This window comes from Barbus barbus (assembly GCF_936440315.1).
Source record: "Barbus barbus genome assembly, chromosome: 49".
NCBI classification, from domain to species: domain Eukaryota; kingdom Metazoa; phylum Chordata; class Actinopteri; order Cypriniformes; family Cyprinidae; genus Barbus; species Barbus barbus.
In genome coordinates, this window is record NC_136727.1 from 10794929 (window position 1) to 10867017 (window position 72089).

Here is a 72089-nt window from a genome sequence, read left to right on the forward strand (position 1 = left end):
GTAAACTGAACTTGGTTTGTCCTCTGGGAAACATGTAAGGATCTTCTGTAGCTTATGAAGGGCAGTACTAAATAAAAAAAATATGATATTTAGGCAAAATAAGAATATTGTACACATCTTCATTCTATTGAAAAGTTTACACCTCAGGCTCTTAATGTATTGTGTTTCTTTCTGGAGCATCAGTGAGCATTGAACCTTCTGTAATAGTTGTGTACGAGTCCCTCAGTTGTCCTCGGTGTGAAAAGATGGATGTAAACGAAAATAAAAAATATCATGGATTTTGTATTTATTTTGGTCAAATATTTAACATTTTGCAGATGCTGGAAAGTGTATGTAAAATTGTGATCACAACTGAACGAAAACTGTATAAAAGACGGCCATGAAGTATTAGTCAAGGTACCAGAAGTTGCAAACATTACAGATAGGCCTAATAAAATTCTCGCAATCATCAAGTCCCTAGTGTGCACTCTCTGATCACAAAAGTACGAGTTGTGAAACAATGAAAGCTGATGGTAATCACCAACCTGTGATCAACTCCTCCCTTAAATGTGAAACTGTTCTGGATGCAGAGCATGCTGCATCTTCTGCAGTTATCTTCTGGATGTGGGTTGCTTGAATCGCTCTATAAAAGCAGAGCCCAACATGTATGTGATGTACATTGAGTGTAACTGAGCTGTCTACAATGAGCATCCTTTGGCATGTCACTTGTCTGCTATTGCTGCGTTCCTGCACCCCAGGTATTCACATATAGTCTACTTTAGTAATTACAACAGGCTGCTTCTATGCTTCCTCCAAATAATTTAATAGGACTAAACTGTTTTTTTAAACTGTTTAAAAACTTTTAACTGGTTAAAAGTTACCATCCTGCATGGTTTCTCCATGCAGGAAGGCATTGTTGCTGTTAATTACAACAGTCTCACTGTACAAAAAGTTGCTGCAATTAGTTAACAAACTTTTTGTTGTTGTTGTGATAACTTAAATATGCAACTTAACTAAAGTTAACTAAACAACTAACTAAGTTGTGATAACTAATCATGGCAGCAGTCATTTTTTTACAGAATATGTCTCAGAACACTGTCAAATAGTTTCATATAACTAATCTCTTTTTTAGGTTTCTCCATGCAGGATGGCATTGTTGATGGTATAGACTCTGTTCCCCACAGCCGACCCTACATGGTTTACATTCGTGACAAGGTATCAAAACAAACATGTGGTGGTTTTTTGGTAAGAGAGGATTTTGTGATGACCGCTGCCCACTGCAAACAACGGTAGGTGAAATTATCATATTTTACAATTTTAATTTAAATTGTTTTTTTTTAAATTCAGAAAATCAACAATCAATCAGAAAGGGTGTACAAACTGACAAAGTGCAGGCACACATTGTCTACAACTTTCATCATTTCTGTAGCACTTCATATGATACAGATAATTTTGGCTATACAGTGATAAACAGAAAAATTGCAGAATAAATGATAGAAAATCCAGTTATGGAGACAATTCAAATCCTGCTGTGGGCAGCACTAAAAACACAGGGTCATTTTTCAGCTCAAGTCAGTTTGGTGTTGGTGCAGAGTTCAGTTCAATAACAGCATAAAGTTATTCTATTTTGAAACAAGTTACAGTTCAAGTTACAGTTTAATAACAGGGTTGATGTTGCGATGTAAGGGATAATGTACATCCAGCCGGTTGTTATCACAAAATAAAGCCTGACAGGCTGTTGTATAAGACTGAAGGGCTTTATTTTGTAATAATAACCAGCTGGATGTACATCATCCCACTTATTACACAGTTACTTGCCAAAAAAACTAAATAATTAAGCACAAAATATTAATTTGAGTTTAAATATTTAAAATTGAATTATAAGGTTGGCGAACAGATTTTGAGAATTTAATGTTTCCCCATTCAAAGAGCTGCACTTGCATGCCCGAGTGGCATTTCAAAGATGGCCGCTGAGTGAAATGACTTGCCTTAAAGGGACTTTGTCTATAAAGCAGGTCAACAGAAAGCAATAGTGTCATTAACCAGTTTTATAAAGTTTTGTTCTCATCTGTTGGTGTCAGTGCAGTCATATTGATAATAATACTGAACATTAAAGTGGAGGTCTAATGTTATTTCATTCTGACTTATTTACACCATTAAAGAGATTCTCATGCTAAACATGACCAAAGTTTCAAAAAACAAGGTGGACATATTGTGGAGTATTACTATGCCAAAAACACTCCTTCAAGGGTCATATTATGACATCATAAAGGGTGGAATTCTTTTTATGGGCACTTCGCCTGGAAAAGCGCGTGCACACCTCAACCAGAGCGAGAGCAAGAGCACACCCATAAACATGCTTCATAAGTTTTCGGCAGCGCTGCACAGGACTTGCTTGAGAAGGATTTGTTATTAAGTTTTTTTTAGACCAAGAAATCAACAATGTGTCATGAGTCCGGGCCTGGCAGTTCTTCCCTTCTCCACCAGAGGTCACCATCTCCCTTCCTCCCAGACTCCACTCCCCTAAACTACACACACCTGTCACATTATTACACCCTCAGCTGTTCTCCATTGCCACAGACTATATAGTCTCCTCTCTTTCACCACTCGGCCTGGTTGCATTATTTGTTATTTGTAATTGTGATTGTATTTCTAGTGTTTGCTCTAGTCTGGGATACATGCACTGTGTTGCGGTCTTGTATCCCAGTCTGTTACTGTTTTGTTTTTTGTGCCGTGTTGGCCTTTTTGTTTCTATTAAAAGAGCGCCTTACCTGCATTTGTACCCAGACTCTGTCAATTCCAAGGCACCCTCGCAGCATTCCATGACACAATCCGCCCAAAGAAGTGTGTTTTTGGTTGTGAGGGAAAGATAACCTTGTTCAGCTTCCCAAAGAACCCAGCGTTAAAGGAATAGTTCATATATGTTGACAGAATATGTTGACATGCTTTAATGTTCAAAAACACATTATTTTTCAAATACTGTATATTATTCTAGGTCCTCTATGCCCCGCCTCTCTCAAATGCTTCGTTTTCTACAAAGTCCCTCCTTCCGACAAGCGCAGTCTGCTCTGATTGGCCAACTGGCACAGTGCTTTGTGATTGGCCGAACACCACAAGCACAAGTCGGAAATGTAACGCCCCTTTCCATAATCGCGAGCTTCAGCTTCCAAAATAAATGTAAAGACAGTTAATAATGTACTTATTTTTACCATCAGCCCGAGAGGGGAACAGAGTCGCATGACAGACACAGTGATGATGCTCGTATGTATTTGCAGTACACAAGCCGCGGTTGTGTGACCGTGTCTCCCTCTCTCACACACGCGAACACACACACACGCAACAGTCAATAGCAAATAATTAAACTAGTAAAACATACTTGCAGTCGCTGATTCAGAAGCGCCAGATTGTCATAGCAAAGTCAGAATTACCTCCTCTCCTAAGTTCACGAAACGGTCGTCCATAAAATGCTTTGTTATAACATCTGCTGTTCTGTTGTAAGTAATCTTAATGATTCCTAAATGCATCTACTTTCAGAAGGCCAAATAAAGTGCTTTTGCTTTCGTATAAACACAGCGTGTCCCTGACACAGCTGCAGTTCTACACTAACTGCAGTTACTGAACATCAACACTAACTGCAGTTACTGAAACCACGCCTTCTTTCTTTGCGTGAACATTTGGGCTGCATTACGCAAATATTTCCACACCGTGACGTAGACATGTGGGGGCGTGTTTGAATGAGCCATTTTAGGGGGGTGTGGCAGAGTCTTAACTTTTATAAAGAATATCTCTTTGGTTTTGAGACTTTAGTCTTTGCAACTTCAGGGATCTTATCTATGCACAATCAGCTTGTAACACTACAAACAGAAAGGAAAACTTGAAATCGCATCATATGACCCCTAACTAAAATTTATGTCAATAAAGTTTCTGTTCCCGTTTTATTGCTGCTTAAAAGCTGTGCGAGCTCGTGACTCTTTAGCTCCGCCCACGGCGCGCCTCCAGGAGCTCGACTGTTTTTGGAGAGAAGCGTAAAGCTGTATCTGTTGTTTATACGTAAATCCTTAAGACACTTTGGAAATGCGAATGATGCAATACTACTCTACAGGTACTCAAGATTAATATGAGATTTGCAGAAACTGTGTGTTCTCGTTTAAGAGTCTTTTAAGTTAGTGACTTTTGACATCCAAAGTAGCAGTCATGTCTTAGTGTTGAAAATATATATTAATCATTTTGTAACTCTGGCCTGTATGATATCTATTCATTTATTTTTTAGTCATCTTATGGTCTACTTGGGGGTTGATGACACCAAGCATTTACCTGACGGTGTAGAGGTAGAGCCCTTTCCACATTCAGAATTCAACATGAACAGAACAGGCCATGACATCATGCTTCTAAAGGTAATATATAAGATTAAACCATTTAATTCGTATCATACCTAAAAAACACACACACACACACAAAAATCCTATTTCCTGATGAAAAATGGTTGACATATGCAGAATATATATTTTTGCTCATGCAGCTCAACTTGCAGAGAATTCATCATCTTTAAAAACACAATGAAATGTAGTGGTTAATGACTAAAGCAAGAACTTTGCATCTTCTCTTTCAGCTCAAAACCCCAGCAACTTTGAACAAAACTGTGAGTACTATTACTTTTCCAAAAACTAAGAATGAAGAAATCTCAAAGGACTGCATGGTCATGGGTTGGGGCTGGAAGAAATACAATCACGAGTCTCCTTCAAATGTGCTCAAAGAAGCAAATGTGACTCTGATAGACTCTGAAAACTGTGGCACGGCTGATACTCTGTGCACTGAGGGATCAACTGGACCAGCACAGGTATTTCAAGTTGCACCTCTCACAAATTATTATCTACAGTGTATCAGTGTCATTGCGATATAATAATAATCAAATTATATAATCTACAGGGAGACTCTGGGGGTCCACTTGTTTGTGGAGGTGTTGCACAGGGAATTGTGTCATTTTTCAGAAACGAGGCGAATGCAAGCTACCTCACAGTGTACACTCATATTTCCCACTATCTTCCATGGATTAATCACACAATTAAATCACCTACTCAGCAGCAATATGAAACATGGAAGGGCAAGCTCGATAAACTCATTTAGTTGTCTGGTTCAATGCAAGTTCTATCATTTATATTTGGCTGTAGTTTTACACCAATCAGAATATGTGTGACATTAAATGTGCAAGTTTAAAATAAAGACTCAAGTGTAATCCTTTCACACAAGTCAAATGAGAATGTCATTTTTTGTATCTAAGATCTACTTGAGTATTTGTGCAGTAGCTGGCCACTAAGTGCACTCACTGCTAGAACTAACCTGGAAAAAACCCTATGATAATAAACTTGCAATGCAAAGTACTGGACAAGATACTGTAAAGAAAATGTATTGAATTTACAGGATCACAAGATTTTAAAATGAACACCTTTCCACAGCATCACCACTTTCTAAATATAGCACAGTCAAACTTGAATCTAGTTAAAAACATAACATCAGAAAGATGCTAATGCTATTAAATTACAACCCGAATTCTGATTTAAAAAAATAAAATAAATTAAATTAAAACTAAAAGAATTTAAAATCACATGAGACATTATTTTATTCACAATAGAACATAGATAACAAAACAAATGTTTAAACTGAGAAATATTACAATTTTATGCACAAAATGAGCTCAATTCAAATTTGATGTCTGCTCCAGGTCTCAAAATAGTTGGGGCAGGGGCATGTTTACCATGGTGTAGCATCTCTCCTTCTTTTCAAAACACGCTGGAAGGTCTCCCTCCTCTTTAGCCCGGAGGACACAGCATCTGTGATTTCCAACAAGAATGTCAAATTTGGACTCATCTGACCATAGAACACTTTTCCACTTTGAAACAGTCCATTTTAAATTAGCCTTGGCCCACAGGACACGATGGCGCTTCTGGACCATGTTCACATATAGCTTCCTTTTTACATGATAGAGCTTTATTTAGCATCTGCAGATGGCACGGCGGATTGTGTTTACCGACAGTGGTTTCTGGAAGTATTCCTGGGCTCATTTAGTAATGTCAGTGACAGAATCATGCGATGAGTGATGCAGTGTCGTCCGAGGGCCCGAAGATCACGGGCATCCAACAAAGGTTTTCGGCCTTGTCCCTTACGCACAGAGATTTCTCCAGTTTCTCTGAATCTTTTGATGATGTTATGCACTGTAGACGATGAGATTTGCAAAGCCTTTCCAATTTGATGTTGAGGAACGTTGTTTTTAAAGTATTCCACAATCTTTTTACAAAGTCTTTCACAGAGAGCCTCTGCCCATCTTTACTTCTGAGAGACTCTGGTTCTCTAAGACATCCCTTTTATGTTAAAGACCTGATGTCAATTACATTTACATTTAGTCATTTTGCAGACGCTTTTATCCAAAGCGACTTAAAATTGGGGAATACATAAAGGGATTCATCTTCAAGAGGCAATCAGACAGACAAAGTGCTCTTAACACCAAGTCTCAGGCATTGTTCAAATAGGTACAAGCTCGCAAGGGAAGGAATAAATAACAAGAAAGATAAAGTTTTTTTTTTTTTTTAAGTTTAGGATGAAGTCAAGTAATGTCGAAAGAGATGAGTTTTCAGTTGTTGCTTGAAGATTGACAGGGATCCAGCACTCCGGATAGGAGTGGGAAGATCATTCCACCAGCCAGGAATGGTGAACGAGAATGTTCTGGAGAGTGATTTTGAGCCTCTCTGTGATGGTACCACGAGGCATCGCTCACTAGCGGATCTCAGACTTCTGGAGGGGATATAGATTCGTAATAGTGAGTGGAAGTAGGTGGGTGCTGAGCCTGTGGTTGTTCTATATGCAAGCATCAGTGTCTTGAACTTGATGCGAGCTGCGACTGGTAGCCAGTGCAAGGAGATAAAGAGAGGTGTAACATGGGCTCTTTTGGGCTCGTTGAAGACCAGTCGTGCCGCTGCATTCTGAATCATTTGTAGAGGTTTGATTGTGTTTGATGGAAGTCCAGCCAGAAGAACATTGCAGTAGTCCAGCCTAGAAATAACAAGGGCCTGGACAAGAAGTTGTGCAGCATGCTCTGTCAGAAAGGGCCTGATCTTTCTGATGCTGTGTAGTACACACCTGCAAGATCGAGCAGTCTTTGCAATGTGCTCTTTGAAGGTCAGCTGGTCATCAAAGATTACACCAAGATTTCTGACTGAAGTTGATGGGGTAATTGTTGATGAACCTAACTGGATCGTGAAGTCCTGCTGTAGAGTTGGAGTGGCAGGGAAGACAAGAAGCTCAGTCTTTGCAAGGTTGAGCTGTAGGTGATGTTCTTTCATCCATGTCGAGATGTCCACCAGGCAGCCTGAGATCCGTGTAGCTACCGTTGGATCATCTGGTTGAAAAGAGAGATAGAGCTGTGTGTCATCAGCGTAGCAATGGTAGGAGAATCCATGTACCTGTATGATGGGACCCAGTGATATAGTTTATGTGGAGAAGAGGAGGGGTCCAAGAACCGATCCCTGAGGAACCCCAGTGAGCAGTTGATGCGCTTTGGATGCCTCCTCTCCCCAGGCCACCCTGATAGACCTACCAGTGAGATAGGATTCAAACCAGCGAAGTGGAATCCCAGTGATGAGAGGGTGGACAGGAGGATCTGATGATTGACAGTGTCAAAAGCAGCAGATAGATCCAGCAGAATGAGGACTGATGATTTGGAGTTAATTAACTTAATTACTTGCTAGATGTTCTCCCAGCTGAATCTTTTCAAAATTTCTTGCTTTTTCAGCCCTTTGTTGCCCCTGTGCCAACTCTTTTTAGACCTGTAGCAGGCATCAAATTTGAAATGAGCTTATTTTGTGCATAAAATTTTAAAATTTCTCAGTTTTAACATTTGATGTTATCTATGTTCTATTGTGAATAAAATATTAGCTCATGTGATTTGAAATTCTTTTAGATTTCATTTTATTCAAATTTAAAAAACATCCCAACATTTCCAGAATTCGGGTTGTAAAAAAATTAAGAATAAAAATCATGTATCTGAAACAAAATAGCCAATTAATGCTACTCAAGCAGCTACACAAAAAGTTTCTATACCACAAACACTCATTGTTTGAGGAAATCAATTTGCTAAATATTTTTCTAACAGAACATCTGGCCATTACCCACATCAAACTATTAGTCATTGATGCAAACCACAAGTAAATGGATACTTTTGCAATGAAAATGTAGTCATTTTACCACAAAGGTCAGGTTGCTCCTCTAGATTTCAAATGACCCCCCCCCCCCCCCCCACCACCACTTTTCATCCTCTCCCCTCCTTGCTGAACGCGATCGATTTTGAAAGCGAAAGTACCGAGAGGATCAGAGCGTGCAATCCCGCCCCCCCTCCACACACACACACAACGTGATTTGTGCCCTCCCCTCCCAAATAAATTTATCTCTGATGTGATGTACATTGAGTGTAACTGAGCTTTCTACAATGAGCATCCTTTGGCATGTCACTTGTCTGCTATTGATGCGTTCCTGCACCCCAGGTATTCACATATAGTCTACTTTAGTAATTACAACAGGCTGTTACTCAGAATATGCTGTTGAATAGTTTCAGAACTAAACTCTTTTTTTAGATTTCTTCATACATGGCATTGTTGGTGGTAACGTCTCCGTTTCACACAGTCGACCCTACATGGTCTACATTCTTGACAAGGTATCAAAACAAACATGTGGTGGTTTTTTGGTAAGAGAGGATTATGTGATGACCGCTGCCCACTGCATACAACGGTAGGTGAAATTATCATATTTTACAATTTTATAAAAAAGCTTATAGAGTTTGGTGTTGGCTCAGTTCAGTTTAATATCAATGTAAATTTCTTCTATACTGAAACCATTTTAATTCATCTAATCCAACAGTTCTATAGAAGGCTGCAGCTCAAGTCACTTCAATGTTGATTCAGTTCAGTGCAGTGGTGTCAATGCTGGGAAATGTGATTCAGCTACAGAGAACAATAGTCATTATTCAGTTTAATGGAATCCCAGTGATGAGAGGGTGGACAGGAGGATCTGATGATTGACAGTGTCAAAAGCAGCAGATAGATCCAGCAGAATGAGGACTGATGATTTGGAGTTAATTAACTTAATTACTTGCTAGATGTTCTCCCAGCTGAATCTTTTCAAAATTTCTTGCTTTTTCAGCCCTTTGTTGCCCCTGTGCCAACTCTTTTTAGACCTGTAGCAGGCATCAAATTTGAAATGAGCTTATTTTGTGCATAAAATTTTAAAATTTCTCAGTTTTAACATTTGATGTTATCTATGTTCTATTGTGAATAAAATATTAGCTCATGTGATTTGAAATTCTTTTAGATTTCATTTTATTCAAATTTAAAAAACATCCCAACATTTCCAGAATTCGGGTTGTAAAAAAATTAAGAATAAAAATCATGTATCTGAAACAAAATAGCCAATTAATGCTACTCAAGCAGCTACACAAAAAGTTTCTATACCACAAACACTCATTGTTTGAGGAAATCAATTTGCTAAATATTTTTCTAACAGAACATCTGGCCATTACCCACATCAAACTATTAGTCATTGATGCAAACCACAAGTAAATGGATACTTTTGCAATGAAAATGTAGTCATTTTACCACAAAGGTCAGGTTGCTCCTCTAGATTTCAAATGACCCCCCCCCCCCCCACCACTTTTCATCCTCTCCCCTCCTTGCTGAACGCGATCGATTTTGAAAGCGAAAGTACCGAGAGGATCAGAGCGTGCAATCCCGCCCCCCCTCCACACACACACACAACGTGATTTGTGCCCTCCCCTCCCAAATAAATTTATCTCTGATGTGATGTACATTGAGTGTAACTGAGCTTTCTACAATGAGCATCCTTTGGCATGTCACTTGTCTGCTATTGATGCGTTCCTGCACCCCAGGTATTCACATATAGTCTACTTTAGTAATTACAACAGGCTGTTACTCAGAATATGCTGTTGAATAGTTTCAGAACTAAACTCTTTTTTTAGATTTCTTCATACATGGCATTGTTGGTGGTAACGTCTCCGTTTCACACAGTCGACCCTACATGGTCTACATTCTTGACAAGGTATCAAAACAAACATGTGGTGGTTTTTTGGTAAGAGAGGATTATGTGATGACCGCTGCCCACTGCATACAACGGTAGGTGAAATTATCATATTTTACAATTTTATAAAAAAGCTTATAGAGTTTGGTGTTGGCTCAGTTCAGTTTAATATCAATGTAAATTTCTTCTATACTGAAACCATTTTAATTCATCTAATCCAACAGTTCTATAGAAGGCTGCAGCTCAAGTCACTTCAATGTTGATTCAGTTCAGTGCAGTGGTGTCAATGCTGGGAAATGTGATTCAGCTACAGAGAACAATAGTCATTATTCAGTTTAATTCTTAATTCTTTTAGTTAGGGACACCTAATTTCAAGCGATATCGTCGTCTTGATTGCACAGATACTATTTAAACTGAACTGAGCTGGACAATGACATCTCTGAATTCATGAACTGCCTTTAACTGAAAATTTAGTGTTTTCTATTGTACTTTAGCATTACTGACACACCATTTTCCTATTTGATACTGTAAACGCTGCTTTGACACAATTTGTATTTTTAAAAGCACTATATAAATAAAGGTGACTTGACTAATTCAGTTCAAGTTTTGTTCTCATATCTTGGTATCAGTACAGTATTCAGAGTGACAGTCATATATTTGTATTGTAAGTATATATCCTACTCATTTTGTCTGGCCTTTATGATAATTATATTTATTTGGTCATTTTTAGTCATCTTATGGTCTATTTGGGGGTCGATGACACCAAGCATTTACCTGACGGTATAGAGATAGAGCCATATCCACATCCAAACTTCACTATGGATAGAACAGGCCATGACATCATGCTTCTAAAGGTAATACATAACACTGAACAATTCATTAGCATAATGCCTAAAAACAGTCTTTCATGATAGGTGCTAGTAATTCAAGCAAGAACTCTATGTCTTCTCTTTCAGCTCAAAACCCCAGCAACTTTGAACAAAACTGTGAGTACTATTACTTTTCCAAAAACTAAGAATGAAGAAATCTCAAAGGACTGCATGGTCATGGGTTGGGGCTGGAAGAAATACAATCGTGAGTCTCCTTCAAATGTGCTCAAAGAAGCAAACGTGACTCTGATAGACTCTGAAAACTGTGGCACGGCTGATACTCTGTGCACTGAGGGATCAACTGGACAAGCACAGGTATTTCAAGATGCACCGCTCACAAATTATTATCTATGGTGTAACATTATCAGTGCATTTTGATATACTAATAATCAAATGATTTAATCCACAGGGAGACTCTGGGGGTCCATTTGTTTGTGGAGGTGTTGCACATGGAATTATTTCATTTTTCAGAAACAAGGGAAATGCAGATTACCTCACAGTGTACACTCATATTTCCCACTATCTTCCATGGATTCATCACATCATGTCACCTGACATGCCAAAAAACTTAGATCAAGTCTCCACACCAGTAACATCAGATCTAACCCCTGCCGATGCCAAATACCAAAACCTATCAGCAGTGTTTTGTCTGGTACCCAAACCCCAATAAAGTCTTGTCTAGTAACTAAAATTGTTTTACTGCATTTAGCCTAGTACCCAAATCCATATTAAGACTTCATTCAGCCAAAAGTACAAATAAGGAAGCCAGGGAACAGCAGAAAGGAGGAGACAAATTAATTTGATCGAATACTCGTTTTTGCTAAGGTTTTAATGCCCAGACTTTTTATATAGCAAGATATTGCAATGGAAAATCACTGCTTCACAAAATTATCGCATTAAATTAAAAACCTTGAAATTAAGACACACTTCAGTTTCTTGTGAAGACGTATTCCCTAAACCAGAGGTCTTCTGTTCCTGGCAAGGTTATTATAGTTTTGAATTTTTGTTTTAATATGGTTTTCAAATTTGCTAAAAAATTCAGTTTAGTTTTTATTAGTTTATTAAAATTTTTGTTAGTTTTAGTTTAGTTTGTATTTTGTGAACACATTTTTATATAGTTTAGTTTCAGTTTTAATGAAAGTTTAGCAGAATCAACAGATCACCTCCAGAGCGAAGGCCAAAAAAAAGACTTGGCATAATATAACCTTGAGTGAGGAAAACGTTTAGCGACAAAATTAACCCATGCTGAGATTGATAGACGGTAAAATATGAAGGTAGATCAGTAGCTAAACTCGAGAGCTTGTTGATCTGAATGTGAGAACTTGTCATATTAACATTCATATTTGTAAGTTGAAATTTACACTCACAGATCAAATTGATTATTTGTTTATTTTATTTCAGTTAGTTTTTAATAACTGTTAGTTTCGCTTTTCAAATATTTGTATCGTCTGTTTTCGTTTACGAAAATAACCTTGGTTCCTGGGGACCCACTATCCTGAACAGTTTAGCTACAACCCTAATCAAACACCTGAAGCAGCCAATCAAGCTCCTCAAGACTGCTTGAAAATTGCAGGCAGGTGTGCTGAAGCCAGTTGGAAATAAACTTTCCAGGGTAGTGGGTACCCAGGAGCAGGGTTGGAGACCTCTGCCCTAAACCCACACAACCATAAGACTAAACTGCAACAGAAAAATAAAACGACTGATCAATGAACAGATCAGTAACTCGAGTGCATAAATGGTTAAATGATTTAACTAAACTCAAACACTCAAAGCAATAAATTGATAAATGAAAATGGTTAACAAAAAAAAAAAAAAAAACCCTACAAAAGAACCCAAAGGGTAAGCTGGATAAACTTGCTTAGTTCAGTTTAATGCAAGTTCATTTTAAAATTAAATAAAACTGTAAATTTGAAAACTTGTATATAAAGCCCAACTAATAGGGCCAAAGCCTAATAAGCATTTAATTTGCTGTGGGCTTTGTGCATTAGCTGACCACCACTGCCATCTTGTGGAAAGTTTTATTTCATTAATTTAATCAGGGACAGTGCACATTAATACATAGAATGTAAAATGCAACGGATTTAACCAACACTGGCTAATTTTCATCCCTTTAGGCAGTTTGATGTTAAGGACAGGAAGAAAATCGTTAAAACCAAATTAAGAGAAATGAGAGCAGGAGAAAAAAAAAAATTGAAACAAAATTACAGACCACCATACCATAACTATATGACCACAATTTTGATGGGGCAAGCATATTTTCAGCAAGTGTACTGCAACATTGCCACTAAATAACCTGTGCTATTAAACGATGCAAAGTACTGAACAAAATACATCTAAAAAAGCTTTATTGAATTGATGTCACTCACAACACTTTAACACCTTTCTACAGAAACACTGCTTTCAGCAAAATATAAACTTCTAGACTGAAGATTGTTCATTTTGCAAACGTTTTGACACTCTCTGCTTTCTTTTGGGAGAGATGGGTTCATCTGCACAGCAGGGATTTCCATGAGCTCTGAAAAAGCAAAGCCAAGTAACAAGGTCTTATTAGAAAGTAAATGAACACTTAACTAGCATGAGTCAATTAATATTCAACAAGTTCACCCAAAAACAAAAGTTGTCATGACTCACCCTCGTCGTTCTAAACCATAAGACCTCCATTCATCTTCGGATCACCAATTAAGATATTTTTGATTGAATCCGAGAGCTCTCAGTCTCTCCTATAGACAGCAAGGATCCTTACATGATCAAGGTCCAGAAACATAGCAAGGACATCAGTAAAATAATCCACGTGACATCTGGGGTTCAACCATATGCGTTCTCTTTTGCTCAAAAAAGTAACAAATTCATTCAACAATTTGTCTCAGAATCACCCTGGCACCATTTTGGAGTATCCAATGAACGTAAACATATGCTATTTGGTGTCAGCTGCAGCACATGGATACGTTGTTTACATTCAGATCAAAGCGCAAAGAGTGTAGAAAACAAATCCATGTGACGCACGAGATGAATTGTTGAATAAAGTCATACTTTTCTTTTGTGCAAAAAAAAGTACTCGTAGCTTCGTAAAAGTACAGTTGAACCACTGATGCCACATGGATTGTTAAATCTCCCTGCGACATTTCTGGACCTTGGTCGTGCAAGGATCCTTGCGGTCTATGCGAGGGTCTGAGAGTTCATGGATTTCATCAAAAATATCTTAATGTGTGATGGTGAACAGAGGTCTCACGGGTTTGAAACGACATGAGGGTAAGTAATTCATTTTCATGTTTGTGTGAACTAACCCTTTAATCTTCAACAGACCTTCTGGCCATTACCCACGTCAAACTAATAGTAACTTGTTTGACTCTGCAAGTAAATCCATACCTCTGTGTTTTTTGCCATGAAAATTAAGTCATTTCAAAAGGTTCTCTTGCACCTCTAGTTCTCAAATATAACACGTCCAGGGAGTCAATCTGAAAAGTAAAAGGGTATTTTAGTATACATATGTAGTAAACAAAACAAATCATGCATTTAAAATATCTTCCAAAATAAGATGCTACATAAACACTTCTAGACTAAACAAGTGCAAAAAAAAAAAAAAAAGAAAAAATACTAAATTTGAATTAAAAAACAAACGGGCCAAACTTTTTTTTTTTTTTTAAACAAGTCTCCATAGTGAATCACTCAAGACGATGAAGTGGCAAAAGCTACATCTCTTCAATTTCAAATCTTTTGATAGAGGTGACTTAACTCAGAACAGAATTAAAATCTCTAATTTCAAAGGCCACATGAGGTACTTTCCACCAAACACGAGCACACTATAAAAAAAGTCATGCAGCTTTTAAAGGAGGAAGAGTAAGTGTTTTTTAGGGTTGTGGAACAGGATTGAACAGATTCTTGAGATGTAATCACTGGTCGAGGCAACATTCGAAGAAAACATGGACAATGAGAACTGTTGTAGGATGCGTACAGGAGAGCAAAAGGTTTTACCTCACATTACAGGCCTATCTCCACAAATGACCTAGTCAAGAGCAGCTTTCACCTCAGGATTCTTGAGTCGGAAGGCACAACACTTCATTCTCCAAGGACATTGTTGGTTTCCATAATTGCTAGCAGAGAACTCTTGGATCCAATGAAGCATTATACAGAGCCATGGCTTGCTATACCACAACAGCAATGTTTCATCTTTGTTAGCTTATCTGATTCTAAGTTGTATTTGTCCAATGAAATATAGTTAGGATCCCAGATGCTAGAACCCCAACTATCCACTCCAAGACATTCACCTGGCTTGTATTGAGCTTTTTAATATCAAAAGGCAAAAGAGAGCATTTTCCAACCACTTTTTAATGAGCTTCATGAAGCCAGATTTATACAAAAAGAAAAAGGATTCTGAGGAGTTGATATACAGAACAGAGCACATTTCTTTCCAAGGAGGAACAAAATCTTGACATTTTAAGAGGATAAGTTCAGTCCACAGTAGAGCATACTTTTAAAATAAATTTAGACTGGTCAAAGAGTAAAGTACTTTGGGCCATTGGTCCTAACGGGAGGCAGAATGACTAACTTTAGTGGTTTACTCTTTGGATAATGAATATTTACAAATCTTTAGCAACATCAAGGAGGTTTGCCGGAGACAACTCCAATGCAACATGCCTGCCTTGCTTCACTAAAGGAATGCATCACAAAATGGAGGTGGCAAGGAGCAATAAACACATCACAGCTTATCAAGCTTCTATTGGAGGATCAGATTAGAATATTTTCAGGTGCGTTTTAAAATTGTTTAAATGCAAATGCCCCTCTAAACACTTTCAGTGAGCCGATATTAAGAAATTGGTAGAAAAATCTTTGAGAAAATTGGTTTTAGAAGCTATCAGGCTGTGTTGGACAGGTCAATTTTCACGCATGGTTTCAGACAGTCTTACACTAAAAAGAAAAACAAAAGGACAATTTCAAACTTCTGTGAGCATCTAACACAATCGCAAGGTAAAATGGCAGATACAGGTAGCCTCACAGGGCTTGAGACTCTAACAGTAAGTGAATGGTCATGGATATTAGGCAGCTCCTCAATGAGAGGAAAATCCAGCGGATACTTGACACGGTAAAAAAGGAGTCTGTCTTTGATAGAACATTTGAACCAGAACACAAAACGTAAAAGAAAAAAGTAAAAACAAAAAGGTCTTCCAAGAGCGCATCTTTTTATATACAGCCAGCGAAGGGATGATCTTGCAATCAGGATTTTTTTTTTACTCGTGTGAAGCTGAGGACAAGAAGTAGGCAAAAGTGTAAAGGCACTGGAGCATTGTGAATCTTTCCAAACAGTGAACTGACACCAAGACATGATTCTTTTCCAACAAGGTCTTACGGACTATTCTGATCAAGTGCACAAAACCGACTTTAGTCACTACAACTGTAAAATGACTTTTTGGATTGTGGTCATCAATTCCAAGATAAAAGGCAACCAAGTTGACTGAACTCAGGTCAAAAATGGCAGTTGCCTTTCTGCTTAGGTCTAGACATTATTCTAAATCAACAAGTGGGCTGAGATCTATTGGTGCAGTTATCTATTAAAATGAGTAATTATGAAAAATCAATACATACCGTAACTGTCGTAACTGTCTCTGTAGGATCCACCAGATCGGTCATATCCACCCTGACTTCTAAAACCAAAAGTAATATTTGCCATATTTAAAGTGCTCACGGGTACAAGAATTGTGAAATTATTCCTTGTGCAAAATTATTCCATGCTTATTAAAATCTCTCACCTGTTATCCCTGTATCCACCGCTGCTGCCACCGGAGTATCCACCACTCCTGTTGGAGTATCCGCCGCCACCACCACTGTAGGATCGGTCACCTCCACCATAGCTCCTCTCTCCTCCACCATAGCCTCTATCACCACCACCATAGGATCGGTCACCACCTCCATAGCCCCGATCTCCACCAAAGCTTCTGTCACCCCCGTAGCTTCGGTCTCCACCATATCCTCCACCACCTGTTTAACAAAAAAAAAGAAAAGTTAAATGGACGAAGTAAAACCCATCCAAAATAATCAAGATGCATTCATTCAGGTAGGTTACCAGCTTTGTCATGATAATTACAAGGCACCAAGGCTTCTTCAAATGCAAATGCAGCCATCTGGTAATACAATTGCATTCCAGATTAAGAACACCAACCTCTACCTCTTCCCCCCCTGAAGAATCCCCTGCCGCCTCCAGAACCTCCTCTGAAACCACCAGACCGTCTACCAGATTTGCCAGCTTCATCAACGCGAATCATGCGGCCATCAACAGACTGCAAAAGAGATGCATTTAATGGTTAGAAACTTTCTTTAGGCCTCCACCCAGTGTGACTGATGAACTTCCTGCAGTTTACTATTAAAATGCAGCAATCAATACACATCTAGGCTTCAAAATGGCTGGTCTCTCAGGACTACAAATAAACTAAAACATGGTTACAAATTTCTATGTCCTTAAAGGGTGTTGATCTTACCTTTCCATTCATTGCAGCCATGGCATCCTTTGCATCCTCTGGATTTTCAAACGTTACAAAGCCAAAGCCTCTGGATCGGTCGGTCTCTCGGTCCCGGATTACATCAACTGAAGCAAAAACACCACCACATAATCAAGAATAAAGCTGTTAAGAATTAGCCAAACCTCACTTAAAAACGTCTTACAACAAACCTTTGGCAATTGATCCATATTTAGAGAAAGCCTCCTCCAAGGACTGCTCTGTGGTATCATAGCTCAGACCACCAATGAAGAGCTTTCCCTCGTCAGACATGTTGAATCACCTGCTAGAAAATATTTATAAAATTACATAAATATATATGCATATAAAAAAAACACAAATTTGAACGTAAACGCACAAAATAAGGCCTGGAAAGACTGAAATTCATCGCCCGGCTTACCACGCGTCGTATTATATTAAAGTGCGCAACAAGGAAGCGCCATTTTCTACCCGTCCTCTCCACCGCGTGCTGCAGCCATTTTGCCACAAAGACACGGTTTATCAGATCAAACCCTTTGAAATCTACGTTTTCAGATCTTCATCGGGCTTAGTTTTAAAATATCGCATGAAAAATAACCGTTAAATAATTATTTGTTACACAACTTCATTACAAAAGTAGGTCAGTAGAACTAGGTCACGTTGTGCTTTAAGAGGAACAAAGAAACCTATAAAATCCGACATAATTAACTCTATTCATCATACACCGCATTCGAAGAGTTTCAAGATACAATGTAAAACGCCTACAAAATGTGTTTCCTTTAAAATTTCTCAAACTAGTGCATAAAAAAACTAATGAGCCACAATTACAAACTTCACATCAATATAACGCGACATCAGAATAAAACGTTTCATTTTAGCCCCACACCACTCGAAGTGCAGTATTTCTTACCTCAGTTTTTCTGGAACACAGAGAGGCTGCAGGACGCGACGCAGGCTGCGGCAGAATAGGAGCCTACTCAGAAAATGGCGCCAGTTTAAATGCTTCACGTGACTGCAGATCTCTGAGGGCGTGGTCTCCTCGCGTCGAGTCACAGGCTTTTACACTCATAAAGAATTGGCTTCCTTTGTTGTTGTCTGTCTCATCTCTTTAGGTATTGTGATTATACTAAGGATCTCTGGAAAAATAAAAAATAAAAATTACATCTTGAGTGTTGTTCGTGGTATAATTCCTGATATCTCTTTGAAATATGAAAATGTTATTCTAGGATATACAGTCAGATGCTTTTTTAAATTTTTTATTATTCAATCTTATTTTGTTCCTGGCTAAATATTTTATATATAAATGTAAATTTAGCAAGCGTCAGCCAATCAAATTTTCTTGAAGATTTAAATAAAACTCTATATGTGTTTGATTTCTGACTCTACTAATAAGAAAGTAAAAATCTGTTCAAAAGGTACATTATTGTCTTGCTCCTTGGCATGTAATATACTGTCATTCTGTTACATCTGTTTGTATTAATAAAAAAGAAAAGATATGAAAATATATATTTTTTGTCTACCTTTGTCTTACTACAATGCAGTACTCTTTGCTTTGCTGCAATAAAAAGCCTATCTTTGTCACTGTGAACGTTAATTATGCTCTTACGACTTTAATTTAAAGATATTATATAATCCTATGTAAAGGTTTTAGAGTCATTGTTACAATTTTATAAGGGAAATGTGCAAATGTTGTTGTTTTTGTTGAAATATTTGAATATACTATATGTTTTCAAAAAAATCCCCTTAAACATATTTTTTTTTTTGTGTGGATGTGCAATGATCGATTATTCTATAGGTCTAATAGGCTATATTTACTGTACTTTGTACTATAACTATAGGCTATTTCTCTGTGACTTAAAAATACAATAAAAAAGTAGTGCTAGTTAAACTCAATGTAAACTAATAACCAAATCTGTCAATACCAGATCCAAAAATCATTAACTGATATGACATAATATGTGGTTATCATGTGTTTTTTGACATGAGAGGTTGATTATATCAGCATAAGCTCAGAAGACAAAGCCACTGAATGTATCTGCAGTGAAATCATTGTTTCACAATCTTAAATATTTTCAAGAAACACTACATATACATTTGATTGTCTTTTTAGGCTACTTTTTCATGCTGAATCCACTTTAAACATTTATATTAAAATTCATGTTTCATTTTGAGCACACAATTATACATCTGATTATATTTGTAGCCTTATAAGGAACTCATTATAACCTGTTTTAAATCTCTATTTACTAAAATTTATAGGTTTTTAGATAATGTGTAAACCAGGATAAAGGTGTCATGAAATTTTGCTTCACAGCAGACAAAAGGAAACATGGTTATTTCTTTCTTTCGTTTTTTAATGAAAGGTGAAAAACAAAGATTTGCGTGTTTGTGCAAGAACTACATATTGAAAAGTTAAAACATTTGAAACCAATTCTGCTCTCTGCTTTAATAGTTAAAATACATTCTCAGAAATTGTCATTAATTCTAAAATTGAATATAATGCTCATTTCATTAGCTTGAAATGCATTAAAGGCAGTTTTTACTCCCAAAATCAGCACAGATTCTATAAATAAGATACTGGCATTGGTATCACTCATTAATGGTTCATCAATGAATTTCAATTGTGCTTTCAGTACATCACTGTCACCCATCTGATATTATGCTCCTCTTTAGCTTTCTAAACAATGTGGCAGACTGAGGACCCCCGCAGGGCAGCGATGACCCCACCCAGAAACAGTTGGATGCAGATTATCAGGATGATTGTGGAGAGATGGTTCTCTCTGCAGGATAATCGGGTAGTACTTCTAGATGTGCTAATGTAGGCCAGTCAGCTGCATCAGGATTGTGCTGGCTCAAGTGAACCGACATTCTACTGAAACATCGCAAGCAAACAATAGAGGCTGACAATAATGATATATGCTAAATTACGCACTCCTGTTAGTCATGTCAGGATTCGCATGGTCATGGAAAATGTGCAAATCTGTGGTAGGCTATAAATGCACCTTATCCGCTCATGCAGAAAACTAAAAATAGCATCTCTCAGAATTGTGCAGTGACCTGGATTAAGATGCTTCTTCATCTACGAGGCAAGAGAAAGCAAGCTAGAGCAAGGGTGAACCAGCAGGGTTATAAATATCGTGGCCTCGGGACCTTGAGAACTGTCCTCCGCTTCAAACACCCACACATCCTGCACCTCACCACAACTTTCCATTTCTCAAACAAACCCACTCACACTGTCAGTGTATGATACGGCATTACATATCTAAAACAATGATAAAACTATACTAACTTCAATTAGTAGATTGAAAAAACTATAAAAACTCAGCCTTTGCACTAAAATGCCGATAAAGGGGCTACCATTGTAGATGTCAGAAATCTATTGTTTTCATTGCAATTAGCTATTTGACCAGTGGAGGGCAGTAATTGCATATATCTCGAAATATGTCTGATGTCTTGTGCCTCTTATCAAGAAAGCTTCATCAGCACGTTGACTGTCTATATGTCTCTCTCTCTCTCTCTCTCTCTATATATATATATATATGGAGCAGATTATGCATTTACATTTACTTAATTTTTACACACACACACACACACACACACACGCACACACACACGCACACACGCACACACACTACATACAAATATTGTACACAAATTATTTGTAACATTTATATATTGTTTTACATATTAGTGTAAAATTGGTCTAATGTTGACTGTATATATTACTATTTACTAATAATATGTATATATATCAAAATATATTTTAATCATATTTATATATTAACATTATTATTAAAATATTATATATATATATATATATATAGTATTCATTTTTATTGTCAATAAATATCTAAATAAATATACATTTTTAAATCAAATATATAATATAAAATATATAATATATTTATATATCAATTATATATATTATTAATAGTATTTATTTATTTAAATAATACAGTCTTGTATATCGTACACACAATTTTATACACAAAGGTGTGTGTGTGTATAGATAATAACAATTCATATCAATAAATCAGTAAATAAATACTATTAATAATATATACAGCATATATATATATAAATATATTTTTATATCATATCATATATTATCTATTATATAATGTTTATATATATATATACAGTATGTATGTGTGTGTGTGTGTGTATGAGTTGACGTATCAATGTGTCCTATAGTGTGACAGATAAATGTAAAAATAAAATCAGAGTGCATTGGTAGGATTTTGACTGACATTTGTGTAAGCCCACATTTTGCAGCTTGTAAGGCGTGAGCTCTTGTTTTGTTTACAAGCTCAGTGTGGGGGTGGATGGCCGGTGGTTACTGCCTTTGTTGGTTGCACAGTAAGAGACTGTGCCGTGCTAGCATACAAACACAAGCATATATCTTCATTCACATCGAAAACTTGGGTTACATAACATTCTGAGAATGAAATTTATGAGCATATCTGAGCATCACACTCATGGCACTGACTCATATTTTACATCCTGAAAATCATTAAATCACTAGTGATTGCCACTGTTGTGCCATTTCTTGGAAAATGCAAGGACATTGCAACTTTTACAGCATGTTCATTGCACAGATTTATCAGTGTTGGTGGAGGATGACTCATAGCTGTGTTAGGTGAGGTTATATTTCAAACAGGACATTTTGATACTGTCAAGTTTATGCCCTGAACACCACCTGCAAAAGAAAGAGGGCATAATTCTCACACATTATTATTGGATAGGTATGACTCATGACAATGTGTGCTTGTATATATATTCAGACACACCTATGACTCACCGCTTGCTTTCAGTCCAGACTATATGTTCTATAAAAGCCTTTAAAGTCTTCCCTTCTTGCTGTCAGAAGCATACGTTGTGTTTTGTTGCTGGTGTCCCTCTTAACCGGTGGTTTCTTGGTTCAACAGCTAGTCCACCATATTTTATTAAAATGGTGCCTATGTTTGAATTCTGTATTTTTAAAGAAAAAAATTACAACAATACACAATATAAATGTATATATATGTGTGTGTGTGAAAATGAACCCTAAAAGACATGTCTGTAAAATCACTAACAACTTCCAGAAAGCTGGGGTGATGCTCTGACAATCTACTGTCCTCAGGAGACTTTGACACAGAATTACAGATGCTGCAGCAAGATGGAAAGGCAAGATTAGAGTTTGCAAAAAAGCACCAAGGTGAGCCAGAAGAGTTTGGAACTGTGTTTATGGACCGATGAGACAAAGATAAACCTTTATCTAAGTGATGGGAAAGCAAAAATGTGAAAAAAAAGGAAACTGCAATGATCCCAAGCATACAGCCTCATCTGTAAAGCATGGTGGAGGTGGTATCATGGCATGGGCATGCATGGCTGTCTCTGGAACAGGCCCTCTCAACTTTACTGATGACTTAATGTATGATGACAGTAGCAGAATGAATTTGGAAGGGTACAAAACCATCTTGCCTACCAATATTCAAGAAAATGCCACCAGATTCACTGGGAAGTGCTTCATATTGCATCAGGACAATGACCCTAAACACCCTGCCAGTTCAGTCAAGGAATTTATAAGGGCAAAGAAATGAAAAGTCTTAGATTGCTCAAGTCAATCTCCAGATTTAAATCCGATTGAACATAAATTTCACCAGCTGAAGAGGAGAGTAAAGGCAGAAACTCCCCAAAACAAGCAACAATGGCTGCATTAAAGGCTGGGAAAAGTATTTCAAAGGATGAGACCAAGAGTCTGGTGATGTCTATGGGTCACAGACTCACTGCTGTGATTGTGTGCAAGGGATCTGCAGCTAAATAATAGCTTTTAATCTTTTATATCTGCCTTATGTTCAACTGTCCCAATACTTATGCTCACATCAATGAGTGGGATGAACTCTAAAAGTGCTGTTCTTTTTATTTGGTAAAACATGTATGTGTTGACACGGCTAATAATAAAATGTGACATTCTGTAGTTTTGTCTCATATTCATCTTTTAATCATATTTGCAAATGTCTTGACTCCACAGCCAACAGAGCAATTTTGTCTTTACTGTTCCAATACTTATGGAGGGCTCTGTATATATGTGTGTCAAACCCAATAAACTAAAAAGCTGATGGTATTACTTTAAAGAAGTGACCTCGTTTCACACGATTACTTAATCGTGATGTAACCACTGTCTCTGTAATAAGCCGTTGGGTTGAAGCTATCAGCAATCATGTTCACTTCAGCAAAGTGTCCTTGATGGACAACAGGGCATATTTGTCCACCGATTACACTCTTGTCCAGGTGTAACGCAGCAGTTGTGCGTCAGTCTCGAGCCAAGCTCTAAATACCCTGCCATCCATGGAGAGGACAAGCTGTTCTGCGCAAGCACAGGCTGTTTTGTCCCTCTCCAGCTGAACATCATGTCTACCCAATCCCCTAAACGGCTACGAGAGACCCTCTAGCACCACTGAAGAAGAGTATGTGCTGGCTTGTTGTCATAGCAACTGGCCGTACCTGCCTAAGGCTATGTTTATACACTAGTGCATTTTTGTTTAAAACTCATAACTTTTGATACGGTTATGCCTGTCGTTTACATTACTCCAGCATTTTTGACCCTTCTAAACAATAACATCATGCTCATTGTTGTTCCCATAGATATGTATGGGTATGGCGTCCGCCATCTAAATAATAGGGAATCTTCCTATACATATCTATGTTTGTACCTGCATGAATAGTCATGTGACATGTGTTTTCAGTTGTGTAGTGTAGATGGAGATCGTTTCTGAAACGCAGCGAAAACTCCAGTGTAGACGAGGATCATTTTAATTTTAAAACGCACTAGTGTAAACAGGGCCTTAGTGTAAACCAAACCAGACACTTTTGAAAACGATGGCGTGGTAGCCCACATTCGCTCTGCGTATCCTTCACGCAGTGAAAACGCCAGCGTAGACGAGGGTCGTTTTCATTTTAAAATAAAAACGCACTAGTGTACAAAGGGCCTAACTGAGCCATTCATACTGTTAGGGGTGACGAGACGTGAGACGTGCGGATCCATTTGCAAAGCTTTATTATAGGACATGGTCATACAGGCAGGGTCGGGAGACAGCAAACTGGTATGGCAAAGGCAAGAGACAAGAATAATCCTTGGGCAAGCGTGGGTCGACGATCGGCGTACAATATCCAGACAGGGCAAGGCAGAGAGAATAAACCAGGAACACGAGCAGGGATCAGAACACAGGAAACCGAACTAGGAAAACCAGGAAACCGCTTTGTAGAGTAGACAGGCTAGCAATACTCAGCAGTGAGCAAGAGCAAGTCCCAGGCTTAAATAGTGAGTGGTAGTGATGAGAAATAGTGATGAGAAATGGTAATCAGGTGTGGGCGAGATAGTGAACAGCTGTGCGTGTCGTTAGTGCAATGGATTGTGGGAAATTGAGTCCAGTTGTGAGTGAAAAGGTCAATGTGGTGAACGGGTGACCTCTAGTGGTGGTTGACCGGGAGAGCATGGACCAGATTTGTGACACATACCAAGGACAGTAACTATAATTATAAAGTTTTAATTATCGCTCTATTTCTATGAGAATACCCAAGTAAAAAATTTTATATATTTAAAATACATTTATTTCATACAAAGTATAGGCTAGTTCTATTGACATATTTACTGACATAGCCTATTGCTCAAGACTTACTGATATAAAAATTATAATTAAACTTTATTTGGAGTACTAATTGTGCACAATCCACATTTCTTAATATTAAGCCTAAAATGTGTTTTATGCCAATTCTGATGAGGATTGCATGATCTTTGAATAATATCGGTCTTTAAATGCAATATATTTAAAGTGTACCTGAAGTAGGCCTATAATTAGTTCCACTTTGTATGTCTTTAGTTGGAATTCAGCAATACTTCCGCACAATTAAAGTGCATTTAGTACAAAATTAGTTGTTCCAATGTAGCAGAATTTAAGTATACCAATTTAGTAGCCTATACCAAAAGTACAATTGCAGGGTATTTTTATTAAGAACATAAATATGTAAATGTATTTGTAGGATACTTAACATTACATAAATGCATTTCAAATACAATTTTGTATATTTATTTTTCACTAGGGTAGTAAAGTTCATAGAACATTTATTACAATCAAATATCATTGGAATCACTTTCAGAACGAGTTTTCAGCTCACGAACGATAAAAACATCAACAGCCAATCAGATACAAGCATTAACGCGCCAAACGATGCGTTAACGCGCCAAACAGAACATTACTGTCCGTTGGTGTGTGTGCATGCTAGTTATTATCGGGTCTTAATCAAAACGCATGAGGAACTTAATATATAGGCCTACAATCCCAAAAGAAAAACAAATAACCAGATAATGACTAAAACCTCAGGATATGAACGTGGAAGGGTGTTGGCTAGGTGTTGCGGTGCGGTGTCGCTGAGGTGAGACCTGGGAAACAGGCAGCTGGTGTGTTTCTGTATCCTGGGCCGTACACAAACAACGCTCGTTGCCGTGGGCGTGTACCGGCACTCGGTGATTGACGCACTTCCACTCCACCCTCCTTCCGCCGTCTCTGAAGGCTGTTAGGCGAATCCCACAAGTCTCCATTCATTACAAGGTAAGCACGCGGCTGACAGAAAACGCTGTTGCCTTGGCACCCAACAGACATGGCGCGTAGTCATAGTAGCGTACATGAAGGAATGTTTATAATGATACCTGTAACCTGACTGGAATTACAAACTTCCCAGGTAGTCATTATTTAAAACTAACCCACTTACAGAATATACAGTAAGTGGCTACTACTCACAAGCTAGCAAATATGGCATAGAGGAATAAATTACACTTTGCAAATATTAAAAAAATATGAAAGAATAGAGGAGGAGGATAAACAATAGAGGGAAATATTTGAATTCCCATGTCAAACACAATTTGCTTTGAGGGAATAGAAGCATATGTACATGACTGACAGACGCTGATGGAAACCAACTTTGCCCATCAGCTAGAGCGTTGCATATAATAATTTAGTTTGTGTTCATTGCTTTCCTGCAGGTTGTAGACTAATTAGACTTTTACGAGCCAATTATACACTAGCTGATGCCAATGAAACATTCATATTTTCTTGTCTGCCCTCCTCTCTGTCAGCGCTCAGAGTTGCTGATCATCACGTTGATGGACGCAATATTAATCAAGTATTTTCCCAAAGGCTTTCAAGATGTGTGTGCCTCAGAGAATGATAATATGATGAAAGCTGCTTTGATGTCAGGAGATGGTTGATAATTTACCTGAGGGTGGGGGGGGGGGGGGGGGGGGGCTGACAGAGAGTCTACCCAAAAGAAAGAAAAAGAGAAATAGTGCTTTTGCAGTTTGCTTATTCTCATTACTGTAATGCAAATAATAAATAAATAATAGAAATAGCAAATAATAAACTTAAATAGTGATACTTCTAAATCATGTCAGTGTTTGTTAGTCTTACATAGTGATGTATATATGATATGATGAGATTAAATTAATATGATTTAAAAAAAAATCTAATAAAAATATTTAATTCTCATTACCATAATGCACAGTGAGTTATTCATAATTCATGTTAGTATATGTTAATCTCATAAACATTAAAATAATCCTAAAATTTTTCGTTAACATTTCCACAATGGAAATAAAAAATATATTTCCTAAATTGTATTCATAAAATTTTTATCGTATTACTGTAACGCAAAGAAAAATATCTAATTCTCATTACCATATTGCATATAAAGTAATAATACATTACTTAAATGGGTCATCGGATGCCCATTTTACACAAGTTGATATGTTTCTTTAGGGTCTTAATGAAAAGTCTATAACATACTTTAGTTAAAATTGCTCAATGGTAGTGTAAAAAACACCTTCTTTACCTTGTCAAAATCAGCTCTGTTTTCAGCACGCTGTTATAGTCAATGTTGCTTTAAATGCTGGTGAGCTCTGCTGACTCCACCCCTCTCTTCTGTGGAGTGACGAGCAGACCATAGATATGTGTAGATCCCTATTCGACCGCTCCAGATACGTTGACGCGTCAGCCATCTCGCATTCACCATAATAATCAATGAATATTCAAAGATATACAAGCATATAACTTGCTGTTGTAGATGCACACAGTCAATGCGCTCAAAGATTCGCAGGCCGTTCCAAAAATGGTAGATGGCTTACGTCTCGCGGCCCATAGAAACAGTCGATAATGAGGCATCTAGGTATAAAATTCTATGCAGCATACTCAACTTCAGCCGCAAAACTGGCTAACTAGCACATTATTAGGAAAGGCGATTTGCAAAGATTCATAAAAACCCTTATACTCACTTCTTCTGTAGATAAAGCTGGATCACGAATGATTCACGCGAACATAGACACATTTAGGCAGATAAGGATCGGCGCATTCACTTCAAAGCAAAAGTAATGTTCAGCACCGGAAGTCGACACAATGGCGGACAGCTCTCAGCTCACTCAGGGCGGGTCCAAGGTACGACGGTCTTGTCAATCAACTATCGTGGGAGCGGTCTGTACAGAACTACGTCATTCTGACAGGAACCTCAGAACAGCCTGATTTGAGAAAGGGGATTTTAAAATAGGGATTTAAAAAAAGGCAGTGGCTATTTGCACTAAGTGTAAATAGCGATAGACGTGCAAATAGCAAATAGCACCAAGTGCAAATAGCATATTTTTTTAGTGACAGATGCTATTCACACTAAGTGCAAATAGCGATGGATTCTATTTACACCAAGTGAAAATAGCAGTATTGTTTAACGATATGCTATTTACACTAAGTGCAAATAGCTATAGATTCTATTTACACTATGTTAAAATAGCAATATTTTCTGCTATTTATACTACTTATTACAAATAGTGGCAATTATCTGCACCTCAGTATTGTAGTACATTATAAAACAGTACGCAATAATAACGTACTGAGTGTAAATTATAATTTTAATTCAAATTTATTAAATGGATGCCACCTTATTGGGACAATAAAGCCCTCCCTACACCTACCCTAACCCTACCCAATACTTTATTTTCAACTTTTTGATTATTTCCTTAATTTTTATTGAAAATAAATGCCTTTCTGATACGATATGAGATTTGAAAAGGGAGAAAAAAATGTTTGGCAAAAGGTGGGATCCAACTCGGGTCGCTCGCGTCAAAAAGCATGCGCCTTACCATCTACGCCACTGAAACTGATGTTAAATTCACTTCTTTTTTTAATGTTGACTAACCCAATCACACGTTAGTGGGCGGAGTCAGTGTAAATAGCCTTTGCCAACAAGATGGGCTATTTGCACTTAGTGTAAATAGACACTCCGTTAAATTTTTTTTATCACACATTTATGTTCAAACAACTTGAAAAGTGAATTTTGCCTCCGATGACCCCTTGTATTTGTAAATCTTGATGTCATTATGTAATACAAATAAAATTATATATTATTATATAAATTGTTAATATGTGGTTAATAAATAATACAATCTTTGTATTAAAGCATTTGTACTGTAATACAGAAATAAAAATACATGAAACCATAAACTCATTACTGTAATGTGAATAGTAAGGGTAAATGTGCTTAATTGTCATGAAATGTCACAATGCAAAAATCTTGTTCCAGAAAAAAGGCCTTGTTTTTCATTAAAAATTATTTCCAAATAATTTTTTTCCTCCTAAATTTGCAATGAAATGTCACCATGACCCGGTTTTATGTTTTTGTGAGATTCACCCACTTGTCATTCAGGCGAATGCACAAATAAGCAATTATCTATTTGTCACTTCAAACAGTTATGCAATACTTACCATGTACCAAACCTGACTTGCTGACCATGTTTGGCAAACGGCATGAACAAAGACATCTATCTGGAAATGGTTAAATGCATGCAAGACATTTTGAGAGAAATATAAATAGGCCTGGAATTATAAATAGACCCTGTCCTGATTTGATCCAACACCTTTTCTCTGATTTAGATAATTAGGCTGTGTGAGTCATAATGTTGCACTGTCCCTTTGGATGAGCTGTCTGAGTGAAGAGGCATGTAGAGGTGTGTGTGTGTGTGTGTGTGTGTGCATGTATGTGTGTGCATGTATCATATCTGTGTGGGCTCTAATGTGTGAGCTGAGGGAGAGAAAATGGTGTAAAATGAACAACCGCAAACAAGCCAAAAACGCAAAAAGCTTTTTATTTGTAGAGCTCGGAGGATCAAGTGCATTACGTACATGTGTATTTCTTGTTCATGTGTGAGTCCGTGGCCAAACAAATGCGTGTGTATTGCGCCAGCCCACGTGGGTGTGTGCTGTTTTAGTAGGAGCTGAATCGATAACCTGAGGGCAGGGAGTGGAGACGCACAAGGAAATGCAATTCTCTGGTCGCCCACTTCTTCCTGTCCCACCCCCTCACCAGCAGCCCACAGACCAGCTCGGCCTCTAAAAAACCTGTTTGATTGGGGGAGAGGAAATGAAACCAAACAAACATGTGATGAAATAAATAGATGGAGAGGTGCAAAGTGGCCATAAATCAAAGAAGGTTTGATGGGAAATGCAGGGTGACACGCAGGCTGACACCTAGGCGCAACAACACCGCCTTGTTTGCAAACCGTCCTGTATTGCCTAACAATCCCGAATTCATTTCTGATTCACTGCCATTGTTCTGTGCACAATAAGATAATGCGCTTGAGTCAGCACCCTGAGCCCGTGCAAAACGTCTGCCGTGAATTTCATTTGCACAACGTAACAATGCCGCATCTTTGACCTGATATGGTGCTTCTCATGCATTTGGATTGTGCCAAGATTTGTAAAATGAACTGACTTCCTGTGCTACAAGTACCTTGTATAACTCTTTTGAGGAAATCACGAAGTAAGCATTTCTCAACTGGTGGGCCATGACCCAAAAATGGGTCACAGTTCGCAGAAAATACAAAATTCAACTAATCGGATAAATTTTCATTGTTTAACTTTTAAAAGAGATGAGATGCTTCCTATGCATGTCATCAAATCAACATCAAAATGACTTTATTTTGGTGCATAGTCATCTTGCTGTAGCCAGATGCCAAATAAACAGGGCCTCATTACTGGAAACCATAAATATAACGCAACATAAAATAAAATATGAACCCAAAGTGCAGTAATTATGGGTTCAGATGCAAATAACACTTCCCCTGTTATTTAAGCATTTTCTAATTTTTAACCTAAATCAACTTAATAATAATATATACAGTATATATATAAAAATGTTATATTTAAATGTAACTGTATATAAATATAATACATTCTATGTATATATGAGTGTGTGTGTGTGTGTGTATATATATATGTAATACATAAAATATAATTTAAAATCAAAGAAGGTGGGTATTTACAATTCAAGCCAAACATCAATTCTTGCTTGATGCATTTTAATGGTGAAATAGTGCGCGATCTTACCAGTAGCTAAACATTTGATAGTTGTTTATGATAGAAATCTCAAAAGCCAGATAGTAATATGCAGTAATATGCATACTACTTGTCTTTTTTTTTGTAAATTTTTGTAGTTTTTCCATGTAATTAGCAATTTAATTGGTTTGGTCTGCCCCAGTGTTCAAGACTTGACTGGTTCAAGTTTATAATATAGTTATCAATACATACTATACTGTGCAATGGACCACTAAAGTTCTCTAAGGACATTGCAGTGGCAAAAACACACCAGTAGGGGTCTCCCACTGATCAGCTCACTTCTAGGGCCCGAGAAAAGGACGACGGCCTCTTGAGTAGAGTAGCTCAACCGGCAAAGGACAGCTGTCTAGGGCACGTTTTTCCTGTGGTAGGGCCTTCAAACCAACTCAGATACCTCGCACGGTAGCCCTCTTTCCGGGAAAGACCAAACAGCTGCCCTCCCCCTCAACCCCCTTCACTGTGTACTAGTCATTCCTTCATCTGCCCCCTTTGGACTCACACATGCCCATTCAACCTTCCACCCACTCACAAAGGAATGCTGGGAGAGGGGGGACCGAATACCATGCAAAAAGGCTGGAAGAAAATGCCGATACAAGAAAAATAAAGACGGGACCAAAGAGGAGGAAAAAATGCAGAAGAGGGGAAAAGGGAATTTGAAGTCATGGAACAAATGCTAGATCCCCATTCTGTTCAGAACATTCCTTTGATGTCAAGTGAGTCGTGAATCATTTCAAAACCAAGTATTGTGTTACGCCTCGAATGAACGTTTCACCTTGATCCAACTTTGTAAACAGAAAATGAAGAGATAATCCACAACCATAAAAGCACTTCAAACTAACAAAAATATCACTTTTGCTACTGTGGTAAAGCATTTTTAAACTAACTGCATCTACTAAGGCAGGGTTACTCACATTTTTTCAAACCAAGGACCCCTTTTATAAGCTCAGATTGTTCATGGACTCTGAACCCATCACATAATCACACTCACAGTCACCTAAAGCATTGCAAATGACATAATCAAAATCTGCCCACACTGTCAATCAAAGCTTCCAAAAATTCCAAATTCCAAATGTTTATTCATTCACTCCCTACACAATCTGGTCATTTACCCTACTTTTTTGCTTTGACCTAAAGTTTCAAGTTTCGTTACTAAAAGTAATGCAGCAATTTATCTCAGGACTGACTGGTTTGGTTCAAGGCTTAAAACTCTTTAATGAACTATTATTTAAATGTCTAGGAAAAAAAATGAATGGGAAAAATACATTAGGAACACAGGCGGCAGAAAAATAGTAATTTTATCGTGAGATTTAAGCACTACACATCCTTATGCAAAAATTACTGGGTTTACCTTTTAAAATAGCATAATATATTAAGATTTGTGAACATTGGAGTTTTCCACTTGTTTCAAGCATAAACCTCACTAAGTATTATTCTCTAACTGCTATTTTTGCAGCCTTGTTATTACAATGATTGAAATTCAGTTCTCATTGACATGCAGTACAACCTTAAAGCTCAAGGAACTCTGGGAATGTCTGTAATAATTTGTGTCTTGCCGGCGCTGGGTGTGAATGATTTTCCGTCAAGAAATACTAAGGAATGGCCATATTTGGTATGCAAGGCTGGTGATTTCCAAACGGGAAGCACAGAACCTTGAACATACACACACACACTTAACTAACCTACACGAAGTTGGGCATGAGGTATAAGGGTTTGGCTCTGTGTGGGAGTCATTTGAACTCAGTCCACACAAGCCAGGGCAGGTGGTGTTGACAGAGGACACAATGACCCCTCTTTAGGCACAGGTGGCCTGGAGCAAGGCCTCTCCTCTCTGAGGTATCCTACAAAACAGAGGTGGAACATGCAGGCATTACTATTTCAAGCGAAGTACAGACTGCTCTAGGATGGTCCATAATGCCAGTAATCCATGCGGTGGGCAGGGTAGCCCACTAAAATTTTGTCCCCACATTCCTGCCTGTGAGTCAGTCAGCATATAATTTAGTCCTATAAGTCAGCAATGAGCATTGAACCAAAAGATGCAGTCATTATTTACTCACCCTCTTGTCATTCCAAACCCTTACTGTTATAACCATACTGTTATTGCTTCCCTGTGGAACACAAAATAAAATTTTAAAGGAATCTTTAACTCCTATAGCTAGTTGTACTTCTCTTTAATGGAACATCAAACTTTGTTAAATTTTGTTGCACTGCTAATGGTCTCTGTCACTCATGTAGCTACAAAGAGTCAAGAACCTTTAGCATTTTAACATCTTTACCATAAGATATTTAAAGAAACTTTAGCACTTTAGCATCTTGAACAAAACACACAAAACACCTTTAGCATTTTTGTGTTTTGCACAAGACATCAAAATTTTAGCATTTTTAACTCACGACATCAAAAGAATGTTTCGCATTTTAGCATATTTAGCATAAAAGATCCTTTAGCATCTTTAACAAAATACATTTTAACATTCTTAGCAAAAGATATCAACAAAACCTTACAAATTTTAGCATCTTTAGCACACAATATCAAAAGAAACTTTAGCATCAGCATCTTTAGCACAATACACCAAAAGAAAATAACCTTTTGCATTTTAGGGTGATGTAGCCCTAAGTGCATCCAAAATCTTGTTTCACAATTGTAGTTATATTTGAAATACACACGTCCACACTGAAAATCTCAAACCTGGAAATAAACAAAATTTATGATTCTGCACTATTTCTAGGTCACTAATCAAGTAAGCAAAATTGGGACACATTAATGTGCTGATAACATTTGTAATAAAAATTCGTTAAATTAGAAAAATCCTAACTGAACTTTGCGCAGTTAACTACACTAATGTTCATTCATTTGGTTAAGTGCACTAATATCGGAGCAAGTGTAAGTTCACTGTCTTCTGTATCCTTATCGTCCTCCTTCCCTCTGCCAAGTTGGATTTTTACGGCTGCTTTAATACGACATAACGATGAGTCAAAGCTAAGCTGGCAAAACACACGCTGAGCCCTTGATTAACATCAAGCACATAAATCCATGTTTTGAGAGAGCCTATTTTTCCCACTCACTTCATGCCTACTCAAACTGAAAGTGCCTTTAAGGACTGTACACGTCTCTTTGGCGGAGGCCGGACGCCTCAGCCAGACGCTGGCTTTCAAAAAACAGGCGACGCCAGTTAACGAGGGGAGAGAGAGGGAGTAGCGCTCCGTTTAGAGCGGAGAGCGCTGGGTGTAGGCGGGATGGTGGTGTATGGGCGTTTCTGCGCAAAGGGCAACGTCTGTGCGGAGCCGATTCAGCGGCCCTGAGCCTTGTCACCTTTGAGCCGGACGCTCACTGTGGCTGCCTCCCACTCCCCTGGCTGCCTCGCAACCCCCCCTGTTTTCACACTCCAACTCGGCCGCTGAATGTGTGTGTCTGTACTTAACCGCCCCCGGAGAGGCTGCTGGAATCAGAATGTATGTCTGGCTGGGCAAGAGAAAACTGTATGGTTTAAACGTCTGATTGAACTCAAGGCGCTTACAATTGTTGTAATTGTTGGTGCATTTTAGCTTTGGGCCGTTTACATACTAGACTTTGTCGGTTTTTAAGCACCCAAGGTTTGGTTCATCTGAACCCTGCTATGCTTTGCAATTGATGTGAAAGTGATTCGCACAAACTTGTGGAAATGATGACGTACAATTTTCACCATCGCAATCTCACGGTCAACCTTATTATACACTTTCAAAGCCGCTCGTATCTGGATAAATTGCCTTTGGAGAGCAGCTTGCAATTTTTCTTGTTCCCACAAATTTGCAGTGTAAAGTTTTGGTGGTAAATCAAACGGCACAATACTTCAATACCACTACTCTAACAGTGATATTCATTCTGTGATGCTGACATATCACGGTTTGGATTGTAATATGAAAAGAGGTCTGCGGGGGACGAAGGAGTGAGGCGGAACTGAGCGCTTGTTCGGACCAAGCAACTGAACGAAGTGTGAAACTCTCACGTGTGTACAGCGTGTGGTTACACACTTGAGAAGGTCACGGCGTGGTTTCTGCATATTTAAAGGTGGCCCAATGACCTTCTAGTATAAAGTTGTTGGTTCCCAAATCTATTTTGCTTAAATATTATATTCCAATGGCAGGTTGTAAAGAAAAAGGAGTTCGGGAAACATTGCACAATGGGAAGCATCCAAGAGCCAGGAGCAGTTAGAACTCTACGACCCTTTTTTCTGAGCGTGAATTATGCAACAGTTCTGCAGACAATGACATTTGTATGTGATGGAAAAAGATGCCCTTCTCGATAGGGGCACTGCTAATGCACGTTCTGCAATCCTACTAGCTGCCAAAAGTTGTCTATTTAAGCATCTTAATTAGTCACAAATGTCTTAAAAAGTAAAACCTGCTCCTTTGAAAGTCTGTTATCACTCAGAACTTTACAAAAACCAACTGAACGGCTTACTGTGAATGAACAAAATGAATAAAGCAAGCTCCAAAATGTCATTTCACAAAGGCTGCTATTGTGTTGTGCACTCAGAAAGTCAAAGTGTCCTTTCTATCTTTAACTACCTGACTTTAATTTCCAAGTTTGAAACCTTAAATGGAAAAATAGCAGTAAAAAGGAATTTTTTTGCATGCTTAAATGTCATTCTTGAACTTGGTGAGTGCACACTTCCAGTACGACGTCCGTGTAAACACGGCACGTCAGCGTAGAAGAATGCAGGGGGTGCACAAGGCCCTGGGGACGAGGCCATGGGGCAAAGGAGTAGGAGGAAGTCTGTCAAACAGAAGAGGGGGTGTAGTGCATGTGGGCTGAAAGAGAAAGCGAAGGGGGAGGAACGCGGAGGAGTGAAGAGGTAGCCTCGAAAGAAAGAAAGAAATGAGAGAAAGAAAAGAATCCAAGTAAACGTTGAGGAAGAGACCCTAAACTTCAAAAGCCAGGAGATAAAAGTTTTAATTATTCAGTTGTGGTGCCCTGCTGAAAACAATTAAAAGGAGACCCTCAGCAGATCCTGGGTAAAGCCCTTTGCTGGCCATGATGTAGGAGCTTGGGAAATGTAGGCCAACATCCTGAAAAAGTACATGACCTTGTGCAAGAAAGCGCCTGTTGGTCCATTCCAGACGCACTGGTTCAGACATTACGGACAAATAGTGAGATCTTCATGGGAAGGTCAGAATCATGAACTTTGACAGTCGAGATTCTGTGCCAATTTTTGGATACGAAGGCTACTCAGTTCCCTTGGCCTGGAATATTACAGTGTCTAATATTAGCTAGAACTTACTAGCACACAAATATGTAGCACACATATAGCAAAAAACATACTCCATTTGATAGCGCACACAAACACAGGGACTTAGAAAGTTTTATTCTTGTCCAGTTTGTGCTATTTCTCAAATTATGATCACAGTTGTGTGAGTCTCTTCACACAAGCGATCACCAACATGGACACCTACTGTTATTGCATCTCCAATAGTTCATAGTTTCGTCTTCTCAGTTTCTTTTTCGACTCTGAAAAAACCACCTGGGCCACCTGTGATTCCACCTTGTGAAGCAACTGATTAGAGCAAAAAAATTCAAGGACCATATGTGAGTTGAGCGTACAGAGTATGCATGACTTTAATAATTTGAGCATAGTATGCTGATGATGAAATTTATGCCACATGCCCTAAAAAATGACGTATACTTTGGGCTTAGGGATGCATGATATATTGGTATCAATTCAACTTGTGAATGCTCATTTCATATATTTTTTACATTTGGATTACCTTTACCATCATCTAAAACAAATTTTTATTTTTTATTTATTTCAATTTAAATTTTTTAATATTGTTACTAATAAAAATAGTAGCAATATATTTTAATAGTTTTAATTTTAGTTGAGTATTATAACTGAGCTAAATATATTTAGACAAAATAGTATAGAATTTTAATATTTGCCATTTTTCGGATTATCTGTACTTTTAAAATCATAACAGAATCTCAAATTGAGTTCAATCTCAGGCAGCTGTTTTCCAAACTATGGGTAGTATGATTGGCAGTGGTGAGTCATAAACAGAGCCAGCCAGATCATAAAAAGAAAATCAGAAAAATGTGAACGAGGCCTCAAACAAGTAAGAACTGAATGTGTGCGAAAGGGTCGCCCTGGACGGCAACAGATCCGATTGTGCGTTTGTGAGTCATGGGTTGTGAAAGTTGTTGAGCTATAGCATTAGTCATCGTCGGGGAGTGAACGTGATCAGGGAAAGAAAGCATTAAACTCATTCACCTTTCCTCCTGTGGTCCCGTGACAGGAAGATGTGAGGGGAGTTTTGCAACAGTCAAAGAGGAAATCAAAACGAAGGCTTAAAGGAAAAGTTTGCCTAAAAATGAAAATTCTGTCATCTCAAAATATTTTTTTTGGACATGAGGGTGAATACATAATGACATAATTTTAATTTTGGGTGAACTATCTCTTTAAGTAGGTGGTGAAGAGTTATGTGAGTGGGTTGGATGTCTCTCATCCATTTGTGTATCCATGTCCATTGCGTGTTCGTTCAAGACGGGCACAATTTGTTTGCGAGTATTTCACTGTGTGAGAGGGTGTAAATGCTTGCGGTCTGTCCAGTCCTGTTCAGGGGGGATGACAGGATGTTCATGTGACTGCTGTGTGTGTGTGTGTGTGTGTGTGGGTGGGTGTTACTCTGTGCTGTGTGGGTTATGATTATAGTCTTCTTGTGCCAAGAACTCACAGCACTTCAGTCTGACACAACAACAACAAATCGACGCGCGGCAGGTGCAGGCATACTGATAGAAACATACCTCACACGCAAAATTTTATTGCCTCATTCATGATAGTTCATATGTTAATGAGTGGTAACTCAAATATGAGACGTGTTTAAGTGATTCGGTGTGAAAAATGCCTGATCGGAGGCGTCCGCCATTGTGAATTTCCCAGATAAAGCTTTTAGTCATGGCGCACTCCCACACCGAAATACCTTCATTAGAACATATGCTAGGAAGTACTTGACTGTTCATATATAATGTAGACACTGCATGAGAGACTCTTACTTTATCATTAATATGAATCAGCTGTCTAGCTTCAATCTTTTGCTTTAACTTCGAGTTGATGACTAACGGGCTTTGTTGCTGTTGTGGCGGGAAGAGCAAATGACAGACACAGTGGGTGTGGCATCAGGCCTCGGATAGGCTTTTATTAAACAGAAATAATAAAATAAAGGGGATAAAGTGTCCAAAATAAACAGGGGCTCGTATGTCCTCGTCGTGCTGCGGGGTTTGTGAAGGAGGGCAGTGTTCTGGAAGGAAGGGTCCAGGTAAGGGGCAGAGTCCGGCGCTTGCAAGCGCTCCCCTCTGAGGTCCGGGGCACAAGGGATGGTGGCTTCTCCAGCGGCTTCGTCTACCTCTTGGTCCACGGCACTACTCGACGGGACTAGTCAGCCCGGCACCCGTCTCACGGGTGCGGTTTCGTCCGGACTGCGGGTCCGGCAGCTCACGTCTCTGGCGGTGCGGGAGTCCCCTCAACGCTGCCTTCCTGGACCCACGAGGACACCAGCGTGCATGCACGGGGAAGAGACCGGTCTATGGAGGAGAGACGTGCTCGGCGTTTAAACAGCGCCAACCCTCCTCTCTCACAAACCCACTCCCAATAATAACGCAATAATCAAATAAGTCGGCCCAGATAGAAAATGCTAATGTATTTCCTCGGCTGATTTTTGTGGAAAATCTGCAGAATGGATTTAAAAATATTAATATTTGTAGCTGATAGCATTAATCAAAAACGAACATTTATTAAGTGAGTATACTATGAGTGTAATGCACTCTTGCTTTCTAGCCAAAGGCATTAAAATAAACGTGATTAATGTTTTCAGTTAGAAATACTACATGTGACTCTGGACTACAAAACCAGTCATAAGTGTAAATTTTTCGAAATTGAGATTTATATATCATTTGAAAGCTGAATAAATAAGCTTTCCATTGATGTGTGTTAGGATAGGACAATATCTGCCTGAGATACAACTATTTGAAAGTCTGGAATCTGAGGAAATAAATCAAAATACTGAGAAAATTGCCTTCAAAGTTCTCCAAATGAAGTTCTTAGCAATGCATATTATAATAAAAAATTAAGTTTTAATATATTTATGGTAGGAAAGTTACAAAATATCTTCATGCAACATGATTTTTATTTAATATCCTAATGATTTTTGGCATAAAAAAAATCGATAATTTTGACCCATACAATGTATTTTTGGCTATTGCTACAAATATACCTTAACTTAAGACTGGTTTTGTGGTCCAGGATCACATATGTGTGTAGTACGCTCAATTACTATATTAAATCAATTTTGATTTTTATGCTACATAATGTTAACATGAGTGTAGTAGTTTCACTTAATATTGTCACGAGTCCGGGCCCTGCGCTTCTCCTTGTCGCCACCAGAGGTCACCATCTCCCTTCCACCCGGACTCATCTCATGTAATCACGTACACCTGCCACATCACGTACACCTGCCACATCACATACACCTGCCACACTCATTACACCCGCAGCTGTTCCCCATTACCACGGACTATATAGTCTCCCCTCTCCTACCACTCTGTCTGGTTGCATTATTTGTTATTTGTCATTTGATGTGTTGCAGTGTTTTGTTTCGAGTGTTTGCTCTGGGCTGGGATACACGCACCTCATTGCCGTTTTTGTGTCCCAGTCCTTTTATGTTTTGTTTTTTGTGCCGTGTTGGCCTTTTTGTTGGTCATTAAAAGAACCTTACCTGCAATTGGACCCTGACCTCGTCTTTTCACGGCGTACCGTGACAAATATATTAAGTAAATTTGATTAATGCTTTTCAAATTAAAAGTACTCTCAATTAGTAGTGTATATAATAAATTGCAATGCAAACTGGGATTGACTGTTCCGCAAAGACACATGATGCTGCCTGATTCTTTGACCAAAAGAGGTTATCTTAAAAGATTGGTGCCTTAAATCTCTGTCTAGGCATGCAGCTTGATTTTGTAACAGCGCTAATGTGTGTTGCAAGTACGTGTTTATTGTTTAGTCAGGCTACTCAATAAGCTTGTATATCATCATTTGCAGCATGTCCTGTTGCCTGTGAAAGAGCCGTTACATCGACAGGTGTTAAAGGACAAATGCAACCACACCTACCGAAGTCTATTTCTGTCCATAAACGCAGCCGTATTTGGAGCCGTGGGGCATAAACAAACATCCCAAAGGCCATGTATTGACCTCAACGAAGGCTTGTTTCAGCAGCAAATTGCTTTTCCTCGGTGTCGCCAAAGAATGTGTTGGTGTCTCGATTTATTTAAGTCGTTAGTTCATTATACGGAATATGTCTCTGCATGCATGTGCCACCCTTTGAGAATTCACCATCACGTAACAGCTGGCTGAATTAATTCCATGCAGTTCACGCTCTATTTTTTACATCTATTTCCAAACTGTTTTGGATTCAGAGTGTCCCTGTGGTGAAGCGTTACTGGAAAAGATGCTTGGTCATGACAGGACTTGCTGTAAGGGGCATGAGATTGCCAATTCCTTGGGTTTTGTCATCATAGGGTAGATATTGAGAGGAACATGTTCTTCCGTTGAGTCACATCGACAGCAGTGTGGTCTGAATGAAATGCCATACTTTCTGATTGAGTCGCTGATCTGTTTCCTGCTTCCCAGGTTCTGTGCATGTCGAGCGTGCTGCGACATGCTCACCCCGAATGCGTGTACACCTTGGAAAGATCTGGAAAAAACAATGCTGATTAGTTTCCCAGAAATTTACTTGGAATATGATGTCATTGTAACTGAATGTGCAACGACGTACTTTGTTCGGTTTCCTTGTCCCAAGATTTAGTGGCACAAACATATTATTTTTCCACATTTCTTACGTCATTGTTGTCTCAGTTTTGAAAGCTTAGCTTAGCCCAATTGCCAATTATTTTGACAGGTCTGGTATTGTTTTTTTGGGAAGGCACAACTTTCCTCAACTCTCCGTGAAGTCCGGGATTGCTCAGTTTCCTTTCTGCTGCGGTTGACACTCTTTTTACGGAAAAAGCTACTGCTCAGCAGATTCTCTCAACCTTGAAACGGCAATTAGCCACAGATCAGTAGATTAATTACGGGTCTCCAATAGTGAATAATGGTGAGAGTTCGCACCCTCTACATGCTACGTCTAACAGTGCCTTTCACCAAGATCATCCAAAACCACAAGTGACTATTCACCTTATACTTCAACGCAGAAGTAAGCCTATGGGCGAGACTTACGTATCCAAATGTATTCTTTACTAAAATAAACACTGAATTATTATAAGAATATAATTGAATATAATATATAATAATATAATTCAAATGTAAAATACAGTGTGGTCCAAAAAGTCTGAGTAAAGTCTGAATAAAAATAAAAATAAAAAATGATTAAAACAAAAAATGGTATAATCGGCTGGATCAAGATCTGAATCACACCTAAAAGCTTGTGAATCAGAATTTTATCATGTAATCTGTACCGATACACAGGCCTACAGTGTTGCGGCCCATTTCGGATGCATAAAACAAAAACACAGTCTAGTAAGATGTCTCCTTCCTGTATAGGTGGGTGGCTCTTGGCCAAAATTAGCAAAAAAGGTTTTATGCAAATAGTCAAAAGTCTGGCTTTGCGAAAGTACCAGTGAAAAATTTTGTGGATGCAGGATTAAGGGAAGTGGTACTTTATGCTGATTTTTGCACATCCCTTTTTTCAAAATGTCTGAGGTTTGACTAGAGAAGGGTTTCTTTTTCACATGGTCTCCATAAAGGGCAGATCCTGAACATTGTGATGCGTTGCCTAGATGTGACCTTTGAGCCTTTAAGTAGGAAGGAAAGTGGGAGAGCGAGGGATGAAGAAAAGGAATTGTTGACAGAGGAAGGACAACAGACTCCGCTTTCCCTCGGCGGATGGAATGATGGCTCAGCAGGATGAGTGGGTGTCAGAGTGGGATTAGAGCATCATCCATTTGTTCTCTTTTGTTTTTCCACTCGCTCTCTATCCTTCCCCCTCTTTTTCCCATATGCCTGTCCTGCTTCGTCTCTCTTAGGGGAATTAGGATTTTACAAATAAACACAAGTTAACGTTTACGTCTGCCAGCGAGATGGAGTAGCGCTTCATTAACCTTGCATCGTCTTTCCCTGGGTTGCGCAGACAGGCTATTAAACAAGATTGCAGATTCTTCATGTGTCTACAAATGGAAAACCGAACCCTGCGTTGACAGACTACACAAACACACGCTCAAAACTGTGTAGGATCAAATGGCTTCAACTAATGTTTCTTCGTAGGTGTAAACCAAAGCTAGAATTCAACTCAGACCATGGACCGCAGAACATCGATGTGGTAAAAAAAAGGCTGTAATATCATTATGAATGATCTTTTAGGCCATTCATTGTTGTTACTGGGATTATGCAATAACGTTCCAGAGGTTTTCTCATGAGTCATAATAAAACTACAGCATTCCAGACCAAAGATTTACCACTTCTAAGAGTGCAGTCCAAACTGAGTATTAAAGTGGACAAAAATGTACAGATTTTTACAAAAATATTACAGTAAAAAGTTAAACAGTAAAGAAAAATTAAGAGATTACGAGAACTATAATATATTTTTCAGTTCTACTTTTTGTTACATTATACTTAACTGATTTATACCATACTTTTGGTCTGGATTGAAAACTGTTCACTGAAGTCTCATATTTTCTCTTCTCTGACGTTGGTGTCGTGCACAGACTGATATCACTGTTTCCGTGTAATGGGTTGAAGCTCTATTTTTAGATGGTCTATCATGTGTATCATCCTGCATGGGTGACTCTATGAGCATGATATCTGACCAATAATGAAACACTCATGAGAATGACTGTAAACTAAAAGTAATCCACCACAAACTCATTTAACTGTATATAACTATTCCACCAGAAACATTGAACTGCTATACAGTCTTGAGTCTCAAATGATCAAGTCTTGAAAGTTAAGTTGTGTTCTTGCTAGGCCTCAAAATATGAGAAAATGTAGTATAATCATGGTAATATTTGCATTTTGTGTCCAAATGTCTACTTTCATATAGGACAATTAAGGATAATGAAATATTTTTTAAATATTTAATTAAATTAACCACAGTTGGGTCCAAAGCATCTAAGAAGACCACACTGAAAATCTGGGATTTATAGTTTTTAGGGATGATAATAATAATAATAATAAATAATACAAATGTAAATTAACGGCACCCTTTTATTCAGTACTTTTTGAAACCTCCATTTGCCAGTTTAACAGCTCTAAATTTTCTCCTATAATGCCTGATGAGGTTAGAGAACACCTGACAAGAGATCAGAGACCATTCCTTCATCCAGAATCACTCCAGATCCTTTAGATTCACAGCTCCATGTTGGTGCTTCTTCTCTTCAGTTCACTCCACTCATTTTCTACAGGGTTCAGGTCAGAGGACTGGAATGGCCATAGCAGAAGCTTGGTTTTGTGCCCAGTGACCCATTTTTGTGTTGTTTTTGAGGTTTGAGTTTGGATTATTGTATGGTTGGAAGATCCAAACATGGCCCATTATAAGATTTCTAATAGAGTCAGTCACTTGTTGATTTTTTTATCTGTTGGTATTTGAGATGTTCACAAGTCTTTAACTTGGAGTCTGAGTCAAGTCTGAAGTCTTTGACATGGAGTCCGAGTCGAGTCTCAAGTCATTTAATGGCTTGCTAAAAAATTATTAATTCAGCAGGCTCATTCAGAATCCTCATGTATTGAAATCTTCCTATTTATGAAGCTGTTTTATAGGCTATAGACAAAATATATGATCTATGATTTGCTTTGTAAAAACAAAGAGGTGTTAAGATGTAGCCTAAGGTTAATATACATCCAACCTGTTACTTATGTTTTAATCCATTACCATGTTCAAAACTGTTTTTCTGTAATCAAATTCTATAAAAAGAGTCTGATCTACCATGACACAGATATTACAAAACCATACAAATAAAGTTTTTCTTTATGATATAAGTATAATATAATATAATATTCCTCGAGTCAAGTCAAGTTTGGAGTCATTTCAGGTCGAGTCTGAGTCAAGTCTGAAATCTATAAAAATGTGACTCGAGTCCGAGTCTCTAACTCTAGTGCCCATCTCTGATCCATGGTGCCATGTGTCTAAACAAGATGTCCAGGACCTCCAGCAGAAATATAGGCCCACAACATCAAAAATACAGCAGTATATTTCATTGTACACATGGAGTACTTTTTATCCCCGTGTTCACCAAACCCATCTTGAGTGTTTGCTGCTAAAAAGCTAATTTTTTAGTTTCATCTGACCATAGAAGCCAGTCCCATTTGAAGTTCCAGTCGTGTCTGATAACTGAATATGCTGGAGTTTGTTTTTGGATGATCTAGGAGAATTTTTCTTGAAACCCTCCCAAACAACATGTGGTGACGTAGGTGCTGTTTGACAATTTTTTTAAAAAGGTTTTCTGACCCCGAGACTCAACTATTTTCTGCAATTCTCCAGCTGTGATCCTTGAAGAGTCTTTAGCCACTCAAACTCTCCTCCTCACCATGCATTAGGACGATATAGACACATGTCCTCTTCCAGGTAGTTTCATAACGTTTTCTGTTGATTGTAAATTCTTAATTATTGCCCTGATGGTGGAAATGGGAATTTTCACTGCTCTAGCTCTTTTCTTAAAGCCACTTCACTAATTTGTGAAGCTCAATTATCTTTTGCTGCACATCAGAAATATATTCTTTGGGTTTTCTCATTGTGATGGATGATTAAGGGAATTTGGGCTTTGTTTTCCCTCCTATTTATGTTTCTGTGAAACAGGAAGCCCTGGCTGGATAATTTCATGTTCATAATCACCCTGGAGTGCTCAAAATTGTGACTCTGAAGAGGAATATACTTCAGAGATATTTTACTCGTAAGAAATTCTAGGGGTACCAATAATTGTGTCCAACGTGTATTTGAGAAAAACATTTATTTCATAATGATATTTCCCCCCGTTTTCAATTGTTTTATTTCAATGAAAGGGTAGATTTTTGTGATTTTTAAAAAATAAAAGATCAAAAGGATTAATAATGCAGGTTTATTTTCAGAGACTTTTTTGATCATATTTACCAAGGGTGCCAATAATTCTGACCACGACTGTATATACACATACACACACACACACACACACAGACACACTGAATATATATACACTGAAAACACTGAAAATCCAGAAATTAAAGTGTAATAAAAATCTGAAACTTAAATATTTGCTTTCAATGAAAGAAATTTAACAAAAAAAATCATGCAAATACACAATATAATATTTTATAGTCCCTTTAGCACAATTTTCTCCGTTCTGTGTTAATATTAAACCAGTCAGTCATATTTCTCCAGTTGTGTCTTATTTGTCATCAGTCACCATTGGGAACTGAAACACACTAAATTGTTTAATAACAGACTTTAGCTTGTTCTCACGCACATGTCGTGTCGGAGCTGCGCACGAGTTGCCCCCGCACCAGCCCTTAGCTCTGAGCGCTCGAGGAGTAAGAAAGCATTGATTTCTTTGCTATCAGTCAGAGAAAAGCCGTTTTCTTGCTGGAAACTAAAACTGAATTATTTATTTCCTCATTCAATTTTTATTGCGCTCTCCTGGTGGAAAAATAATGCTTCCTCAATTAGACAGTGTCTCTCCCCCACTATCCTGCTATCTTGCCTCTTTCTGCCGTGGTCTCGCTCTCCAGCTCTCCTCTGGGTGGTTAAATGTGGACAGAGTCTGAGTGTCGGAAGTCATGGAGTGTGACAAAGAGCCACACATGGAGAGGAGAATTAGATCATGTAATCTGAACTGCTGGCACTGGTGTAACTATACCTAACTGTATTACACACTGGCCATCTGTAGCCATTACGTTCAAGTGCTTGACACTGTACTAATATCTAAACAGAAAAGGAAAAATCCATTTGGAAGAGAAGGTTTATGGCCATAAACAATTATACAACAGTTAGTTCCAGTCCTCTGATTTGATTGGCAAAGTAGCGATCCAAAAGTGCTAAATGTATATGAGGAATATTTTGGGTTGAATTCAATCGACAGCATCTGGGGCATGTTAATTAGCATAAAAATGTACAGGAATAGTATTGATCTGTCATGGAAAGTCATTACTTTATTACATTATTATTTTGATGTAATTTGTTTAGCATGTTTTTCTCTAGAAAAATATGCAACCTCAAATATTTTGCACAATAAGTCCTAAGAAAGAGTAATAAGAAAGTAGGGTCTAGTATTATTTTGGTATTATTTATATTATATTATAGGATTTATTTACTTTAAATTAGCTTTTATTTGTATATTTTCAGTATTTAATTTTAATTTTAGTAAATTCGTTATGTGCTTTTGTCATTTTTATTTCCATTTGTTTTATTTCAGTTGGAATTTAAATAATTGTATTACTCTAACCCCTTAATTTTTGTTTTTAGTTAATTTTTTATATTTTCATCTAATATCTAATATTTTATTTAACAAAATGCATGTAAACTTAATGTCAGTGAAAAAATTTACTTACTAACCTTTTCTGTGTAAAGTCAAATCCAATTTTATAACTTAATGGTGTAAAAATGAGATGTTTTAAACCCTAAAACGACTATACAATTGATCATTTTTTGCTATCATTGTGATACTATTATATAGGGGTTTTTTTTACATTTTGATTTAGTTTTTATTTTAAAATTTTTCATTTTCGTTTTAATTTTAGTTAAACTTCAGTAATTTAGTTGATTTTTCATTTTTATTAGTTTTTGCCTTTTTAAATAAGCCTACATAGTTTTTATAATTTTTTTTATTTAATTTATTAATCAGTTTTAGTTTTAGTTATTTTAGTACGTCAACTTAATCTACAGGTCCTTCTCAAAAAATTAGCATATTGTGATAAAGTTCATTATTTTCTGTAATGTACTGATAAACATTAGACTTTCATATATTTTAGATTCATTACAACACAACTGAAGTAGTTCAAGCCTTTTATTGTTTTAATATTGATGATTTTGGCATACAGCTCATGAAAACCCAAAATTCCTATCTCAAAAAATTAGCATATCATGAAAAGGTTCTCTAAACGAGCTATTAACCTAATCATCTGAATCAACTAATTAACTCTAAACACCTGCAAAAGATTCCTGAGGCTTTTAAAAACTCCCAGCCTGGTTCATTACTCAAAACCGCAATCATGGGTAAGACTGCCGACCTGACTGCTGTCCAGAAGGCCATCATTGACACCCTCAAGCAAGAGGGTAAGACACAGAAAGAAATTTCTGAACGAATAGGCTGTTCCCAGAGTGCTGTATCAAGGCACCTCAGTGGGAAGTCTGTGGGAAGGAAAAAGTGTGGCAGAAAACGCAGCACAACGAGAAGAGGTGACCGGACCCTGAGGAAGATTGTGGAGAAGGACCGACTCCAGACCTTGGGGGACCTGCGGAAGCAGTGGACTGTGTCTGGAGGAGAAACATCCAGAGCCACCGTGTACAGGCGTGTGCAGGAAATGGGCTACAGGTGCCGCATTCCCCAGGTCAAGCCACTTTTGAACAGAGAAGCAGCACTGGACTGTTGCTCAGTGGTCCAAAGTACTTTTTTCGGATGAAAGCAAATTTTGCATGTCATTCGGAAATCAAGGTGCCAGAGTCTGGAGGAAGACTGGGGAGAGGGAAATGCCAAAATGCCTGAAGTCCAGTGTCAAGTACCCACAGTCAGTGATGCTGGTGTTGGTCCACTGTGTTTTATCAAGGGCAGGGTCAATGCAGCTAGCCATCAGGAGATTTTGGAGCACTTCATGCTTCCATCTGCTGAAAAGCTTTATGGAGATGAAGATTTAATTTTTCAGCACGACCTGGCACCTGCTCACAGTGCCAAAACCACTGGTAAATGGTTTACTGACCATGGTATTACTGTGCTCAATTGGCCTGCCAACTCTCCTGACCTGAACCCCATAGACAATCTGTGGGATATTGTGAAGAGAAAGTTGAGAGACGCAAGACCCAACACTCTGGATGAGCTTAAGGCCGCTATCGAAGCATCCTGGGCCTCCATAACACCTCAGCAGTGCCACAGGCTGATTGCCTCCATGCCACGCCGCATTGAAGCAAGAAATGAAGTCATTTCTGCAAAAGGATTCCCGACCAAGTATTGAGTGCATAACTGAACATAATTATTTGAAGGTTGACTTTTTTTTGTATTAAAAACACTTTTCTTTTATTGGTCGGATGAAATATGCTAATTTTTTGAGATAGTAATTTTGGGTTTTCATGAGCTATATGCCAAAATCATCAATATTAAAACAATAAAAGGCTTGAACTACTTCAGTTGTGTTGTAATGAATCTAAAATATATGAAAGTCTAATGTTTATCAGTACATTACAGAAAATAATGAACTTTATCACAATATGCTAATTTTTTGAGAAGGACCTGTATATAAAAAGAGAAATTTTACTTTGGCAACATGGCTGAAGTAAAGTAAGTTTAATTTAAAAAATGTTTTTCTTTTTTATTATACTTCAGTTAACATTTATTTTATCTCAAGAAACATTTTTTTTAATACTTTTTAGTGGTTTTGATTTTAGTTTGATTTATGTATAACAACAATGCATTGAACCCGAAATATTCCTTATCAACTTCATTTACAGAACTGTCATATAAAAGCAATATTACCTGTGGCCGATTCACAGCTGCACCGAAATACAGCACTACAGCATGATTGCCAGTGTGATATTGCTTAAACAAAAAGATTTAAATCAGGATGTCAGGTGCCTCTGGGTAGAGGGGGTAGAATAAAAACAGAAAGGCATTGTGGGTGGATGGTGAAGGATACAGAGCGAGAGAGAGAGAGTTCGTCTGCTCACCCCCCTGGTTTAGCCAAAGCTCTCCTGGCATCCTCTGCATTCAAACCTGGCTACAACAACTGATGGGTGATCACAGCCAGAGCGGCCTCTTTGACCCCCACAGGTGCTTGGGTGATGTGGTCAGGTGTGCATAACAGCACGAAAATGAAGCAGCTTGATGAGAGAGAAGGTGGGAATGAAGCAATGGCTGATGGCGACTAAGAAACAGCAGCGGGCTCTCCAGGCAAGAGATGAAATATTTGCAATTCTGCCTGCTCCCTGGGCTGCAGGCCTACACTCCATTTATATGGAAATGAGTTAGTCTTTACTAAGGTGGGGATGGAGAGAGAGTGGGAGGGGAGAAGGGGAGTGAGATCAGAGTTGGTCACTGTGCTTTTTCTTCACTTGTCATTTAAGAGAATTTTAGAATATGAAATTCTAGAACATTCACAATGCTTTTAACTTCTGCAAATGCGACAGAATATAAAGTTCATCTAGTGGAACAATATAAGTAAGGAAATAATTTTACCTGCTTTTTAATAATAATAAATATTTTAATACTTTTTTATACATTTATTTTAAATAATTTGACACCATATATATATATATATATATATATATATATATATATATATATATATATATTCAATATTGTTGAAAATAACAGTTGTTTTAGCAAAGAAAGTTATTACATTTTGATCTGAGATTATGAAATACATTTTAAAAGTCAACATGAATGTTAATACACATTTTTATCGTGCACAAATAATTGACACATTATACCAAATACTTTTTTTGTCAAATCCTAGCCTACATATTTATTTATTTGTTTAATTATTGACTGAATATCATATTTTATGCATCGTATTATTTAAGTAAAATGTATTATGATCACTTTCATGTTGAAATTAAAGGGATAGTCCATCCAAAAATGAAAATCATATACTCACTAAATTCCAAATCTGTATGACTTTAATTCTTCTGCGGAACACAAAATACAACAATATTTTGTAGAATGTTGGTGACCGAACAATTTTTGTTACCTTTGACTTCCACAAAAAAAAGAAAAAGAAAAAAAAAAGACATTTTTTTTTAAATATCTTCTTTGATGTTCCACATAAGAAACACAATCATACAGGTTTGGGGCAACATTTTTGGGTGAACTATCACTTTAAAAGCATGCCACACACTACGTCTGCCTAGACTATGGACATCATCTGGAATCTCCAGCTTTCACAGCACTCTTGATGAACCAACCAACCCCCAACGTCCCTCACCTCCAGGCCTCAGATCAACAGCAGCACTGCTGGAAAATTAGCAGATGTTCAACAGACCCTTGATTCCAGATCAGTCCATTTGCGGCGAGCTCCAGAGCCCGGCGAGTCTCACTGGAGCATTCATGGCCAGCTGCTCCTCTGTGATGCCCAGGGCTTTGCTAATACCAATGCTAATGCCCACACTCTTTTCATACAATCAAGCTTAGTCATGACACCAGGACCCACAAGACCACAATGGTTCAGTCACGAGACGGTGAAGGTCAGTCACGCTAGGTCTGAGGGGGAACACATGATTTAGGAGTCATTAACTATGTTTCAAATCCTAGTGAGCTGCCTCATAGTCTATATAGACAGCTGCCTCCTAAGGAAACATCCTAAACAGAACCTCAGTGACTGATTTGGAATGTTCAATATGAAATGCATGTTCAAAAAATATTGTAATAAATTAATAATTTAAACAAATTAATGACTGAATGATGAAAATATGTTCAATTAAAATATAAAAAATCACTTCAAAATGCATATAGTTATATAGATATAATAATAATAGATACAAACAGTGACTGATTTAAAAAGGTCTCTCTCGCTATCTCTTTAACATCTATAACATTTAAATTGTTTGCAAATTGCAAAACGGACTGAATCTTGGAAGGCTAAATGGAAGCAGCTCACTGGGTTTGGAAAAAAACTAAATTCATGCAGTTGAGTTTGGGTTTGAGTAAACATGACAAAGAAGCCTCGCCGGGGGCTCCAGAGTTTAAATGTCCTCAGGGTGGTCTCTGAGTTATTGTCTGTTTGTGGAACATGGTTTGTCTTGTGCACTGCCTCATAATCTGTGCCTCAATGCCTCATTGAAAGGGTGGGAGTGTTTGTATTTGCTCTGCGCAGAAGTCTCGTTTTTTTGTGCGAGGAAAAGGGTCTTTCTTGTGCTGATCCTGTTTCCACTGCTATGGAGATGGTATTGGTGGAAGTCACTCTCTCACCCTGATCTCAGACAGGTTTTGAGATTACCTTCACAATGGCTCTTGTTTGGGTTCATCTGGAGAGGCTGGTCTCGGATCAGTGTAGGAGAGATGAGCTTTCCGTGGCCATGGAGACAGATGTGACATTCTGGATTAACAAAGAGTAAACACACACAAGACATGTGTTGAACAAGAATGAGAAACGAGACCACACAGGAATTCATAAAGCTTCGATACTATGCTAATTTTTTTTTGTACCACATTCAGTTCTTTTACTGTACTGGAGGTTTTTATTTTGACATGTTTAAATAACAAAAACAGCACTTGTATCAGACCCAGATCTAGCATGCTTTGCTTGAGGGTTAGTGTAGGTGGTCCATATTTTAAACAGAACATTTGTTATAGAATGACATTAAACTATTAAATAAAGAAATGTCAACACAAAGACCTGAAAACAACTGAAATCAGTTGTGTGGGGACCATCCAGCCAAGCAAATTAATAAACATATAAAGTAACGTCTTAATATAAAACTTTATGTGAGGATTAGTTATACAGTTAGGGGAGATATAATGTATTTACTAAGGTTGTTTCCGATTCTGATACTAGTGTCGGAAATTCCACCGATACCACACAAAAATCATGGCATCGGTATCGGCAAGTACTTGAACCCATGTACTGATCGCATACCATTTTCTTAAACAAGACCTATAGTTATGCCCGCTAGCTTTGCTTAACGCTGCAAATCGGAAATCAATTGTTCTTCGCTGCTCAGAGTGCAAACACAGGAAGTTGTGCTGTGTTGCCACAAGCAACCACTATTTAGAGCAGCGAAGAAGAAATACAAATGTGCTAGCACATTGCCAAAAAAATCACTCACATGTTTTTTTTTTTTTTAATCCCCCCATTCCCCGTCTACCCAACCCAACTTCTCTCCTCCGGACCGTAACCTTCCCAGTCCACCAAGTACTGGAATCCGCGTCCCCTCCGTCTCGAGTCCAGAATGCAATTAACCGAATAGGTAGGTTCCCCATCTACGAGACGTGGCGGTGGAGGAACCGGAGTAGGCGGATTAAGTCGTGAATGAAAAACTGGTTTAATTTTGGAAACATGGAACACGGGATGAATTCTCCGGTACGTCGGAGGAAGTTTGAGGCGGACTGCCACTGGGCTAAGAATCTTAGTGACTGGAAACGGGCCAATAAATTTGGGAGCAAGTTTATTACATACGGGGCGGAGAGGAATGTTCTTAGTTGAAAGCCACACAGCGTAGACTGGAGGCCGTGACCAGTGGCGATCGGCCTTGGCCTTGGTGCGTGCTCCCACACGGAGGAGAGTCTCACGGTCTCTTCTCCAGGTGTGACAACACCTCTGGATGAAGGCGAGAGCAGAGGGGACCGCGACTTCAGATTCCAGACTGGGAAAAATAGGTGGCTGGTAACCTAAGCTACATTCGAATGGTGAGAGGCCCGTAGACGACACCGGCAACGAGTTATGAGCATACTCAACCCACGAGAGTTGTTGGCTCCAGGAAGTGGGATTCTGTGTGACTAAACACCGCAACACCCTCTCAAGATCCTGGTTAGCCCGCTCAGTCTGACCGTTGGTCTGAGGGTGAAACCCCGAAGACAGACTAACACTAGCCCCCAGTAAATGACAAAACTCTCTCCAAAATTTGGATATGAACTGGGGACCTCTGTTAGAGACCACGTCTACCGGGAGTCCATGAACACGAAAGACGTGATCTACAACGGTTACCGCTGTCTCCTTGGCAGAGGGTAATTTGGGCAAGGGGATGAAATCAGCCGCTTTCGAGAACCGGTCCACAATGGTCAAAACAACCGTATTGCCCTGGGAGGGCGGGAGGGCAGTGACGAAATCGAGTGCGATGTGGGACCAGGGTCTCGAAGGGACGGACAATGGTTGGAGTAGCCCCTCTGGCGGACGATTGGAAGTCTGTGCCTGCCTGGAGTTAAGGCGTTTGGCGGTTCTGATATACTCAAGGTTCTTGTGATCGGTCCAGACAATAAAAGGGACCCCCCGACCCCTCTAACCAATGACGCCACTCCTCCAAAGCCAACTTAACCGCCAACAGCTCTCTGTTACCAATGTCGTAATTGCGTTCGGCGGGAGATAATCGATGAGAGAAAAACGCGCAGGGATGAACCCTGTCGTCCGAAGCAGCACACGGAGATAACACCACACCTACTCAACCAAGCACAGATGAGACCGTGATCACATGAACAGTGACAACTACCATCTACACTAAAGGCGAACGACATGCCAAACCTACAGCAACCAGAAACCGGATGCGACCTCCTGTGAAGCTGCTGTAAAAGCACGCGACGGCAGCTCGTGAGGAACGCGCTTTTTTTTTTTAAACTGTCACAATGCGACGCAGTTCATGTTTTAAACATATTCCCCAAGTACTGTACTCATGAAAATTTATGTAAACAGATCGGCATAACTGCAACCAGCTTTTTGAGTCAATGGATCTTTAACTCAAGAAATTTCCATCCAAGACGCCATAAATTTTTGACGTAAACGATAATAATCAGTGTTTTGTATCATGTTGTATCAACTAAACACTAAGAAAATTAACTTTTAGCAAATGTACATATTTAAAACATACAGCTTTTCTCTTCTGGTAAGTATTGATGACTTGTCTTATATGCATACACTTTTATCCAAAACAAAATTCTTTTTAGAATGACATTGTCTGCTTTCCCAACAATAGGCTACTGCAGTCTTATATAGCTAATAAAAAGTTTGATATCATGAGCTTGGGCTGTCTGTCTTATAATTTTTTTTTTTTTTTACAAACAAAGTGGTTTTGTATGGTTTTGCCAGGCTGTGATGTAAATTAAAGGATAAAGGCTATTTTAAAACTGTAACCAGCCCTTTGATGTCTCGCACCAGCTATTTTAAAAGGAAAGTAGTAGATATCTGTAGATATCTGTATAATAGTAGATATCTGAAAGATGCCCCGGTTTGTGCCTGACAGGCTGATCGGTCTTGCAGGCTCAGTAAGATTAGGGTTAGGGCCTCGTCAGCCTGTCAGACTCAAAGCAGGGCACCATCCCTCAATGGGCGGAAATATGTCAGCAGAGATTTCTGTTTTAAACAATGTCACTGGTATTTTAAATCAATGTGGCTCAATTGAGGATTCTGTGGCCTTTCTAAGGCACACACATGGTTTATTTCTCTCTTCAGAAATCAATGTACTTGTTCATCACGTACTGTTTGGGCGTTGAATATTTTTAATAGATATCTGAGGTCACTTTCCGTGCTTATCAATTTCAGATAGGACTCGTCATATAAATGCAATCTTTATTAATTGATCAGATGGTCAATATTAAACTATCGTGGAAAGAGAATGCACATCGACATCAAATACCCAGGCTATTAGAGCCCTTGGGGTGTTGAAGCATCTCTGTTTAAAATCAGAACTATTCCTGATTTCAACCCCAGTATTTGTCATGGAAAGAGTCAATGTGATGCATCAATATCTGTAACTGTGTTTGTATCCGCACTGTCCTCCTATTCTGCTTCCCCGGTTCTCCCTGGAAAAGCTGGTTTCTCATTCATATTCCGGTGGAATCCTCTGGCAGTGAGGCTGCAGTCGCTCTCAGAGAAGGCGTGGTCACATGGGCAAAGGATGAGGGAAAAAGACAAAAAGAGGACTGGGGGAGGGATGGAGAGGGGATGAGATGCTCGAAATGGAAAAGAAACGGACAGGGTCAATAAAAAGATGGGTTAGGGAAAACAAAGATGGATAGCTGAATGGGAAAGGTAGAAGAAAGAGGAATACAAAAGGGTTGCATGATTAATCGAAATAAATCCACACTGGCATAGTGCCATTATCAAATCACAGAGGCTGCAATTTAATTAAATAAATATATGCACTGTCTGTGTTTTTTAAAATGAAGTGCGACACTGTGTTCTTTTACACATGAGCAGCTCATGATCCTGGGCTTTCAGGATCTCAGAATAGGATGGTTCAAACTCCATCATATAGTTGCTTATAACGTGAAATTTAAAATATAACACATGCCAACCATCTTCCCAGACTTTTAATCGAAGCATTCTTGTTGACAAAATAGAAAAAGCTTCATGGTTTAATGTTTGAAAATGAAGAAATTAAGACAACAATAAATTTTATAGGTGTTCTGTAAATTTTGTATAATTATTATAATTATTCTTAAATGTTCCGTTTTTTTATTTTACAAATATTTCTTCTTATGCTATTTCTTATTTGGTTTAATATGCTTATGTAGTAATAATAATAATATAATAATACTTATTATTAGTAGTAGTGTTAGTATTGTTATTATTATTATTGCCCTTCAGGTCACATACTTCTGGTGCAGTTGCACCAGCCAAGCAACTGATATTGAGCTGAATGAAATTGCTAACGGTTTGCTTTTTCAGGTATTGGATAGCTCCTCATTTGGACCTCATGGGCAGCAGGGGCTTCGCATACTAACCTCAAGCTCAGGCTAGTGCACCATTAAGGCCCGAACGATCGCTTGTTCTGTGTTTCTCTCTCTATTTTCCATCTCTTCCCCCTCTCTCCTACTCGCTCTCCCCTCCCGTCGGCTGCCAGAGAGATGTGTGTGGGCAGCATTGTGATAGGAATAGATGTTCCCCTAAGCGAGACCTGTAAAAGCCATTTGAAATCTGCTTGATGGAGAACAGTAGGTAAGAGAGTGGGCTGCTTGCTTTCCTGCGCTCTCTCTCCCTCTCTCTCTCGCTCTCTCTCCCCCCTCTGTCTGTTGTTCCCTCCTGTTCCCCCTCTCCCACCTCTTTTCCTTTCTTTTGCTGTCCTCTTTTTAACCCTCTCTCTCCTCCCTGTGTTCTGCCACTTAAAGCGTTCCTCCATCTCAGGTGGCACTTCCCCCCTCCGCCACCCCATTCACTTGCCCTTTCTCTGTCTATCACACACACTCCCCACCTCCTCCTTTCTCCTCTGTTTTTCTTTCACTTTCTTTTCTTTTTTATCTGGGCACGCATTCCTTTCCACCCACACTCGACATACTCTCTAAATGATTCCAAGTGTCTGGGCCCCAAGCCTCCTCGAACAGACATACACATACACATACACATACACACAATGCTTAAAATAAAAAAATAAAAAAGGGCTCTTGAAGCCCTTTTCTAGTATTAACCCCATTTAAAACAATCATTTGCTTCACACCGTCCGTTCAGAACTGATGGTACTGCCCAGAGGAAACTTGTATTGCTTAGTGGTTGCTCCTTCGTATCTCAGGAAACTTAATGGTTGCTTAAATGAAAATTTAGTTAGTATTTGGTCTTTTTTTTTTTTTTTTTTACATTTGAATAAACATTGGACCCCTTTGACTTTCATTGTGTGAACAAAAACATTTTTTTTTTTAAATTGGAGTTCCACAGATGAAAGAAGGTCATACAGGTTTGGAATGAGATACTACCCCTTTAACTGGAGCACTGGACCACTGATCAAATTCATAACTTGAATGCAGTGCATAAAAGCGTCTGCAAAACACGTGAGTGTATTATATTTCATGTTAGGCTTCTGATTATGTTAGCTATGTTTGAGATCTGGGGTTGGGCCTATTTGCCGGTTTCTTCCGAAACCGAAATCTACCCGCTTTCTTTTTTTATTATACTTTTGTTTTAGTTAAGACCATTTTTGATGGTTAATAAAATTGCATAGCCATTTTTACTAGCCATGTTACAGCTACTATCTCAGGTGTTTCTCCTTGAACTCCATGGGAAAAATAAAAAAGAATAAGATAGTTGTTGATGTAGATCAGGAGTGCCCAACCCTGTTCCTGGCGATCGACTGTCCTGCAAAGTTTACCTCCAACTCTAATCAAACACACCTGCCTTTAATTTTCACGCGATCCTGAAGACCTTAATTAGTTGCTTCAGGTGTGTTTGATTAGAGTTGGAGCTAACTTTTGCAGGACAGTCGATCGCCAGGAACAGGGTTTGGCACTCCTGATGTAGATAATAGAGCTATAACATTATTTTTTGATATCCTTTTATTAGAATCTGAAATGCTCCTAACTAAAACAAAAACACACAAGCAGTGCTAAGAAATGAAGAAATTCTTGAGTTCATTTTGAAATTGTATTGGATGCTAATCAAATCACAGCACATATGAGACATAATTGACAAGTTTTTTTAAAGAAAGGAAAAAAAGAGATCTCGATGTTTTCAAATGTTCCTGAAAACTGATTATTTGGGTCTTTTTCTCCGAAGAATGTGTATTTAAAGAAAAATATTAATTTTTAAACGGGTGAGGACATAAAACCCTGTGGACAGTGATTGAAAGGATGTTTTTTAAGAACACTCTCAGATACCCTTCACAGCGCCGTCTCCATTTAATGAGGTCACCACAGGTCATAGCAACTTACGGCTACATTTTAGAAATGATCTTTTGGGCCATTTTAATGATAGTGAGAGGGAGATATAATAGGAAACATTGGGGTGAAGAAGAATGGAGCGAGACAGGCCAGATTCAAACCCACGTAGGCTGATGAAATGAAATTTAGATGCAGTGGCTATGTTTGGAAATGGTATACTTATTGCATATGGCAAAATATACACTGAACACTGACTAGTATTATGTTAAGACGATGTACAAAATACAATATCTGTAGTATGCAATGGTAAACATTTAAAACAATATTATGCTACATGAGCTCATTAAATGCATGTTTAATTCAGCAAGGGCTTGCAATTATTGTCCTTAAATAAAAGCGATTGTTTTACATTTTTAGCCAAGTTTTATATTAAAATGTATAAACTTTTGGCAGTCTAATCAAATTCTAGTTTAAAAAATGGAAGCATGCTTTCCGCCAATGTCTTCTTTTACTCTCATATCGAGTTTGTGCTGTTTTTGTATTTCCTTGCTGTTGCATCATTGTTCTTTCATATGCTTTCTCACACGGTTCTTTCATTTTTTTTCTGTTTTTCATCAACAATTGAGATTTTGAAGTAGCCGTGAATAATGCAACACACATCGCTAACCATACAGTACATGCTCTGAGTCTATAATTTAAGCTGCAAAGGTCTTTGTTATGAACTATTAAGAGGACTCTCAGTACCACCCATGTTTGCGTAAACAAAAATGTTTCTTCAAACCCTCGTCTTTATTTTCTTTCCCCTTTCTACTTGTGTTTTCTAGTCCCCTTTCACACGAAATTCAATTTTCGCTCCCTCTGTCTGTCACTGAGATTACATGCGTTTGTGACAGTCCTTTTGGTTGAAAGCACCAGTGCATGACAGGGGATTTTGCTCACGATCCCCTTGCTCCACAATGAAGCCCACAATCACACAAAGTAATCCCATCTCCGTAAGAGTCAAAGTGTTTTGTGCATTGCGGCAATGTTTTCTTCATTTCAGAAAACCTTGTATTCCTTGACACTTGCTCAGGTTTTTGTTCTGGATGAAAACAATGTTATGATTGAAAGGCAGATATATTTTCATGGCCTAAAACTTTACAAGTTATTTTGAACTTGTAAGGTGCTGTAATTAAGCTCTTTCATTGTGCATCAATTTGCTTTTCTATAAATGTCCTCTGGTAATGAATATTGGCACTGCGCTGGTTTGTGAAGTAACATGACTAAATTAAGATATTGAATTTCATGGTTGTGATTACCAACAGTCAGCGCAAAATGATCACGTTTCAATGACACAATCAAAGTGCTGTTTGGAAGTCTGTCTGCATTGGATGTCGGCATCTTTATAGAGGTTTTTTGAGATGTCAACCATAACCTCAACCTTACAAACTTGGGAAATGTTTCCCAAACGCATTGTGAGATTGCAGAAATCATTGGCACCAGTGATCTATGGGATTACAATGGTTTTGGGAAATGCAGCCTTGAACATATTTGTTTCAGAACCCATTTTAATAGATAATAGCATTCACATCGTCAGTGTAATAGCATAATAGAAGCTGCGCTGCAAGTACAGTTTTGGCTTTAGGTCCGTTTTTATTGCACTGAACTAAGCTGAAAATGCTTTGTTTATTTAACAATTTTTTATTTTTTTTTAGCATAGGCTTTTATTAAGTAAAATGAAACGACAAAATGACCAAACCCTCCCACTTTTTTTGCAGAAAGTGTGACAGAATCCAAACAATTTTATAGCTTATCGCTACACTTCTAGGATTTGGATTCTGTTCTGTGTGGATTAATTAAAACTTGGATATAAATATGACATCCCTCTAAATGTAAATTAGATTTCATGACAATCAAGATTTGATCATTCTCCATGGCCCACTTCTGATAACATACTTTAGTCAGAAAGTCAGAAATCAGGTCGGTAAGTCAGAAATGTATTTTCTGTATAGATCTGAAGTTCAGTTATGCTATCAGTCTTGCAGTTACACAGGCAATTATGTGTTGCTTACATTACGGTGTGGAACAGCTCCCCCAAAATCTTCATGAAAGCAACTAAACATAGCTAACGTAATCAAAAACTTGACATAAAACAGGCAAAAAGGAGAACAAAAAGTTTGGGGTTTGAGTAACAACAGCGAAACTTTTAAAACAATAATTCCTTTCCTTTGTTTTTCTTTTCACTTCACTCTTTTCCGCCCCTCTGCCGCAGTGTTTAAGTTCCCATCATGTAAGAATTCACCACAACCCTCCCTGGAGGATGAGTCTGTTTACGCTTCACACCAAAGGCGCTTTTGAACCACCCCGACGACTCTCTGAACATCAGTAGACGTATGTACACAGAACTCAATGCTGACTTATCAGTATGTTGTGTTTGTTTGGTAAATAAAGCAGTTCTGTGGCAGGATCCTTCTAAGCCAGTGCTCATTTCTTTTTGCATGGGTAGCATTGGGTATGTCTGGGATGACGCTCCAGAACAGTGCTTTTTACATTGGACACCAAGTAGCGACCCAAAAAGATGTCAACCATAAAATGTAGTAACACTTTGATGATTTTTATTGTTTATGAGCTAGTTCTTTTTAGTGAGTCAAAATGATGAATTATGACTAATGTAATTTTGATTCTTGACACTTATAAACTGTCTTTTAGTGATTCAAAAACTTTTTAGTGAATCTGTCTTAAAAATGTTCAACCAGCTTTCTATTGTTAAAATGTCAGTAGTTATGTAAAAAATGAAAAATGTGCATGTTTTTCTCCACTTCACTGGACTGAGATATTCCCGTTTATTTGTCCGAAAAAGACTGGACAGTTCCCGGGCTCTTGTGAAAACTACAAATCATACTTCTGTATTTTTGTGTTCCTGCTTACAGACAGTCATATTAAGCCCAGTGCATTATGGGTGATGAAGTTTTCTACCCATTTGGCAAAGGGAACACCACAGCCTTTTTTCTGTTTTCTTTAGTCATGTATAGCATTGATTTCCAAAAATCATTTTGCCTTTCTAGTGCAGCCAATTTTATTAAAAGTCCATCTTACCTGTGGTGAATTACCACTTTAATCAAAGAATCTGACTCCCTTAGCTGAATTTATGAGCATGAAATGAACCAAAAAATGTATTTAAGAATACAAGTCCCATCCCTAATTCTCTTACTTTCTGACAATTTTCACCCATGTTGGCATCTACCGAAATGTATCTACTTTATACTGTAGTGGTTTGATTAATGATGCACAATCTTTGACAACAACAAAGTTACAAAAAGCATTTTCTGCTCCCTTTTAAACATTTTAGAGATTAATACATACAACCCATTCCTTGGGTCTTGTTGGAGAGCATCTCTGATGATGGAAAAGATTTGGTGGCGAAAAGAAAACGTCTTCTAATGAGCTAACAGCAACAAAATGCATGATTTTGTTTTCCTTCCTTTCTGCGACTCCTCTCGCATTTCCGAACAAAAATAAATCCTTGTTAGAGGAGTTTGTCTAGCAGAATACACAAGCAAAATCCTCCAATCAGCCCACTGTGTTTTGAAAAACAAACAAAGGAGACATGCTGAACTCCTAAAAGGTGCAGATTTTGTCACGCATAAGTCAGGGGTCGAGTTTAAAAAGGCTTCGGTTCATGGTTGACTGGTCTTCTGTGGCTGACTGCCCACTGTTAAAAACACACTAAAATTTCACAAAGAAGAGGTCTGAGAAGTGGGCAAACAGATGACTGCTCTTTCAAAGAGGCTGAAGGGGACATTTCTCTGAAGCTGTGGTCCAGGAACCAGCTTGAAGGTCAAACTGAATTGGCCATGTGCCGGCTGCTAATGCCTGTGGTGTGTGGTCAGCAGTATTGCGCCCATTCACAGTCTTCACACAAAGGGAATTGCCTCAGCTTCCTGTGCTGGGGACAGTACCCGTTTTCTGCTCATCGCTCTTTTTTTTCTTCACAGGTTAAGAGTGTATTGTTCTGGCGGCCTTTCTCAGCCTCTGTGGGTTGATGTGTCAGCGGATGAAGTGCTCTGGTCTTGACTACAAAGGTCAAAATCTAACAGGAGGAAATGGCCTTCATGTATATGTGCATGGCTTTGTTCTAGCCTGCACTAAAATTAGCACCCAGAACTGGATACTACGACGCTTATCTTTACTATATCAGTCATGTAAATTCACGTCAGTGCCACGTCATGGCTGTCCTTTGGCTCGCCGGTAACGGCCATTTACATACAGTGTGTCCCGCTTATTTGCCTGCAGGCTGTTTTAGCTTCTCGGCGTGTCGTCACGGCGTGCCATCTTTTTTATTCCCTTTTTGAACAGACACTTTTAATGCGATGGCTTTCCTCCCAGGCCTGGCATGCCTGCAGCTCCCTCCTATATCGCCACTGGCCAGATTCCCAGCCTGTGTACTCTGGCAGAGTGGCCCTAAAGCGTCAGCCGCTTCCTTGCAAAAGTAGCAGCCAAAACCGTTAGTCACCAGCCCGCAGTGACACAGTGATGGCTGAAAGGGCCTGGGGCCAGGCCAGAAGAGGTGGCTGCTCGACTGTATGTGTGCGGCTGATTTCCGAAGGAGGGAGCTTGGCACGCCGAACACCTATATCAACATTTTTCAGAAGCTGGGATGTGAACAATGAGGGGTTTTCAGCACCGGTTTCTCCTGTAAAGGCTGACGAGGTGACAATGAGTCACTCCGCGGTGCCCCAGACGAGTCTAAGCTTCCAACGCCCTACTCGGCTGTTGCTTTGAAACCCAACCCGCATATGATGCGGGCTGTGTAACTGCATATCCGCTGCTATGCGTTTTGACACAGTGAATCTGAGAAGAAAGAAAAAAAAAATGCAGCGAGGCAACACGTAATGCAACGAAGTTGTGTCAACGAAGCCGAAGGAACAGCGTCGAATGGAGGCGCAGGGCGGGTTTGTTATGACACCAAACAAGGGGCCCTCTGGAAAAACAGATCAAAAGTGGAAACCAGAGACGAGGAAGCACACAAACGAAGAATAAATAACATCCAGCTGCTAGAATAATATCCACCTATAAATTCTCAGCGCTGACTTGCAAGCTAATTTATGTTAGCAATAATACTGGCATGAATGGTTGGTCTGAAAAAGGTTGCTTTTCAAAATACAATGGTTCATTGTCGAGCAAATTCAAATGATCTACTTTCATGTAGCTTTCATGTAAAGGAGTCAACCACTGAACATATTTTAGTATTTTAATATTTAAAATAATGGGTCGCATTCACTAACCATCGGTACACAGAAATTTGTGAATGAAATCTGTGTAATAACTTTCATATTAAATGTATTTAAATGTACAATTTATTTCTTCAGAATTTATTAAAAAATGTGCAAAAATTACGTATTTTGGGTGGCCTTATGTGTTAAGATAAAATTTGATTCATCTTTATAAAATATGTATTCATATACAGTAAAAGAGTAAGAAAAGGCTCCTCCACACTCAAAAAATAAGCCTTTGTTTTGTTTTGTTTTTAAGATTTTTAATAGTGAAATTCCATCAAATTGAATTTAATAATTCTTATGTATTTTTAATTGAAAAATGGAACAATCCTTAATCAATTATTCAATTAAAATACATAAGGATTATTCAATTCAATTTGATGGAATGTTACTATGAATTTAATTGTGTAAATCCTAAAAAAAATCTTAATTTAAAAAAAATCTAATTGGAGTGCATAAAAATGCAGATGCTCGTATATACTTGATAATAAGTGGTCTGTATAAAAGTTTGTTTGAACTGGTTTTGAGGATGGCACAATAAGTATTGCTCAAGGATCTTACTTATATGTTTGCTGAGTGTGATGAAAGGAAAGATTGTGGGGAAGACCCTTACATGGATATGGTTTGGTTGAGTTTTATGTAAATGACTAACCTCATGCACAGACCGCTCATTTAGAATATTTCAAATTCATTAACATTAGAACAAGGTTGAAAACAAATTCACGTGCACATGCATGTGTTGCGTATCAGGAGAAAATTGTTCATGAGAAGTTCTCCTGTGCGTATAAAGATGAACAATCTATGCAACTGTTAGTGAATAAAACCCAGCGTTTTTAAGGTAATTACAAAACCAAACACGCCGACTCGAGCCCTTATTTTTATCGCGTATTTACGATTTCACACTGCCGTCAGATATCCAAATTAGTGGGACAGTGTATAATGACTTTCATGAGGGTTTGTTTAAGGTCAGGACCCTTGTGTGTGTTGACACAGCTGTAGTGGAGGCACTGCGGAAGAAAGACAAGGGGAAGTTTATGTAAAGCCAGCCGGAGCGCAGGGTCAGGGCCAATCATGGCTTGTATACGTTTGTGCATTAAATGCGAATTCTGGCACTTTAGCTCCTTCACGACAGACATATTGGCCTCCAGGATTTGGTATTTCTGTTGCATTAGGAAAGTAGGAGGTAATGTTTTTGTTAGGTGTGCCAGACCACTTGATGGGGGTAGGGTGGTTGCTACCTGCATTTCAAGGCTCCTTTGTCCAGATTAATCTCTCACCATGGCCCTCAGTGCTGTCTGTAGCGTTACAAACTAAAGAAGGGAAGTGAGGATTGCGTGCTCATCAGTTCTTCAGCTCAACCACTAGTGACCTTTGTCCTTCACAGACTTCCTGTAAGTGTGTGTATTAGAATATCTAGTCTCTGACATGCAAAATATCCACAAAGTGAGTCATGCATTAGAGGGAACTCTGAATTTTCTTTGCTAACTCTTTGTTTGTACACCAAATTGTTTCAAAGGTAAAGAGTTTTGTTTTACTTTGCATTACTATTAGATCATTTTAGTGCTCTGAATTCCAAATTCTAATCACATAATATTTGATTTTAAGTCTTTTTTTTAACTTTAAAAAGCAGAAATCTATATCTTAAATCTACAAATCTTCAATTGCAGTTCAATTTCCCTTCTGTAGCTGAGCATCCAAAATGCTAATTACACAACTGTTCCTACACAGGTAGGCTTCCAGACTCCATCATATCAATCTTAACAGCAGGCTGTCCAGCGATCTATTCAGATATATCAAGAATCTTCGTGACACACTGTTATTATCTTTTAACTTTAAACCTTATGATGCTCGACTGCTCAATCGTCTTCTCTGCTCCACCCATGGAGCTGGATTAGCATCTAGATGTCACAACATGATGGGGCTCACCTACGTGAAATGGTCCATGAAGACACAAGCTGATATGTCCTGTATCTACTGATCACTTTGGCTCAATTGACATTTCAGTCCCTTTGTCTGCGACTGTCTACGATGCAACGGATGGAAAATTTCTGGACTTGGCAGCGATGACATTTGGATGAATAGAGCTAGCTTTGCATCTGGTGACAGGAAATATTCAATCGTTTCACATTACTGCACTTTTAGAGCGGTCCCCTGCAACTAAAGCACAATTCAGTTTTGAAATGACAGACAGTATTAATAATAAATATTTGTCTTTTACTTTTCTTGTATTCTACAATATTCTGCAGTAAGTACGTCTTAGGCTATATTAGTACTGAGACATCTTTTCAGTGTCAGTTGAACTTGCTTTGAACCTCTACCCTCTTAAGGAAAATCTCTGTGTAATCTCTGTGTTCACACTTTGTGTATGTGTGAGTTAAACACACTCCCAGTGTTTTCACCTTTCGTTGAATTCACTGTACGTCCTTGCTTGGAGATGTGTCATGCGACCACTGATGGATGGTGAGGAGAAATGGGAGATACCCAATGTTAGATGTGACCTAAATGTTAAACATTACATATATTTAAATCAATGATTTGGGTCAGTTCTGTTTATTCGTTGGTGCTTACCTTTGAGGTATAGAAATACAAAGCGTTCAATGGACTATACTGTTGTTCAACAACCACTGTTCAGCTGATGAAACTCGTCTTTCTGAGGAACAAAAAAAAACTTTCAGAAAACGCCATAAAACAATTTTGTGAAAATTAAGTGATTTAAGACCTTTATGCAATTCGTGCTATTTTAAGCCTCATTTTCATCAGCATTAAAAATCAGTATGGCATCTAACCTGATTAAGATCTTTTTACTCAGGCTTTTAAAGAACATCCTGGAAACTCTTTTCGATATAATTAAAGGAAATGAGGACTGGGACTGTTTTTCAAAATTCCTCCTTTTGTGTTCTACAGAATAATAGCCATACCCAGGGACGGATCATGACGCAGAGGTGCCCTGGGCACGGACTGATTATAGGCCCCCCTCAGTTGAAATTGCGGTCATTTCAAACATTTCAAGATTTTAAATAGCAATGGATTTTATCAACACTAAGTGAAAATAGCAGTATTTTTAGCGATTTGTTATTTACACTAAGTGCAAATAGCTATAGATTATATTTACACTGTTAAAATAGCAGGATTTTCTGCTATTTATACTACTTGTTGCGAAATAGTGGCAATTATCTGCACTTCAGTATTGTATTACATTATAAAACAGTATGCAATAATAACGTATTGAGTGTAAATTATCATTTTAATTCAGATTATTAAATGGATGCCACCTTATTGATACAATAAAGCCCTCCCGACACCAACCCTAACCCTACCCGATACTTTATTTTCAACTTTTTGGTTATTTCTTAAATTTGTATTAAAAATAAATGTCTTTACGATGTGATATGAGATTTGAAAAGGGAGAAAAGTTCTGCAAAAGGCGGATTCGAACCCTAGTCGATCACGCCAAAAGGACCACAGTATGCATTTTACCATCTGCGCCACTGGAAATGTTGAATCATGGCCAGTTTTTATAATTTTGACAGTCCCTGTCACACGTTGGTGGGCCGAATTAGTGTAAATAGCCTCTGCCAAAAGGTGGGCTATTTTCACTAAGTTTAAGAAGCTACGTTTACATTATCAAAGAACATTATCATTGACTTAGCCAGAATTAAAGCACTCTCAAAAACTCCCATTAGTCACTGAAGTTGCTTACATTGTGAAATTAATATCTTGCTTACCTACATCGTACGCACTTCTGCACTTTGTTGTTTCTGATGAGAGAAATCGGCAGAGAGCAGAATTCATTCAGGGAGCGCTAGCACTGAACAAAACAGCTGTTTCAGCGATGACTCATCTGGACGCCTCTTATTGGCCATTGTACTCATAAACTCAACAGAATCATGTGTGATTGGTATTATGCGCAGTGCTGCAGCCAGCGAAGTTGAGCGAACACAGATTTTAATTGAGCAGCTGATGATGTGCTGCACTGAATGATCTAATCACACCGGTGTGATCGTTTATTAAATATAAAAAATATTATTCGTTTTTTTTGTCTTTTGGAAGCTGCATTCAAAATCCATTTGCCTCAAAAATCTGAGGGGGCACGGTTGAAATTGCGTTCTGGGAGTAGCGGTATTTCGGCTGGGCCCCCCTCTGGTCTAGTGCCCTGGGCACGTGCCCAGTAGGCCTGTGCCTTAATCTGTCCCTGGCCATACCGTTTTGGAACGACACGATGGTGAGCAAAATGATGACAGAATTGTCATTTTTGTGCAAACTATCCCTTTAAATGTCTTAAGTATTTGTTTGTTGTATCGCAATAGTGTAATTATTCCCCCTGAGACGTTTTTTATGCATATAGAGTGTTGCATTCATATAGGCTAATTGTCATCTGAAGAAGGATTTATAGGGATTTTTCTCTGTTTACCTCGAGGAGCCTTAGTGTAGCATTCCTTTGTTGTCGGACCTTGAAAGGGAATATAAATGGTTGCATTTGAGGATTAGAGACAGGGATTTGTTTAGAGCAGCAGCATGAGATAGATGGCAATGCTGTGTTCCGTTTGCCGCCGTGAGGCGATGCTTCCCCTTCTGACGCACTAACTGGTGCTGACTCGCTCAGATTACAGTAACTGAGGTAAATGGAGGAAAAAACACCAGGCACTGTCAACAACAGCGAGTGCGTAGGCGTGGATGCGAGATACACACACGGGACTAGCGCGGTTTATGAACGCCGCGAAGGGATGCATAACAATAAATCCGTCTTTTGATAACTTTGCCTCTCTCTCTACCTTCCAGATGAAAGTGAGTCACCGTGAGCGATGTGTAAATGTCAAGGGAATTAGCTGCCGCTGCCTTATTTACCGGCACCCACGGACGAATAGCTGCGATAGGACAGGTTAAAGAACTTTACAGAGAAAATATTAATAAGAAAAACCCTCTCCATTCCTTCTCCTGCTGGGGGACGCAGAACAAAAGTGTTTCTCGTGCCTCTCATGGTAAACGCATACCTGGAACTTCATTATGGATCACAATAGACATCCTTCTCGCACGCGTGCTTTTATTATTGCTTTCAGTTGCATTAGGCAATGTCACCATGACAAATCACTTATGTAATCAGTATTTTTAACAATAGTAACAATATGCATTAGGCTACTTGAGATGCAAAGTAGTTGGGTTTTCAGAATATGTCTTTATAATTTAAACATAAATCTGAAAACAAATTATGAAAACAAGACAGAAAATACAACCTCATTGGCATTTCTTTTTATTTCTTTAGTAATATTTAATTTTTACATAAAAAAATATTCAAATGTTTTCTATTTAACATTTTAATATTTTAAACATATATTTGACTGTCTTTGCTACTCAACTATTAAGGATGTTTAAAACCGACTAAATGTTGTTAAATTAAATCTTAAAATTAAAAAGAAAAATGCAACCTTACTGACATTTTAAATTACTTTTTTATTTTAATAATATATATATAATTTTATTTTATTTATTTATTTATTTCTTCTGACTAGCTTTTGCTGCTTAACAATTGTCTTGATTTAAGGATTTTAAAATATTGTTTAATGTTTAAATATTTTTACTGGAAATCAAGACAAAAATGTTCTTTGTCGGTTCATATACATTCAAGTGCATAGATGTTATCTCGTCAACATGTTTACTGTGACCAAAACGAGCCTGACAGGATTTTTTTCATAATTTGAGCCCAGCCGTGTGCAAGCATGTGATGTGGAGGCGGAGGCGGAGGGGGCGTTTAGGGAAGATGATCTGGGGGTTGTAGAGAGTGTGAGTTCGGATCAGACACAGCTTTTTACAGTCTGATATTCAAACCCTTTGTCCTAATGTAGCTCTGTGAAAATTGACTCAGACTGAGGGCTGTGTAGGCAACTTCCTGGCCTGAACTCCACTCAATACGCCCACACAGCCAGCCGGCTCTATTTAGATACTCAACATTAGGTCTGGCCAAGACTCATCGCAGAGTGTGGACTGGAGGAGACGGAGGTAGGCTGGAAGTGTTTGCGAATAACTTTCGTGGCCCGACTGAGTGCTTCGCAGACCTACCAGCATAGCGCAAGACGCCACGAAGAGCTGAAGTACAAGTAGATCAAATGCCACTGACTTGTAGTTTTCAATTGGCTCAATATAAACATGATACAGTAGTGTAAAACTATTCATGAGGTTACATTATCTGACAACTGTCATCATTTACTCGCCCTCCTGTCCTTCCAAACCAATAAAGTCTCAGAGTTTTTGTCTATAAAGAAAGTCAATGGGGTCCAATGTTGTTTGGACTCCACTGACTTTTTACTGGGGTCCAATGATGATTTGGACCCCCTTATCTTTCAGTGAGGTAGATTGTTGTTTTGGGCCCCACTGACTTTCACTGGGGTCCTATTTTGTTTTGGACCCAATTGAATTTCAATAATGTACAATGTTTTTTTTTTTTTTTGGACCCTATTTCCTTTATTGGGGTCAAATGATGGTTTGAACCCCATTTACTTTCAGTAGGGTCCAATGTTTTTTATTTGGGCTCCATTCACTTTCATTGGGGTCCAAAGTTGTTTTGGAACCCAGTCACTTTTAGTTGGGTCCAAAGTTGTTTTGGGACCCATTGACTTTTTGTGGGCTCTGAAAGCCCATGGAGTCCAAAACAACACCATTTTACGAACAAAAAACAGTTGCAACATCTTTTTGGGTGGACCATCCCATTAATCAGCTGACAATATCAACATGTTGATTTGTAACCAGATACTAATCACTCACTGAGCTTGTTGGCTAAAAAAAGTATCTGCATTTTTCATTGCATTTAAAAAGACAGTGTGTACCAGTGATTACTTCATCCACGATTGTTCAAAAGAATTGCTTAGTAATCTGTAGTCTTTTTGTTTGTTAATGAACAGTTATGACATCAAGGGCGTTAGGTGCTGTTTACTTATGGCGGTTATGACGAAGATATCACAATGTTCCATGTGTACAACATTGGGTCACCAATGGACAAGGCTGCATGATATGCATTCGGATCAACTCGTTGTGCAAGTGCACCTAACTAGTGATTGTTTTTGTACTCCTTTTTCTGTCTGCTAAGACAGACAGCCTGGTAAAGAGCCCAACTCTGCATGGCTGATGAAGCACAGCACTTCCTCAAAGACAAGATGATGCCCACTTCTGTATCAAAAAGAGCATCTCGGTCCTCTAATCAAGAGGACTTCTGATAGTCCTTGTTTTGAGGGGCTCCGATGAAAAGATTCATTGAATTAAGGTGTTTTTCTAATGGAACAGATGCACGTGGATATGCTCTTGAATAGAGAAGCTCAGACAGTCACCGTGTTAGTTTAAATTACTAATGTGAAATCTGCACAAACACAATTGTTTTTAGCACAATTGATGTTTACACTGGCTATTTCTGTGTATAATGTCTGATCATAATATTTTATTATAGAATACAACTGTAGAAAATGGGTTTGAAATAATTAGAAGCCCTTGTACAATGTAATATATTTAAAATATACTGAGTAGTACATACTAATTAGTTCAAATCTATGAACATATTTACTGACATATCGCTCGAGACTTACTGATATAAAAATTATATCAATTAAACGTTATTTGGAGTACTACTTGTACACAATGCACATTTCTTAATATTAAGCCTAAAATGTGTTTTAATGTCACTATTGATGAGGATTGTATGATCTTTGAATAATATAGTTTTTTAAATGCAAGTGTACCTGAAGTATACTTGCAACAGTTCCACTTTAGCACAATCAAATATACTTCAGTATAGTTGGACTTCAGCACTACTTCCACACAATTAAAGTGCATTAAGCACAAATATAGTTGTTCCAATTTAGCACACTTTAAGTAAACGGGTTTAGTATACTAAAAGTAGGCCTACAATTGTAGGGTATTTTTATTAAGTACATACATATGTAAACGCATTTGTAGTATACTTACCATGAAATAAACGTATTTCAAATTAATTTTAGTATATATATATATATATATTTCACTAGGGAGGATATTTATGTATATTCAATATTATGTATATTTAATATTGACTATATTGAGTATGAGCAGTATGATCAGATGACTAGAACCAGAAAAAAATACATGGTGGAAATTGGCTATTTAAAATAAATTTTAGGGTTAAATGGGAAAAATGTCTGCAAAACTCCAACGCATTCTGCATTTTTTGTATTTAACTGATACTGCATGACTAAGCTTTAAGCTTAAATCACATGCAGTAGTAATGTCTATGATGTATTGTCTCCGTGGGCTCTTTTTGGCACAGGTTTCATGTTTGTGCGGGCTGTAGTTTTTAGTCTGGTTATGAAAGCCGGTGAAGACAAAGACACGCTGTGAGCCAAGCCATTTGGAAATTACCCCTCTACCTTCATCCGCCGGCCTGGATGGGATTCATCAAATCCCATCCAGAATGTAGTCAACCCCCACACAGATCTGTGAAAAGAGGCAGAGTTGCAACAAAAGGGCGGCATAAACCTGAACAAAATTGTATAAATGAATTATTATATACATTTTTAGATTGCTAGACAGACAGATAAAGAGAGACAGACAGACAGACAGATAGATAGATAGATAGATAGATAGATAGATAGATAGACAGATAGATAGATAGATAGATAGATAGATAGATAGATAGATAGATAGATAGATAGATAGATAGATAGATAGATAGATAGATAGATAGATAGATAGATAGATGACTGCATAGAACATATCATGCAGTTTTACGTTTTATAAAACACAATGTTTCGACGGCGGAGCTTAAATTAAACTGGCTGAACAAAAGCATGAATAAGCGAGATCGCACACAGCGTTTTCAGAGAGGGATCCCTTTTCTTTTCTCGTGCCGGCTGCTTCTCCACCGTTGCTAGGCGACGGCACTCACGGCCCTCCGCGAGCTCGAGGTTCTTGACACCGACGCGAGGGCCCGTCTGGCTCCTCAGCTGTCATTTGAAATGTAAAGCAAATGAAAATAGACACACAGGCATTTTCAATTAGCACGGCAAGGACGACCGAAGACATCTTGTGTTCTTTTTATTGCCCTGTCCTTTTTGTGAAATGGCATTAGTCATGAAAAGGCTGTTGTTTTTCCTAAAAGGTGATGAAAGCGGCGCTTGCTTCAGCAACTACAAAGAGCTTTTTATTTGGGTTTATTTGATAATGTAATGAGCACTCTCGTGCTTTTATGTGTCATTCTCTCTCCACGTCATTATTAAAAACACCTTTTGCAATATTCATATGTAGCTTAGCCTATAAATGCTCATGTTTATAAGGGAGCCCAAGGATAGTTGTCACACTATATTGTAGAGCTGCACGATTAATCGTTAAAAGATTGCGATCTCGATTCAAATACCCACACAATCTAATTTGTAAATGACAATATTGTCAAGCCCAAAAGGCTTTAGCAAATATATGATATGGAAATTTTAGCTGAAAGACAACATTCTTAAAAGTTACTTTCATTTAAAACTGTTTTAAAAATATATGTTTGAAACTGACATGCAAAACCAATTCTACAGTAAACAAGATGTTTTGTAATTGAATGTTTTACTCGAAAACATATACCCCTGGTTTCACAGACAAGGCTTAAA

The 72089-nt window shown here is 38.3% G+C and overlaps 3 protein-coding genes across 11 annotated transcripts; 2 read left to right on the forward strand and 1 right to left on the reverse strand.

Annotated features, from left to right (window-relative positions):
* Positions 1-624: 624 nt before the first annotated feature.
* LOC306867257 (chymase-like) lies at positions 625-5223 on the forward strand. The gene is made up of 5 exons (XM_079412861.1): positions 625-737; positions 1112-1268; positions 4250-4373; positions 4589-4816; positions 4906-5223. Exons 1-5 carry the CDS (start codon positions 683-685, stop codon positions 5101-5103), a joined length of 762 nt encoding a protein of 253 aa, XP_079268987.1. The 5' UTR covers positions 625-682; the 3' UTR covers positions 5104-5223.
* A 4613-nt stretch (positions 5224-9836) lies between these two features.
* LOC306867782 (duodenase-1-like) lies at positions 9837-11612 on the forward strand. The gene is made up of 5 exons (XM_079413653.1): positions 9837-9907; positions 9998-10151; positions 10787-10910; positions 11013-11240; positions 11335-11612. The coding sequence occupies exons 1-5, from the start codon at positions 9853-9855 to the stop codon at positions 11593-11595; spliced, it is 822 nt and encodes a 273-aa protein (XP_079269779.1). The 5' UTR covers positions 9837-9852; the 3' UTR covers positions 11596-11612.
* A 1641-nt stretch (positions 11613-13253) lies between these two features.
* cirbpb (cold inducible RNA binding protein b) lies at positions 13254-18408 on the reverse strand. Of its 9 annotated transcripts, none has more exons than XR_013784049.1 (8): positions 18303-18408; positions 17587-17699; positions 17396-17502; positions 17086-17197; positions 16670-16898; positions 16506-16564; positions 14292-14380; positions 13254-13440 (listed from the first exon to the last, which is right to left on the reverse strand). XR_013784049.1 is itself a non-coding variant. In XM_079413656.1 (7 exons), the coding sequence occupies exons 2-7, from the start codon at positions 17684-17686 to the stop codon at positions 16151-16153; spliced, it is 621 nt and encodes a 206-aa protein (XP_079269782.1). In that variant the 5' UTR covers positions 17687-17699; positions 18303-18408; the 3' UTR covers positions 15234-16150. The 9 variants fall into 9 exon arrangements, 4 of the variants coding, with proteins under 4 accessions (XP_079269782.1, XP_079269780.1, XP_079269781.1 ...); XR_013784050.1 differs by having other exon boundaries at positions 17080-17197; XR_013784051.1 differs by having other exon boundaries at positions 14292-16564; positions 17080-17197.
* Between the last annotated feature and the right edge of the window lie 53681 nt (positions 18409-72089).

Excerpts from the sequence above, each read along its gene's own strand:
- LOC306867257 (XM_079412861.1), top strand. The coding sequence starts at position 683 with ATGAGCATCCTTTGGCATGTCACTTGTCTGCTATTGCTGCGTTCCTGC. Across the intron at positions 1,269-4,249 it reads GCTGCCCACTGCAAACAACG|TCATCTTATGGTCTACTTGG; the intron begins GTAGGTGAAATT and ends TTTATTTTTTAG. Across the intron at positions 4,817-4,905 it reads GATCAACTGGACCAGCACAG|GGAGACTCTGGGGGTCCACT; the intron begins GTATTTCAAGTT and ends TATAATCTACAG.
- LOC306867782 (XM_079413653.1), top strand. The coding sequence starts at position 9,853 with ATGAGCATCCTTTGGCATGTCACTTGTCTGCTATTGATGCGTTCCTGC. Across the intron at positions 9,908-9,997 it reads GATGCGTTCCTGCACCCCAG|ATTTCTTCATACATGGCATT; the intron begins GTATTCACATAT and ends CTCTTTTTTTAG. Across the intron at positions 10,152-10,786 it reads GCTGCCCACTGCATACAACG|TCATCTTATGGTCTATTTGG; the intron begins GTAGGTGAAATT and ends GGTCATTTTTAG.
- cirbpb (XM_079413654.1), bottom strand. The coding sequence starts at position 17,686 with ATGTCTGACGAGGGAAAGCTCTTCATTGGTGGTCTGAGCTATGATACC. Across the intron at positions 17,198-17,395 it reads TGGCTGCAATGAATGGAAAG|TCTGTTGATGGCCGCATGAT; the intron begins GTAAGATCAACA and ends TCTCTTTTGCAG. Across the intron at positions 16,899-17,079 it reads CAGGGGGGGAAGAGGTAGAG|GTGGTGGAGGATATGGTGGA; the intron begins GTTGGTGTTCTT and ends TTTGTTAAACAG.